Source organism: Arachis hypogaea, chromosome 18, assembly GCF_003086295.3.
Source record: "Arachis hypogaea cultivar Tifrunner chromosome 18, arahy.Tifrunner.gnm2.J5K5, whole genome shotgun sequence".
Lineage (NCBI taxonomy): Eukaryota > Viridiplantae > Streptophyta > Magnoliopsida > Fabales > Fabaceae > Arachis > Arachis hypogaea.
Window position 1 is genome coordinate 5774644 of NC_092053.1, and position 72089 is coordinate 5846732.

Here is a 72089-nt window from a genome sequence, read left to right on the forward strand (position 1 = left end):
GTTCTTAGGAGATTCATTAGTGTCATGGAAGATCAAGAAGCAAGATGTAGTTTCGAGGAGCTCAACAGAGGCAGAGTACAGAGCTCTAGTCAACGCTGCCTGTGAAGTTCTTTCCATCATTACCCTTCTCAAGTTCATGCATGTCGAGGTGAATTCAGCAATGATTTTTGTGACAACATCTCAGCCATTCAAATGGCCACCAATTCGAATCTACATGAAAGGTCCAAGAACATTGAAATCGATTGCCACTTCGTTAGAGAAAAAGTGGCAGCAGGGATCGTCAAACTCATCCACGTACCGAGCAAGCTTCAACTCGCAAATTTACTCACCAAGGCTCTCCCAGCGCCTCAGTTCAAATTTCTTATGGCCAAGTTCGGAATATACAACATGTATGCTCCAACTTGAGGGGGGTATTAGTCATAGCATATACTTGTACAATCTGTTATAACTTAACAAGTTAGTTAGGACCTAAATTAGTTATATTAATTAGTTAGACTAGATGCAGAGTTAGTTAGACCATCACCTTGTATACATATATACACAACTGATTAAGCCAATTCAATTTTTGGACTCTCTCACAATCACAGTATTCAACAATGGTATTTTGATGGAGTTTTGTTAATATAATTTCAGTTACAGTCGTAATTTATTGTTTTCAAATTTTTAGCGGAACTTAAACATGCAGCAATATCTATATGTAGTTACTCTATTTATCTGTTCCTTTTTAATATATATTTTCAAATGAACTTGTTTTTCTTCAAACGGGCTGTATCACAATTCTAATCATTATGTCGATTACATTAGTTTTAGTATTACATGTGTGACTCTTGAAATCATTGAACATGGATTTTGTACTTATGTTGCTCTTGAATTTAACAGTAGAAAACCTTAAAAATGAGTAAACTATATATATACCACTCTATACTTAATTATTTTCCTTCACTTTTATCACTGATATCCCTTTAGTCTCAAAATGCATCGGGTTTATTTCAAATATTTTGTTTTTGTATGTCCCTGCGAGACATAGGTACATGCACTAGTATGTTCCTATTCTATTGATGTTAGAGCATAATTAATAAATATATTTGATTGAGAAAGTATAGGAAGACAATATAAATATTAAACAACGTAAACAACAATCTAAAAAATTAATTAATTTTAAATTAATTATAAAATCAGAATTTGAATTTAAATAATTAGAATTAGGAAATGCAATTTCCTCCGAACACACTGTGACACCACGTCTATTCAATTTCAACCCCCCTCCTCCTCCGCCACTCACACAACCGTTCAATCCGACACTCCTCCCCCTCCGCCGCTCACCCCAATGCGCCTTCCCGCAATCTCGCAGTGCGCCCTCGCCGATTGCTAAAGCTGTATTGCGCCGCTGTTGCTTCCTTGTGCAGTTGCCGCTATTTTCGCATCACTCTTTTCTGGCGGCGTTGCTGCTGCATCATGTCGGTTTGTCGTTATAAAGCGCTGTAATTTCTAGTAAAAGCCACTGGAGAGTGAACCATCGATGGAGCCATCAATCCAATCAACCTATCATCCAGGTTGCTGTTGCCGGCTGCTGCCACACGAGTGATGCCATCGCGCGCGTTCCCCATGCGCCACTGCAGCTGTCTCGCATTCCACGGGCGTCGTTGCTGCTGCCTCGCGATCCTTGGGTGGCGCTGCTGCTGTCTCGTCATCGTCCTCCCTCCACCACCGTCCTCCCTCTGCTGCCATGGTGCTCATCCTCCTCATCTTTCTCTTTCTTCTTTTTCCCCTTTTTCTGGATATGACTTTTATTCTTTAGGTTAATTAGGTGAATTGTTGTTCATTTTACTAAGCATGGAGATAGCTATTTTTATTCTAAAATGGAAATTTATTTAGTTTGGATTGGATTTAGTAGATACAATAAACTTTGCTGTATGTTCATTTTACTAGAAATGTGAATATTATTTTCATTCTAAAGTGGATGTTCATTTAATTTAATTTGGATTAGATTTAAGTAGATACAATAAAATTTGTTGGATGTTCATTTTACTAGGTACGTGGATGGTTATTTTCATTCTAAACCGACGGCTTGATGGAAAAGAAGCTCCGTGGCGCTGAGGCTGGCTAGTGAGGGAGGAACCGACGATGCAATGAGGATTTGGAAGGGGGTATGTGGCAGTAAAAAGGTTGGTGAATGATTAAAGTGTAAAAGACGAAAGTAGAATTTTTAAAAAGATAATTTTAAAAGACGAAAGTGCAGCCTATTGTTCACGTTATTCACAATTTCTGCTAGATAAATAACGAAAATTGTAAACAATGTGAATAATGGACTACATTCCAGACCCACTAAACATAAATAAACTTAATTAATTTAAAAAAAGCGTTGTTATACTCTCTCTTTATTTTGATTTCCGGGTTGATGAGTTCAATTAAGGCATGTTGGATTAAAAAATAGTTTTCAAAAAGTGTAGATTATAAAACATTTAATTGGTTGGTCCAAAATGGAATAAAAAGACAATATGACCAACCGGGACAAGATTTGGTGAGGGTGCATTCTAAGTTTTGACTTTGTCTTTTGCTTTAACAAATTTTAATTTTAGATATTACATCATAAATATAAATATATTATTTACTCACATATTCGACAATTTTAAAAGATTTTATTCATTAGTTAATATTATTAAAATTCAAACTCAAATATAATATATTAAAAAATATATTAATATATCATCTCAACTATATCTCAGCTGCAGCAACCAATCTTGAAATGTGAATTGAGGCACTCCACAAGTTCGGGTTGGTGAGCATTGAGGCAGAGGTTGGTTCCTTGCATTCTTAGGCTTTATTTTCGTGTGTGCAAGTTGTGGTGCTTGTGGCCCAATGCCTACCTAGTTTGCTGCATAACTGGTAAATTACAAAATGATGTACCGAAATCAAGGGGCAGTTCGGACAATAACAAAATCTAATGCTTTTTTGTTGGTTCCACTAGCTAATATACTAATCTGACAACGGGCTAGTTGTGAGCTTATAATTAACAAATATTTAGGGTAGTGGTTGGTAGTGTTCGCCAAAATACTATACTAATTCCATTAAATTATGGAAAATGATGGGGACTAGTATAAAAGAATAAAGAATTAATTAATATTAGTTCCCTTGTAAGATAAATATTTAAAAGATATTTGATGGGTACGTTTCAGTATCAATTTGCTTCAAGGAAAAGTATTTACAGTGTTACAAGATATTTTGTAAGATAATTACGTTTTCATCCCCAAAATTGAATATAAACTAGCTTTTTCTTATTGAATATGCTAGTATTTCACCTTCACGCTTATTAGGATTGAAATACATATAGAAATTAATTTTATAGTTTTTTTTATTGCAGTGTTTAAATTGTCTAACTTATTTTTATAATATAAAAAATAAAATATTTACAATTTAATAAATATTATTTATTTATTAGTAAATTAGCTACAATAAAATAGGTATCATTAGCAAGTTCAGAGTTCAGATAAATGGCAAAAAGAGATAAGAAATGACAAGCTTAAGATTTAAGAAACACACACAGTGATGCAGGGGCACAAAAGAGTACATGAGCGTCTACACAAAGTTCCAAGTTCCAAGAAGTTATCCCAAAAATACTCCATTATTATCTACACTTTTCTCCTCTTTTCTTAAATACAATGGCATTTCATTATAGAGTAAGATTTAAATACACTATAAAATGTAAAATGATACAATTGTATAATTATATTTATTTTTTTATATAATTATTTATGTATTTAATATAAAATAAATTATTTTTATTAATATAATATTATATAATAAGATATAGATATAAAATTATTTTACTTTATATATACGTACAATAATTACAAATTATTCGTAAAAGAATCATAGTCATTCTTCACACCAAAATTCCGTATATTTTAAAACTTTTCAAACTTAATTTTAAAAAAAAATAAGTTTAGGAACATAAATACAATCCCCTGTAAAAGAGAATCGAAATAATGAAATAATTATTTTGTACTTATGTTCAGAAAACTCAAAATTACAAATTAATTAATTAATTTAAAAGAAAATGCTAATTTCCTCTGGAAGAGGGTGTCCAAGGGGTCATGTCCATGGGATAACTACCCAAGACCCTCAAGAAAGAGGTGAATTCCTGCACCTCTGCCAAGGCGTTCTGCGCCCTAACGTCTGCCATGGACGCCTCAAAATCAACGTAGAATAGATACTCAAAGTGTTTGGCCGTTCCAACGTTCGCATCATCCACGAGTCTGATCGGACGGTTCCTGTGCGGCCGCGACTCAATCTTCGTCAAGCTTATGTTCCTGAAGGCGAACGCCGATAGCACCTTGAAAAGTACCGAAGTGCCCTTATCGTGCGCAAAAACAATGCTCGTTTTGAACGGCCTATCTGTACGGGGAATTATCGGTTCTCGTGCCAGCATCACGAATCGGGTTACGTTGCTCGGGTCGTCTTGGATCCCATCCGCTAAAACCTGGAGTCCATACAGCTCTGCCGCGCGAGCGCTCGCGATTGCAGCCGTGTCGCGGAGGCAGTTGACTGCCACGAACTCTGCGGCGCCGGCGGTGTCGTCGACGGCCTCGCGAGCCACGTTGAGGCCGAGCTTTGTGAGAGTGTGCTCACACTGAGCTAGAGCTTGAGGGTGCGAGATTACGCGGCTGAGGTACTCCTTTCGTACGCCGGGGAGAGCGAGGAGGCAGTGGTGGACAGGGAGCTGTACCTCGCCAACGATGTGGAGGCGGTGGCGGAGGAGGAGATCGTAGTTCCGGTGGATCGATCCGCCAAGGGAGTTTTCAACCGGGAGTACGGCGCGGTCGGCAATCCAGAGCTCCACTGCCTGGAACGCCACCTCAAACTGGTCGCACGGTATGGCCTCACAGTTAGGGTAAGCTTTTCCGGCGGCGGCCTCGGAGTATGCGCCGGGAACGCCTTGGTACGCAACGCGAAGCTGCGAACCGTGCATTGGAGCCGGCGAGAGGTCAGAAATCGTTAGCGGCTTGGGAGGGAGCGGCTTGGCGCTGTCTGCACTGCCGTTAATTGGGACGAGATTAAGGTCCGTAACAGCGGTTTTGTGGCCGTTAACAGCGGCGATGTTATCAGCGGCAGAGTTGTTGTTTCCGGTGGAATTAGAGGAAGCAGAAGATTTTTCCTCCGAAAAGACTTTGCTGGATAAAATGGCGCAGGAGCTCTGCCAGTCCACTCGGTTGGAGCCGATTCCGAAGCTGGTGGGTTCGAAGGCGTAAACGCATTTAACAGTTAATCGGTTCGGGCCGGGCCGTTTGGAATGCTGTTTTAGGAGGTAACTGAGACTGAGAGCATTGGAAGGTGGCTGCGTTAGGGTGGTCATGTCGAAATAAAATTGAAATTGAAATGAAATAGAAATTGAAGGTCAATCAAGGGGTTTGTGTTTTCTAGCTTGGTGTTCTCTTTGGAGGAGGAAACGTCAAGCTGAGAAAAGAATGGTGGGGTGGGTAAGGGGCTTAAATAGTGGTAGATGGAGTTGTTGGAGAAACTGCGTAGCAAGTGTTAGGGGGGAGATGGTATTTTTCAGGTCGTTTGGTCAATCTCACACCTACCCTCCTATTGTCTATACCTCCCCTCCCACATTGTAATATTTTATTATTTTATTTCTTTCTCTCTTTCTACTTGCTAGATAGTAGATACGTTTATTTAAATTTTATCCATTTTATAACGTTTATGGTTTTATATAATATTAATATGAGATTATGAGTTAATGAATCAGACACAATCTAACTTTTTCCTTATATACAATGTTTTGATTTTTTGATAGATTTATAAATTAAGTATTATTTAGATTATTTTTTATTAATTTAATGTTAATAATAATTATTATAGTAAGAATATATAAGAAGTATATAAAATTAATTACAAAATATTTTTTATTAATTTTTTTATTTATTTAAAAATTTTAAAATGAATAAAAAGAAAAAATTAAAAAAAATATTTTATGATTAAATTTATGTACTCTTTATGTACTTTTATTATAATTAATTATTATTATTATTAAATTAATAAAAAAATAATTCATATAACATTAAGAAAAAAATTAATTAATTAATTAATTATACCATTCATTGATATAAAGATGTATCGGAATGACCAAAATATGCATCAATATAATTTCTTAATTTCTTATGTACCAAATTTATTACTTGTTCTAATTTCTTCTTTGGGGAAACGTTTATCTGGCCAAACATTGTGTTTAAAGTTGTGACTTTTCTAAAAGGAGGAAATAAATAACTTGCTGTCAACCTATTGTTTGACTAAATTAAAAAATAATTTTTGTATACGCTGTACATATAATTATTTTGATGTGAGATTTATGTTAAAAATTATGGTAATTTAATTAAATATATTAAATTATTTCATAATTTTAAATATAAATTTTATATACACATTTTTATTTTAAAAAAATATAAATTATATTTATAATATTTTTTTATAATATAACATACAAATTTTAAATTTTTTTCCTCTCGTTTCTTTATTAATTGTTTCTAATATAAAAATAAAAGATATACGAGAGAAACATAAATAATGCCTACATATAATATTTATATATAAAAGAAGAAAATGAATATACACATTTGCCGACCTGAATGGATGTGGTGGGGACAAAAAAAACTGACGGATGTAGAACAGAGTTTAATAAAAAGGTTAATACTTAGATGGGTTTGATTTGATACACTCTAGAGAGTCAAATCATTTGTTTAGTGGCTTTAAAATAGTTATTAGTATTTCTATACATTTATTCAAACAAAATAAATGATTGCAGACACAAAACAAATAAGAATATTGTGCTATTGAATGACAAATTGAAGGAACAAGAATGTAACAATAATATAGAGGGTAATTATAGTCCTGGACTCCTGGTAATGAACTTAACTTTAACTAGATAAGATATTAAGCTAAAGTAAGTACAATAATTATTGAAAATGAAAAAAAAATGGAGAATGGACATAGGAATGGAAAGGAGTCAACTCATTACTCATGAATAAGTTTCAAAGTCCAATAAGGATTAAGAAATGGATTATAAAATGAATTTTGCTAAGATGTGGTTTTAACTTTTAACGACACATTTTTTAAGATATTATAAAATAAAATATTTTGTTGAAAATTTGAAAATATATTTTTATTTATTTTTAATATATTGAATGCATAAAAAAACTTTAAAAAATATATAATTATAATCTTAACTTATTCATTTTAGAATTTAGTAAAACCCATATATATTAAAATAATTATTAATAATTTTGTAAATTTTATTACTTCAATAAATATAAAATAAATATAGAATTTAATTTTGATGCACTGACAGTATAAAGTATTTTACACAGTTATGCAATTATATTCGTTCTTTTAAATGACTATTTACGTGGTCAATGTGAAAGATAGTTATTTTTACTGACATTATATAATTGGATGCACGTGTAAAACTGTTTTATACTGTTAGTACATCAAAATTAAATTTATAAATATATTAGAAACTTAAAATTTTAATTAATATTTTTTATAAAAATTAAATTAATAACATTAACATATATCGTTTAGCTAAACTTTTTATTTTATTTATTTTTCTCATTTAAAAATAGTATTCCTGATAAGATTATATATTTATTATTATATATATGTTCAAATATTATGAAGCAGCGACTCAATTATTAGAATGAAGATAGAGAAATCGAAATTTTATATGAAATTGAAAAAGTAAATTAAGCGTGTAAACGTAAAATTTTAACAAAATTTAAATTATAAAATTGTCAGACTTAATATAAATTTTGTAAAATCGATTTATTCATTAAATTATAATATTGTAAGATTTTAAGAGTTAAATTGAAATTCTAACTATTATGGTTAGAACCAAGATATCCAAAATCTACGTTAATTATTAATGAATGGTCAGTTAAATTATTTACTTTAACGATAATGTTAGAGAAATAAAAAAAACCTAGAACTTATCTTATTTAAATTATTATAATAATTAATAAATATTAAATAAAATAAAATTTAATTATTTTTTATTTTTTTGTTATTAAATATTTTTGTTATTTTAAACCATTGATTAAATATTATATAAAAGAGAACTGTAAAATTAGCAACTATAAGTATTTGATTATAACCTATAATAAGAGTTATAAGTGTTGAAATATGAGAGTGAGAGTGAGAGTGATTTACGTTTATATATGTTTGGCGCTCTTACATATACATATATAAGATTTGTCAGAACGTGTTAATTGTTAAGTTCATGTGATCAATTCAATGTTTGTTTAATTGTTTTATTTAATTCGATCCATCCGATCGATCGAGTCCTACTAAAAGAGTCATAGTCAATTCAAGGCAGCGCTGAACGCACACTAATTAATAATAACCATTATATATTTTTTATAAATAAATTACTCACTTAATAATTGAAAGCTCCAGCCGCCAGTAGTTCCAATGTATATTCTTTATTTCCTTTTTTTGTTTCGATGCAGCGATTTGGCGCTTCAATCATATACCATATGATATCCTAACTCCTAAGCTTACTAGAAATGTTATTAACATTAGTAGTAATTAATTTTTCACGTACAGTGAAAAAGAGTGCTAACACTCAAAACCAAGGTAAAGTTTTAATTTTTTTTATTTGTATAAAATATTATTTTAATCCTTAATATTTAAGTTAAATTTTAATTTAACCTCTAATATTTTTAAAGTTTTATTTCTGTTTTAAAAAATTTTATCAGTGTTCAATATAATATTGTTCTACCATCAAACTTACACAAATATTTTATAGAGCAAATGATTTAAATATTAATAACGTTATTAATTAAGTTATATCTTTTTCTATGTGTTAGAGAAATATAATCAAAATATTCTTTTAACACATTTTTTCTTTGATTTTTTTCTTATACAAAATTCTAAATCATAACAATCAATCATCAATACTTCAAAATCAAAAGAAAAAGTGAAAAATCTTATTCGTTGGTAAGTCGATTTTAGTTACATGATAAAGTTGAATGCTATTAACTCTTCAATATGCAAATTGTTTGTATCAAATTTAACGGTGAGACAATATTAAGTCCGTTTAAAAAAATTTTGGGATTAAAATAAAAAATTTAAAAGTTTTTGAGATTAAAATATGACGTTTAAAATGTTAAAAACCAAATTAAAATTCGGTCCAAATATTAAGGATCAAAATAATACTTTTATTAAACATAATTTTTAAATATAATTTTTAAATATTGTAGTAATTAAATTTTGTAAAATAATATAAAAAGTGACTTTTAATAAGTACAGATTATAAACATTGTGTTAGTAAAATTATTTTTAACATATAAAATAATTTAAATATTCATAAATATACTAAAAAAAGAATTAAAGTAAATACTTGTTGATATGTAATCATACTATATTGTTTAACTTTAAAAACTTTAAAAATATATTTATACAAATGCTTTCAAAAAAAATTTCTAACTTTTCAAAACTTTAACAAACTGGATGAACCTCAATTTGGATATCTTATAAAGTGAAAACTAAGAGGAACCATTTTTTGTTAATAAAAGAGTTTATCACATAATGGGAGCTATTAACCAAATACAAAATTTTACTCTATATAGTGCAAGTTAATCTAATAAAAACCATTAGTTAAATTAATCAAATCAATATAATATAAGAAAGAGTTTATCTAAACTATGAAAATATTGACTTTTTTATATTAAATTTAACTTTAATACAATATTAACGTAAAAGAATTTTATGTGCGAATCCAATTATATATTGTTCATCAGCAAATAAATTATTTTTTATGTTTATTATATGACTAGATATTTTAAAAGAATAATATTATTAAATAGTTGTGTAAAAATATTTAAACACTTATATATTACTTATCAAAAATATTATTTATATATTAAAATTATTTATGTATTTGTGTATAAATAAAAATATAATTTAATTTATTTTTAATATATATTTTATTTTTATGACTGATTTTAAATTTTTTATAGTTAATTTTAGTGTGCACCTAATATATCCGGTAACACCGTTTTATAAATGTCGGATTTCGAAATATGTTTTTCATGTAACGCTGTCCAGTGATTGGAATGCGATCGAGGAATAAAGATGGGATCGAATTAAGGATCATTTGAATATATATGGAAACTATTGCCTGGGATATAAAATAATGTTGTGATGCTGGTCCTAACATATTCAGAGAACGTTTTTGTAGCATCATGTTGTGGGGTACAGATAACCATGGAACTTTCTGCCTCGTGCCTTTTCGTTTGCTACATCTTTTAATTTCATCTTTCTTTTCCAATTGTTCATATTTTGGCGTTCGTTAATTTTATGTGATTCTAACGCATTTTGGCCCTTGGCTTTTGCTTCTTCATAAGGCCATGCATGTGCTTGATCAATAAAAAATCTTTATATATTTGCGAATAATTAACTAAGCTTATTTTAAGAGAACAACGAACTCACTTCATATAACGTGCCATGTTGTCTTTTTTTATTTTTATTTTTTTCTGGTGTTGATTGTGCCATGTGCTTTATAGAAGACATTTTTATAATAATTTATGTTGATTCCTTAAATGTGAGGAAACAGATCTATGTTTAAAATTGAAAATTATTCAATAATAGTCTATCCACATTGCAGCCAGTGTTTTTTGGTGAGAACTGAGAAGTTCTTCGCCAAACAAATATCCTAAATTTATCATTAATTTCTAGTAAAACAAGAATTTTTTATTAGTAGTAAAACGGGGCCAAGGCCCCTACCAGAAAAATTTAAATAACTAGCATCATATATTTGTCATCATTTGATTATATTTTTATTTAATACTTACTCCGCAAATTTGGTAGTGAAAAAAAAGACGAGTAAAATAAGCGAAAAATAAGCAAAATTTGATAGTGGATACTAGAGTTGGAGATATTATATATTGAGAAAGTTTAAGGAGCAGTATTTTAAGAAAAAGTTTAGGGTTAGCAACTTTTTTAAATTTTGATCAGTATGTAATCAGTAAAAAAAGTGAGTTATTGGATAAAATTTCACATCAATTTCACACTATTAAAATTATCATTGATGACTATTTGATGGCTACAAATCACAAAAGTTGCTGGCCCCCTAGTACTCTTCGTATTTTTATTAAAATTTAGTTAGGATTTAATCAATAAAAAAAAAGAGTAATTTCACACTATTAAATATAAGAGAAATTCTCCATATATAAGCGTTTTTCCATATAAGTCATACAAGTCATTTATTTCTTCTTCTTTTTTTCTCTATGCCTCCTCTTTTTCTTCTCATTCTTCTTCTTTTTCCGTGCCTCTTCTTCTTCTTCGTTTTTTAAGTGTTTCATCTTCATCGTCGTGTTTCTCCTCGTTCTTCTTGACTACACGTTTTTCATCTTCTTCCTCATCTTCTACACCTTCTTCTTCTTCTTGCTGCACGTTCTTCTTCTTCTTCTTTTTCTTCTTTTCTTTCGTTTCTTGCCTTCTCTTTCTCCTTCTTCATTTACGTGCTTTTCTCTCTATTTTCTTTCTTCGTTATTCTCGATTTTCATTGTTTTTTGACATCAAGTTCTGAAATCGTTTTTGAAGAAGAAGAAGCAGTAGAAGATGAGGAGGAGAAAGAGAAAGAGTTCTGAATTATGCATAAAGTGTACTTCAACGAATTTTGGGTGTATTTCTTAAATCTTTTGGGTGTATTTTCGTAATTCTTTGGGTGTATTTCTGTAATTGTTTGGGTATATTTCTGTAATCGTTTGGGTGTATTTCTGAAGTTCCATTATCTTCAAAACGATTTCAAAGCTTGATTTCAGAAACCATGAAAATCGAAAAAAAACGAAGCAAGAATACCAGTGATAAACGCAGATAAAACAACGAATGAAAAGACAAAGAGAGAACGCACGAACGAGATCAAATTTGGCAAGAAACTCGTTTTTATGGAGGAAGAAGAAGAGTAGGAGAAGAAGAAGGAGAAGAAGAAGGAAGAGGAGGAGGAGGAGAAGGAGGAACGCGAAGCACGCCATGAAAATCGTATATGGGTCAGCGTACTTTTTGTTAAGTTTCTCTCAACTTGTATGACTTGTAAACCAAATGACTTGTATGTGTAGCACTCCTCTTTAATATAATCGTATACTATTAAAAATATTAGTGATAATTAATTAATAACTATAAATCACAAAATCTGTTGCCTCTAATTAGGGGTGGCAAAACGGTTGAACCTGTCTGTCCGACCCGCCAAACCGCTAAAAAGGCGGGTTGACCTAGGATTTGGAGCCCGCCAAATTAAAAAAAATCCGCCAAACTCGCACCGCCAAATTGGCGGATTTTGACGAGGCGGGGCGGGGCGGTCCGTCGGGCCGAATATTTTTATTTTTATTTTTTATTAAATAAAAGAGTGATTACTATTATAAAATTAATAATTGTAAAATTTTCAAACATTTTTTTTGTTTTTGTTTTTATTCTTCTTTTAATTATTAACTTTATTTATTTTATTTTACAATTTCGTATATTTGCTCAAATTATGCGACTTATTTTTTAAAATAAAGATAGTTCTATTGACAAATATTATTTTAAACAATTTTATTAAAGTTAAAAATTAAAAAAAAGTTTGTAAAAAAATATATTATAATTTGACTATTTTTTATTTGTATTTAATTTTTTAATTATTATTTTTTGGTTAATTTTAATAATTTAAAAAAAAAAAAAGAATCAAACGAAATAGTCCACCGACCCGCCAATCACCATAAAATAGGATAAATTAGTATTTTAAACCCATCTTAATTAACAAATCAGACTAATTCACTCCATTTATAAGACAGACTTAAACAGGACGAAACGGATTGCATAGGTCGGCCCGCTTTGCCGCCCCTCCCTCTAACACTTTTCTTTATATACTCCATCCCTTTGAACCTAATTAATCAGCTAGCTAGGTGCTTAAAGTAGGTATGGGTATATTAGGAAAATCAAAATCACAGCTCCTCTCCCACAAAACGCAATAATGTATCTGTAAGGTCTTTAGGTGTGTCATCATTTATTGAAGTTGACAAATGTTTCTTTAGGAAATAAGTTTTAGAACCCTATAGAAACCATTACATTAAGATGATATATAAACAAGTAGGCCCTTCATCCAATGACATTTATGAATTACGGAAAGTTAGATAATTAACATAATTTATTATTTTTAATTAATAATTAATATTTAATTAAAAATATGTTATTAGATTACTCATTATAAAAAAACATTAAAACGGCATTAATAATACTGTAATATTCAAAACATTTAATGTTGTTACCGTAATTAATTTGTATTTAATGGTGGTTTTAAATAAAGAAAATATTATTTTATTTAAGTAAAAATAATTATTAAAATTATCCTTTTTAATAAAAAAATTCTATTATATTCTAAGACGATTTTAGATTGTTATTTAAATAATAAAAAAATTATCATTTTATTCTATTAAAACGACGATTCAAATTGCCATATTAAATATAATAAGAATTGTTGTATTAATTTTAATAATTGTGGCGATATTTTATAAACCGTCACAATAATTAAAATGGCGCTCTATCTAGATTAGGACGTTTTTTAAAACGACAAAAAATACTTTTTTTTTATATAATAACGTTCAAATTGTGGTAATTATTTTAAAAAATTATCATTTTAATCATAATTTTTTGTAATGATTAGACTAAAAAAATTGAATTGAAAGTTAAAATTAAAGTGATGGCTCAAAATAATAAAATTTAGCTAACTTTTGAGCATTTTTCTTTATGAATTATGACTAGTGTATCCAAAATCTAATCTTAGTTATGTCATAGAGTAAATTACCTTATGGTCTATTTTTTTATTGAGTAAAATATCGTTTTTGTTCTTAATGTTTGGAGTAAGTTTTAAAGTTGTCCCTAACGTTTCAATCGTCCTATTTAAGTTTCTAACTTTTCAAAATTGACTCAATGTTATCCTGCCATTAGGAATCCGTTAACAGAATTGACGGCGAGATAAAATTGAGACGATTTTAAAACGTTATAGACTTAAATAGGACGAAAACGTTGGGAACAAAAACGATACATAAAAATAACTTTTAGTTTTATCCTTCAATAATATCAATTTTTTACTGTATGTACATAGTATTCAATTATTTTTTAATCACATTTAAGTAAATTACACTTAATCACATTACTTTCATTTTAAATAATTAATTTTTTTTATAATTTTATACTTAAAGATTTTTAGTTATCATGAAATGTTTGTAGAATGACTAGTACATAAACTTGCAAAGAATAAAAATTTGATATTATTAAATAAAAAATAATTAAATAATATGTACTAGTCATTCTACAAATATTTCATGATAACTCAAAATTTTTAAGTATAAAATTATAAAAAAAATTTAATTTATTTAGAATAAAACTAATGTGATTAAGTGTAATTTAGTTAGATGTGATTAAAAATAATTGAATACTATGTACTGTAAAAAAATGATACTATTGAAGGATAAAACTAAAATTTATTTCTATATATCTTTTTTGTCCCCAACGTTTTCATCCTATTTAAGTTTCTAACGTTTTAAAATTGTCTCAATTTTGTCCCGCCGTCAATTCTATTAACAGATCCCTAATGGCAAACAACATTAAGTCAATTTTGAAACGTTAGGGATTTAAATAGGACGATTGAAACGTTAGGAACAACTTTAAAATTTACCCCAAACATTGAGGATAAAAATGATACTTTACTCTTTTTTATTTTTACAAACTATATTTCAAAATGAAAAAAATTATTCTAGCTCTCAAAAATTATTTTCTCCTAACCAAATCTACAAAATATTGGGAGACATGTTCTAGAAAGACTCCAGAAAAATATATTTAGCTCCACTTTTTTGTAAACATATTTAAAAAGAATGAGATATTTTTATGTTCAAATTTGATAATTTTACAGGAAGCTAATTTATTTTTCTCTTCTATTTTTTATGTTAATAACCAAAATCATTTCATAAGAACTAAATATTTTTTCCCTAGCCCAAAAACTTTAGCGTACTCCATGTAATATTGAGACTACTAAACCACGAATTTCAGGTTTTATTGAGTATACGTGTGGGAAAGCATAAAACAAAGTGCGTGTATATATAGAGTATAATTTTGATGTGTTGATAGTATAAAATTTTATACAGTCATATAATTATATTATAATAATTTTTTCAACATCTTTCCACACAAAATATATATATAAATTTAATTTTGATGTACGATTAATATAAAATAATTTTATACATATATTTAATTATATAATATCATATCAATAAAAATAACTACTTTTTATATTAACTACGTAAATGATCATTTAATTTATTAAAATTTAGTTAATATTTAATTAATAAAAAATTTTTTATATTATTAAATATAATTTTATATTATTAAAAATATTAATAATAATTAATTAATAATTATAAATTACAAAATTTGTTAATTCTCTACCACTCTTGTATATATATAATTTGGAACATTCATGAATAGAAATAAATAACGTAATATTAGTCATATATACCTCAAATAATATTAGGTGTAGCATGTGCATAACGTGTGTATTTCACTTTCAATCCATTTTATTGTATAGCCAAAACACTATTCAAAGTCGCAGAATGCGTAGTCTTTTCGAAAGAAATTAAATAAGCAATAAAAAGTTAAAACAAAAGAAAAAATAATTGACTTTTCTTGGTGAAGAGGCGCAGGCACACGTGTTCAAACTTTAGAAATACAGACGCACGTCAAGTCTTCAACTCTTAAACATTGAAATTATATATATTTTTATACACGTGTATAATGTATAATGATATGTGTGTATATATGCGTGTACTTGTATTTTAGGACAAATCACGTAAAAAAAATGAAATAAAAATTAAATTTATATGAATTTCCTTAATAAAAAAAATATTACGTAGATAACTTATTTTAATATAAATCAAATTCACTTAAGTTAATTTAAATTTTTTTTGTGTATGGTATTGTCACTCTCTTTTATAACATTCACTAATTTAAAACTTAATTTAAAAGTTATATTTCAATTCGGAGATATTATTATATATTTGACTTTTATTAACATTTAAAAAATGTTATCAATACTTATTAAAATATTATTTATATATATTAATAATATTTTAACAAATATTAAATATATTCTATATTACTAAAGAATTTTATTAATATTTTTTTAAATTTAATAACATTTAATAAAAATATTACAGTAGACCTTTTTTTTGTAACACTTAAAAAAATATTATAATTAATATATTTTGTAACACTTAAAAAAATATTATCATAGATATATTTTGTAACACTTAAAAAATGATACAATAGATATTTTATGTAACATTTAAAAAAATATTACCATAGATATTTTTTGTAACACTTAAAAAATATTACAAAATATCTTTAGTAACATTTTTTAGTTATAATATACTATTTTTTATTTTATATTATACACAATATAAATATACTAAAATTAATTACTACAACATAAAATATTTCATTAAATTCACATTCACAAAATGAAATTTTTATAACCTCTTTTATTAATCAATAATCATTGTACAAGTTTGTTTTGTGATGCAAATAAAATGAAAAAAAAATATTTATAACACTTAAACTTTATGAATATTTCATATAAAAAAAAAAAAAAAAAAGTGATACACAGTACATAAAACATGAGTAATTGGCAATCTGAAGCACCAATAGTCTCCCCAACTTCCTTTCGCACGCAGAGAGCTCCAAAAACCTGCAAAAAATCTATCACTGCCTTCTTATGCAATTGAACATATTAAGTCAAAAATAATATGGAGTCACCTATACATACACTCCACTTGTCAAATACATGTACGGTAATAAGGGAAAAAATTTTGACATATAACATACAAAATTTTGTGCATTCCTTTCATATATATAGAATCATACTCCAACACTCCATTCATTGCACAACATCTATTCTTTCAATCTTTATACATGTTAATAAAAACTTGTTTTGACAATATTAATAACAAAAGATAACCTGATTTTACTCCAAAAACAAAAAAATTCTGAATTAAAATTATAACCTCTTTTATATTCTTTATTTACAATCCATTAACAAGCACAATTAAAGTAAGAATGAAAACAATGAGTCTTTGCCACTGGTATACTAACCCGACTGGAGGAACTATAACTACTTCTCTCAATACAGTTTTATATATATCTAAGAGCTTAAAATCAAGACAAAGAGGATAAGGATGAACTTACCTACCACTTGAAAATCACTAATGTACTATATATACAGCAAAAATTAAACTATTTTTCACTAGTTGAAGATGATCTCTAATGTTCTACTCTAGGGAATAAGAATTACCTGAACAGTTTAAAAATCAAAATTTTCGGGCTAATACTTGTATAATAGCATCCTTAACCTAAAGTAAGCAACCAAAATGAGAAAGGAAAAATGATTTGACAGGTTATGCATGATAACTATTGATTGGGAATTCAAAAGCAGCAAATACAATGCCTTCTAAACAAAAATATGAAAATTTTAAATGGTTTAATTATAAAAATATGCAATAGAGGAATGTTAGGAAAACAAGAAAACTAATGTATTCAAAGAAACCTTTAAAGATGCCAACTCCTTTAGTCCCATTCCAACTGAAAGCATACTCTCGATATTTCCTTCTCCAGTAAGATCATTCAAGTCTGGAACAAATTTGCTTCTCTTGTCTGGGGCTTCATCACTTGCTTAAAACTGATTATAATTATATCTGAAAAAACCAAGGGTTCAAAAAACAGAACAGCAAAAATTATTACTAAAAAAAATAACATGAGCACAGATTTGTTTTATAACACTGTCAAATTAGTATGAAATGAAGAATAAGAAGTCTTTATTTCATGCCTTTTTTCCAGCATTCCTCCTTAGCTTTTTGTCCTGCAGAAAGGACAACCTCAAAAGGAAGAAGGGTTAATGATGACCAAAGTTCATACTTTAAAAATGCAACATCTGCACAGATACCTATAATCCATAGAAAATGTTACACAAGATAAAATTTAGCAGTAATGACCGAAGAGCTTTCACTTCAGATTCAGCTCCATTTAGCTGGCTCGCAACAGCTGCCACTTCAACTTTTGCGTCCTGTTGGAGAAGAAATCATTTCAACATATAACAAAAGAGGAATATTTCTTAGAAAAATTATTTATGCTGGCAATAATAGGGGGGAGCATATGCACCTCAACTGCAGCCTGCAGAGATGTGATTTTCTTACCAATTTTATCCTTAGAGTCTTTGGCATTTTTAAGTGCAGCCTATATCCAACAAGAGATGGTACATGTTATTATTTGGTGAACAATAGCTTCATTCTTTGTGAAGTATATATACTTCTTTTATGATACACACATTTACACTTCAAGTTATTCCCACATTACCTCTCTTTGGCGCAATGCTGCTTCCTTTCTGCAATGCCATTATGTAGGTGTATCATATATACTATTAAGTGAAACAAAATCTACGTCAAAAAGTTTAGATATAATTCATTAACCTACTCAAAAGTTTAGCTTCCAAAGATACACCTTCTCCAAAAGAAGCTACTTGCAAACTCCAACATAAAAGAAAGATTAATTAATTAAACACTGCAAATACAGAAATCTGAATTGTCTCATAACACACATACAAGAACAATCAAGTCTTTTGTCATAGCACTATAGAAAGTGGCGACCAAAATGCTAATAATTTCAAACACAATAAAAAAAGGGCAAGATCAAGAGAGAATAAAGAGCAACAATACAAGAGGATATAGCTAGAGGCTCTTATCCTTATAGTAAATAAGAGCTTTCAGTTTCAAGTTTCTCTTTTCCAGTTTTAAGTTTCTCTTTTCCAGGACTTCAAATATATTAAAGTATATTTATTTTAAAATAGAGAGTATATATATATATATTCTTCTAAAAAACACATATTCTTTCTACCTCTTCTCCAAAAGCATAATCTGATTTAGGTTATTATCAGTATTCTCTTGCATATTCATGTTTTATAACTATGGTTATTATGTAAAATTTGGAAATGTTTGTGAAAATTCACCAATATGCTATAGAACATGCAAGCTGAGATCCTTCTAGTTTTCCCTTCCAAGATCTTATTCAAGCTGAGATCTTCAGCAGGGTCCTCCAAAATTGGGACAATTCGACTTTTGAAAAATTCAGCTATAGCTCTAGAGTTAAACAAGTCAAGAATATTAGTTCAAAGCAGGGGACATAAACAACTAGTACAACAATAACAACACCTGAGCCCTATCACACTAAATAAAGTCAACTATATTTGATGAGGCCTTTACTTGTTATGATTCTTTTACATAATCACCACCATCAATCCCAAATATATCCAATTACTAAAAGTAACCATTTTTTTTTCTCATACTTACTCTTGTTTGATATCTTATGTTTGAATTTTCACTTACATATTATGATACGTCAAATAAATAATCTATTCTAGCCAATGAAAGAGGTTAGCCAAAGGCCAGAGATCATATGATGTAGAAGTACACTAGGTAAACTGGAACTATTCATGTTCCTAGGCTACATGAAGAATAAAATAAAATACTAAAAGTAGATAAAATTAATTGTTCATGTAAAACTTGTAATTTGAAGCATAAAGTAATTGAAATAGACATAGTAGAACATTATTATTTTACAATTCAAAAAGGGGAAGATTCAAAGGAGAAAAGGGAAGATGCAATAGCGTATTCAACTAGTAACTTACGCAATTCCAATTCTGAAGAGAGAAAAAGTTGTCATGCATCACAGAAACCATAGCAGGAATTGAACTCGCCTGATCAGAAAGCAAAGCATTAACGTTACTTCTTCATAAACAACTTCACTCATTTCACCAATGTAACCCCCCTTTTGTAAGTATTAATATATATGTACCAAATTTTACTGCACAAGATTCAACAATTATTTGAACAATGTTGCATTTGTGAGTTTTAATGGCTATATGTGACCCACTGTATCTGCTACTATCAAACAAATTATTATTCAATGACAGTTATTGTATATCCGCATATACTACTTTAATTTTGATCTTTGATGCTTACTTTACATTTACACTCATACAGAAGAAAAAATAACTCAGGTTATGTTCATATTGCAACTTCAAGCCTTTTTTTGCAGCAAGCAATGTGGTTCCAACAAAAAAAAATATTTTAAGAAAGAATCAAACATGTCTGATTTTATTTGAACTAGAAATGTTATCATAAAATCTTTTTTAAATCTTTTTATTTTGTATCAAATTAATTACTAATCTATACAACAATTTCATTTGGAATCAATATATGAGTTTTTCCAATTGGCAATATCAAACAAAACAGAAATTAGAAATTAGAATCCAAGCTTAGTAAGAAAAAGCAACTAGAAAACAGAGGATATGAAAACCTAATAATGTATGGTTTTTAACAACTTAATAAGCAAATAAACATGTTTCGAGATCGGTAAATGAAAACCTAAATTCAAAACCTAACTACTAAATAACCAATTAAAAACTTAAATCAACTAATAATTATACATCAAATTAATTATTACGTAAAGATTAAAGAGGATTGAAGGAGCAAGAAACTAACTAAACAAGAGAACTGAAACTTACCAGGCAGTGGGACAAGCAGACGATAGAACTGGCGAGAAGACGGCGGTGCAGGCGAGAAGACGGTGGTGCAGGCGAGAAGACGATGGCGCGAGAGAATGAATCATAGGCGAGACAACGCGAGCTGGAGTGAGAGTGAGAACACCAGATTGTGGCCTGCTTTCGATTCGCGAACCGTGAGATTAAAGAGGCAGAACGAGAGATCGAAGAGGCGGAGCGAGAGATCAAAGAGGAGGAGCGAGAGGTGGTTTCACAGCTTCGAGAGTGGGAGTGAGAACGACATTCAGACGCGTGAAATTGGGGGAAAATGAAGAGAACCCAGCTTCGAGATTCTAGGTTTTATGAAATTAGGGGAAAATGAAATTTGGTAACGTTTGTATCTTATTTTTATTTTTAATAAAAATTATATTTTCTAACATTTATTTTACAAATGTTACTGATGAGTAGGATTTGTGCCGGTTTAGAATTTCACTCTAGAAAAGAGAACTTCTTCGTTGATAGCATAGTCTAAATCGGTAATTAAATCCTATCAATCAAAGTTTAATGTGGTTGTCACAAGTACAAACCCCAATAAAAATCGAGAGTATTTAAACCTCGGGTCGTCTCACAAGGAATTGCAATGAAGTGCTTAATTATTGGCTATGAAGGAATAAGGGGGTTTGATTTGGTGATTAACAAGAAAAGTAAATAACAATAAAGTAAATGATAATTAACTAATAAAGGAAAGGAAAAGAACTCTTGGCTAAGGCATGGAAATTGAGATCACCATCCTTGTCTACAAACCATATATTGACAATTATGAGGTAACAACCCATTAAGTCTACTTCTATGCTTGAAGTAAGTCAAATAGGCTTGATCAACATCAATCTATAAGTCCCAACCTAGCTACTAATTGACTTAGTAGTAGGCTAGTGTTAATGGGTATCAAATTGACCACTAAGAATTTTCAAATCACTAATTCAATTAGACCCAATTACTCAAGGTCACTCAATTCCCTAAGCCTAGGCCAAGAGTGTAGAAAACTACTCTATAACTAGTGAAAATATTTTATCAAACACCTAGAGTGCAATAAAAGTAAACATCATAAATTACAAGGATTAATGAAAACCATAACTAACACAACAAGAAATCAACAATAGGAACTAAGATAAACATAAAAAGACATGGAAATATAAAATTGCATTAAAGAAAATAAAAATCCAACAAGGGCTCATGAAAGTAAAAATGGCAACATAAAAAAATTAAAAAGAAAGACTAAGAGGATTAAGACAATAGAATAATAGAATATAAAGAGAGTTGAACTAAAACAAGAATTAAAACTTGGATCTAAGAAAAATTGACCTAAACTACCCTAAATTCTAGAGAGAAGGGAGAAATTATCTCTCTACAATTCTAACCTAAAACATAGCTAAAACTAAACCATGACTACTTCTCCCCTCATTCCCCTTCAATTCTTGGGTTCAAAAGCATCAGGAATGAGTTGGATTTGGGCCTTCTTGAACTCAGAAATTGCCCCCAGCGTATTGCCTTTAATGAGGTCACGTGCCGCTTGTCACGCGTATGCATGGGTCACGCGTACGCGTCACTGGCAACTTTTCCTTATCACACGTACGCATCAGTCACGCATACGCGTCGCCTTGACGATTTCCTTCTTCACGCGTGTGCGTCAGTCACGCGTATGCATCGCTTTGAATCTTCCAAATCCTTATTTTCTATGAATTCTCCTTCTTGCATGCTTTTTTCTTCACTCATTTGATCAATTCCTTGCCTTTTAACCCTGAAATCACTAACAAACATATCAAGGCATCGAGTGGAATCAAAGTGGATTAAATTTAACCAATTAAAGGCGCAAAAGCATGTTTTTAATCATCAAGCACAAATAAAGGAGAATTACAAAACCATGCTATTTTATTGAATAAATATGAGATAAGTTGATAAAATCTCCTAAATTCAACACAAGATAAACTGCAAAATTGGGGTTTATCAGTTACTAAAAGTATAATTTTATTAGTATAGCTAACATTTTAAAAAATGTTAGATAAAAAGTGTTAGTAAATGTCTAAATTCTAGTAGTGAAGTTTTTGGGATGTCCCTAATAACCAACGAATGACAAGTACTTTTTCTTGTGTGAATACGATTCACTTTCAAGATGTCTTGATAGTGAAATGATAGACACGCGGGACTCAAAATTTCGTGCTAAAGAGCGTGTAGGTTCCAGGTAAATTGAATTGAATATATTCGATTTAGAGTTTACATAGTAAATTAAATTAATATCATTTTATTTAAGTTGATGGTAGTAAATCAATCTTACTAGATTCGATTTACCTGGAAATGATGAGTGCACTACGATAAATCGAATGAAATGAATTCTATTTACGCAAGAAATAAGACTATAGGATAAATCGATTCTACTAAATTCAATTTACCATTTATAACACTGTTATTAAACCGAATTAATATAATTTGATTTAAAGTACACGTCCAATCTATATAAATACCAATCGAATATTGAATCCTCATTAGATATTGACACTCAACATGGCTACAGGGGATAATTTTCTAGTTCTTGTACACTACAAAAGCACGATTAAAAAAAAACGCGATCAGGAATAAAATTTACTGATAAAGATCTGTTGAGCGTCTTTATTAGATCTTTTATGAGTCTGGTTGATTTTCATAATACCGTACTACAGAAATTGGGTCTGCATAGAATGAAACGGATCGAGAAGTTATATTATCGAATTCTGATTTCTGTTGTTGGGGTGGGGTGAAGTACGACTCGTTTGTGATAGGCAGTGACGAGGGTTTGGAAGTTTTATTTCACTATCATCGTCAGTTTCTAGAGGTGAGAATCCCTGAACTATTGACGAAGCTTGTGGATGTGGTCTCTAACTCAGGATGATCGAACCGAAATCATTAATGATTACCTATGGCAAGAGCCTCCAGTTCAATTCCTGTTGTTACGTCTTCATCTCTATTTGTAGTTACATCTGCAGGAGATATGGTGGCATCTCCATCTTTTGCAGCTGATCTACACCGCGATGAGATTGTAGAACTAGGTGCTAACATGAATACTCCTGTAATGATTATGTTTTTGAAGTGGTTGGAGAATCGGATGTGGTGGAAGATGTCCTAGGGGGATGATGATGACGTAGAATCCGCCACGATTGCTGATGACAACGATGATAATATAGGGATTGGAGGAGTATTCTTGTCGGACCTGGTGAAGTATCGAGCTCAGAAACTCAGCAGTACCCACCACACTTTTTGACTCTAGACTTGGGAGTTCAGACGGTATAACGAACCTCATATATGTTTGGCCACCTCGATTTTCAGTAATCATAGAAAGCTTAACTATCTTCTGATATCTGCTTACATCCTTCCTATGTTCAGAGCTATGCGACCATGTCCATCAAGGTTCTGCAGAATGCGACAGAGGCACATTTTGAGTTTAGACTTACGTATAGGAAGGTGTGGTTGGCTAAGCAGAAGGTCGTTGCGTAGATACATGGGGATTGGGAGGAGGCCTACAATGAGCTGCCAAGATGGATGCTCGGTGTGCATATAACGATGCCAGGAAGTATCGCAGTGCTGAAGACGTGTCGTGTGCGAGTTGCAAGCTTGGTTGACGGGGAGTCAGCGTATTTTCACCGATTTTTTTGGATATTCCCATCGTGCATCGAGACATTCAAGTATTGTAAGCAGTTTGTCACGGTAAATTTTAGAAGGTTAAATTTAACAGTGTTTGTATAGTTTTCTGGAGTGTTTGAGAATGCTCTAGATGGTTCTGGAACGTTCTAGAATATCCTAGAAGGTCCCGAAATACTCTCGAAGGTTCTAGAATACTCTGGAAGACCATAGAGTACTCTAGAAGAGTGTGGATGTATATAGGAGTATAAACAGTAGTATAGAAGAATCTAGAAGTATTTAGAAAGTTGTGGTATGATGGATATTTGTAAATAAGGTTCTAGATGATTAATCTAGGCTGTCGATTAGATTTAATCCTAACCATCCATTGAGGAGGTGGATGGCTATAAATAGGAGGTGAGAGTTAGTGTGAGTGTGCGTGAATCATTTGTAACCAACACTTGAGTAATAAAGTGTTCTTTCCACCAAAACTTCCTTTCTTTTGTATTCTCTTGTGTTCTTAGCTTTCTTGCTAAGTATTGAGGGTTAGGCTGACTTGTTCTTAGCTCAAGAGGTTGAGTAAGTTCGAGTGCCGGCACGGTAGCGTTGGAGTGCGTCCAAGGCCGTGAGAAGGATTAAGTACTATTTTGGTCCCTAACGTAGAGGCCAAAAATTTATTTCGTCCCCGACTTTTTTTGCTACAAAATTGTCCCGAAGGTTTAACTTAGTTTTAAAATCGTTATTTTTACCAAATTTTTATTTTTATTACCAAATTATCCCTAACTAAAAAAATATAAAATAAAAAAAGAAAACAATAAAGAAAACGGGGAAGGGGGAAGGGATTTAGGGAAAGTCGCGCATTGGGTGGTGGGGGTTGTTTCCAGGGGAGAGGGGAAGGGGGAAGGGAATCTCCACACCGCCGCCGCTGCTCCTCGCCGCCACGGTTGCTTCCTTGCCGTTGCTCCTTTCTTCCTCAGCACACACTCACACTAACGACAAGAGAGGAGAGAGCAGAGGGAGAGAGAAAGAGAAGAGAGGGGATTCGCACACACTCCACACCACCGTCGCCACCACTGTCGCAGCTCTTTGCCTCTTTTCACGTGATCTGCCACCACCACCGCAGCTCTCCTCCTCTAGCGATTCGCAGTTTACCGCCGCAACCCCTCCTCCCTCACACCGTCGCAGCCCTTCCTCCCCCACCACCGCCGTAGCCCTTTCCCTCGTGATTCGCAGAGCACCTGCTCTACCTCGAGGTCCCTGTAGTGTTATTTCAATTTTTTATTTTTTCTTTAATTTTTCAGATTTAAAGGAAGGTGTTTTGCTTCTGTTTATTCCATTGTTGTTGTTGTTGTTGATGTTTCTGGTTGCATCTGTTTATTCCTTTTATTCCATTGTTGTTGTTGATGCTTTGGTTGCTTCTGCTTCTGTTTTTAGTTTTGCTTCTGGTTATACTTTTGTTGTTGCTCTAATTCCGTTATCCATTGTTATTGTTGTTATTGTTCTTCTGGTTGTGGTTGTTTGATTGTTGTTATTCTGCTTCTACTTTCTACTTCTGTCTGCTTCTGTTTCTGCATTTGCTTCTGCCTTGTGCACTTTTGCTTCTGGTTGATTTTTGGAAAGAAGAGGGGAGGGGTATTTTCGTCCAAAGAACGATTTTAAAATTAATTCAAACCTTCGAGACTATTTTATAGCGAAAAAAAGGCCAAAAAAGAAATAAGCTTTCGGCCTCTACGTTAGGGACCAAAATTCTACTTAACCCTGTTTGGGAATTATATTAAATCTAAAAAAATAAACTAATTTACTTTCTTGTCAAACTTCTGCTGTCTATTTAATCTAACATTAGAAACCTAAATTAGGTATACCTAAATTCTTAAACAACTTCTAATCTAGTTAATCACTACTCTAACTAAGCATTGTTAATCACTATTTCACCGTGCATTTTGTACTTTTAAAATTCTAGCAAAACACTAAACCATTACTCTAACTACCATTTATAGTTTAAAAATCTCAATTGCGCATATAACAAAATTATAAGTGACTTAAAATAAAAAACTATTATTTATATTTTATAGATATTCAATTTCGAAAGCTAAGCTCTTCATAGATGGAACCAGCAATATGGACAACGCCGTCTAATTGATAGATACGGTTTGGGTTGTCTTCCATTTCCATAGTGTTAATCCCACGGGTTTTTTGCCGCAAATTTTCTTTGGAAGGGGGTGGGATTTGGTGAAATGTAATTCGAAGCTAGTGGATTCGATTTACCACTAGCTTTCATTCAATGTAAATCGAAGTAAGTCCATTCGATTAACTAGTGCTTAATTCGAATCCACTCAATTCGAATTACTAGGGGCAAAAACCGTGTGTGTAATTCGAAGCTAATGGTTTTGATTTACTATGGATAGACTTCAAAATCAACTAAATCAAATCTAATGATCTATTCATAATCCTAGTAGAGTAGTAGTTCGAATTTGATTGATTCGATTTACATAAAAGTGTCTATGAGGGCATGCACGTAACGTTTTATGCTTTAGGGGATCCATGTAATTTTGTGATTCAAAGGGTTTATTAATGTGCTTTGCCTTATATTTAATATTATACATCTTGGTTGGTTGAGTACGGAAAACCAAAGATTTTTTATCATTCCAAAACGACGCCGTTTTTACCCAATTTTCATTGTATCTTGCATAATCCTAACATTCATCGTACTCTTCTTCTTCATCTTCTCCTTCCTCCTCTTCAACTCCAAGATCAATCTATGGTGTAATTGTCACTCGTGTCGCACCTTTCTCAACATGTCATGGACCACATCCTTCTTAAATCTCTATGACTGGTACATCCAGCTCCACGTCTTCGATAACAGCATCACCTCTAATCCCAACAACGTCTACCACATCTTCAAAACCAAATTCCACAACTACCCCAAGGGAACGCTTTTTTTCACTCTCCGGCAAGCAATATAGATTGTTGGACATTAGGACATTGTGAGAAGATTCTCCTTCGACATATTCAAATTTTCATTTGGAATGGATCCTGAGTGCTTCATTCCTTCATTCCTGGAGTCCAATCTGGCAAATAGCATCGCCCTCGCATCCAAGCTATCAATACAGCGAGTAATGTCGCCGTCATCGCTCATATGAAAACTGAAGTGATTACTGAACATTGGTTCGGAGAAGAAGCTGAAGGAAGCAAGGTTGCGAAAATCAAACCGGTCAATAAATTAATAGAGTGACTGGTTCAATGATTGAGAAGTTCAACTGGTATTCAACTGATTTAATTAAATATAAAATAAAATTATTAAAAATTTAATATACAAATTTCAAATATTCAAATTTAATAATTTTTAATGTTTTATACAAAGTGTAACATGAAAAATTGAAAACATATCACTGGTTGTCATTTTAAGCTAAAAAAGAATAACATAAATAAAAAATAAATAAATAAATAAATAAAAAGAAGCTATTCTAAGCTCTGGTAATTTTCTTCGGCTTCAAAGGCTCCATCTCCGTTCAGTGAAAAATTCTCTTTAAGTGGCTTCAGTACAGTTATATTCAAAATCAATTCAATTTTTCATGCTTAAAGATTATTAGCATTAATAATACTTAAAAATTAATTCCTTCTTAAAAATTTGTATTGTGAAGAATGAAAACTTTAATATAATCATAGAATTTCAAAGGAATCAAGTATATTATATATGTGGATTAGATTTTCTGCAGATACCAAACTGAAGTTCCATCTTTAGCAATGTCTATATTAACAAATAAAAATCATAAACAATTAAACAATGGCTACTATCGGATACCTTGTGCACTCTTCGAAATCTCCAACCCCTCTTTGGATCCACAACCTGTAGTTCTAGATCAGGCTTGCTACCAAAAAAATCATCAAATTCATCATCGAGTTCTTTGTTCTTTCCATCTTCATTAACCCTATCATTTAAGCCCTCTTCGTTGTCACTTTTAGTTAAGAATGTTGAGTACCACTGTGTTCCTGTCGGCATCATTCCAAATGCTGAAAAAAAAAAAGAATAAAAATCACAGTTAAACATAATCTTAAGCAGCAAGTCAGTTTTTTCAGAAATACCAAAATAATATAACCATCCTGTGTAATTCTACGACAACAGCAGAAGAGGGTCGTTCATGGAGGGAGAGAGAACACAGACTCGACGACGGCGGAAGAGACAAGGACAGAGACGACGACGCGACGAGGACAGGTTCGGGCTCAGCGATGAGTACTGAGACAGCGACAGCAGCTCCGAACCGATCTTCTGGCGACGCAATGAGAGGAGCAAACCTTCGAGAGGCGAGGAAGGCAACCACTGTTGTCACTGGCGGCGCCGATAGTGATGGGTGCGATGGTAGCTGCTTTGCTTTGGTAATTTTCTCTGAGGCTTTGATAGGGTTAGGGTTCTTCAAGGAGGGAGTTTTTTATTCTGAGAAAGAAAAAAAGAAGTAGGGATCCGTGTTCTACTTCAGCTTTTTTTTTGTGTTTTTCGAGAAAACGACGCCGTTTTGAGGGATGGGGGCAGCGAACTGGGACTTTAAAAAACCCAGTTGGTTCATTCGGTTCATCAGTTAACTGCCGGTTTGATCAATTTTTTAACTTATTTTTTGCAAGACGGTTTCCAAGGTCAATCGAACTGGCTAGAGAACTGATTCCCGGTTAACCCGGTCAAACCAGCCGGTCCGATCTGATTTTTAGAACCATGGAAGGAAGCGATCGGAGGGGTGGATAATGTGGCGATGGAGATTATAGGGCAGAGGAGGAGGGAGATGGCGATGACGACGACGACGGCATGTCTTAACAAACCAGACTTGCGGAATAGATTCATAAGATCCATCGAAGACGACAAGTACTTGAGAGACATAGTCATTAGTTTACTGAGTTTGAATTGGTTGAGAACAAGTTGATGATTTTTCTTCTTGTAAACATTGAAGTTGCAGAGTGTGTATTGTGTAGTTTGAAGTTGCAGTGTTAGACTGTTAGGGTTGTGCGAGATACGATAGAAATTGGAGGAGAACGGCATCGTTTCCGAACAGAAGGGTCAGGGACCATTTTGTCCGCCGTTAGAGTTGCCAGGGACCATTTTGTTCTCCGCTAGAATTGACAGTTTCAAAGGACCTAAGTGACTGATGGGGTTAGAGACCAATCGAGTAATTAATTTTAATTGGAAACTAAAATTTCTTGTTCGAAATTCTTTAGAGACCAAAATGAGTAAATACTCTTGATAATTTGATCAACTTTAGAGCAAAGAAGTTGGTGAAAATCTCATTTTTGATATAAATGAACTAAATTGGTTATTATTTATGAATGATAACACTATTTAAATTTGTGGGTATCTATTATGTTTCTATTCGACTGAAGCATATAATTATTCAATCTGACATAGGATGAATTTTTTATTAAAAAAATGTTAAATATCATTAGATTATTTTATTGAATTTAGTATCGTATATTAGCGGGTGATTAAATTGATAAATTAGTCAGATCAAATTACTACCGGTAAATTTTTATTTTTGACGATAAATTCATTAGTGATTAAAGAAAACAAAAAAAAAAAAAATACAAAAGATAGAATGAAATTTATTTAAATCTAATTAGTGAAATGTTATTTTAATAACACACAATACATTATCATCAAATTTATCTATGGATAAACTTGTCCTAAATTCAAAATATACACCCTTCCCCTAATACCTCTACAATTCATAAACTCATATCTACATCATACCCTTCCCAAAATCAATTACATCCTACCATTTCGAACACCCAGGAGATCCATCTAAATCAATTCCCCGTCCTAATACTTCTTGAATACTTTACCTTTGAGTCAAGACTAATTAATTTTACAATTTTTCATTAAAAATATTGATTCCTTGACATTGCCAAAAATGTTAATTCCTTGACATTGTCATACAATTATATTGAAAAAAACCAATTCGTTCTACTTCATGGTGATTGAAACAAACAACTGAAACTTTGTTGACATAATAATGATTGGTTTTACATATGACGTGGAACTTGCTCTTCCATACTAGAGCTTTAATATGGTAGGCAGCTTAATATGGTTGAGAATGATTGATAATAAGACAGCCAACCTAAGAATGGAACACCAAAGGGGAAAGGACCATATTAGTGTTCATTCACACCGGCAGTATGTACATTAAATCAACTCAAAGGATCAATAAAGGGGGAATCAAAACTAGCAACCCTCATAGTCATTAGCAAAAGCTGTCACAATGTGTAGTGAACAAATTAAAGCGCGTTCAAAACATAGTTCGCCTGCCAGAGTGCCAGAGGAATTAATACCTTGCATAGTTGCATGCTATCTAACAAATTAACAATACAGATTACAGAATACTTTAGCCAACATTCAAACTGCTATCAAAACCACCCAACTCATTCCCAAACACGCCCTTCCCTTCTGCATTCTTCATTCCAATGGAGAACAAGTCAAAAGTTAGGTGAAATTATACTCTCTCTGGGACTTAAACAATCGGTTTATGTAATACTTCTTAATATGTAATAAATAAGGAATAGTTGATGTGATATTAACCATCTTATCTACACACAAAAAATCAATCACTTATATAAAATATATATTAAAAGACAAAATACGTAATAAAAATAAGTTAAATAACATATATATGAATTGGAGATTGATTTTTGGTATGTATATAATATTGTATATAATAACGTTGTAGATAATAGAAGTCCATGTAATTTATTTATAAGTATGTAAAGAGTTAGAGTAAATATCAACATTACTCTTTTATTTTGGACTAATATGTCCTTTTATCTTATTTTATTTGATTTAAATGACAATGTCTAATTTAGTATAATTTAACAGATAAAATGAAATGAATTTTTAATGAAAAAATAAAGATAAAGAATCATTAAAATTAATTAATTATTTTAATGGTGGATTAGTTTTTTTTTTAATTTTTATTTCACATTTTTTTTCCGTGTCACACATTTCATTTTTGGCGAGATTCAGATTGTTTCTTAGGAATATGAAAAATAGGCCCAACCCGTTTTTTATGGCCCATATTTCTCATTAATGTTTTTGTTGGTTCCCAATTCCAATCCATTGCCCATTTCCTGAATCCATAACAAAAACAAAAAGAGAAAACCCTAAAACCTAAACCCTTTTCCAGTTGCTGTTCTCTGTAGCAGTGCAGCCACAATGAGATTGGAGAAGTGTTGGTTTTGTTCCTCAACCGTATATCCTGGTCATGGAATCCAGTTCGTTCGTAATGATGCCAAGGTACAAGTCAAAGTTTCAATTCTATGAATTTCTTATACAATCAATTCACTAGAGAAACCATAAGTTAACTCCTCGTTTTGTTGCGCAGATTTTTCGATTTTGTAGGTCTAAATGCCATAAGAACTTTAAAATGAAGAGGAACCCTCGTAAGGTCAAATGGACCAAGGCATATCGAAGAGTGCATGGAAAGGATATGACTCAGGTCAATTATTACTATTTATTATCAAATTTTATCTTTGATTTTTTTTTTTTTATATATCTTGTTTTATTTATCGTTGTATGCTTAGGGTTTCAGAGTTATTGTGCTATTGTTTCAGGATTCAACGTTTGAATTCGAGAGGAAGCGGAACAAACCTGAGAGATATGACAGGAACCTTGCTGAGAATGTGCTTAAGGCCATTCCTAAGATTGATAAAATCAGGGTCACCAGAGAGGAGAGACACCATAAGAATAGGTCCTTTCTTGAATCTTCTATTATTATGTATATAGTGTGGATTTGTGGAACCTTGGTTTCTATGGAAAATGTCTTTAATTTTTTTAACTCTAGTCAATAAAGAATAAACTGAATCAAATGAAACTTTATTGAAGAGCTTCGTAAATGTCTTTAATGTGGTTGTTTGTTGATGTTTTGCGGCGACTTTTGCAGGATGAAGGGAAACAAGGTGAAGGTGCAGAGGGAGGCTACGAAGGAGTTGGAGCAGGGTATCAGTTTGGTCAAAGCTCCTTTGGCCCTTCAGCAGGATCCGTCTCTCACTTTACCAAAGATCAAAGTCACGGTTTCCCAACAGCAATCACAGCAGAATCGACCTATGGAAGAGTGATTCGTTTGGCAATGCTCGCCTTATTTTGTTCCGGTTTGATATTTGCGGCCGGATTAGTGGCCTTCTGAGGTCCAAATTACTAGTGTTAGTTTACTTGAGAGATGATTCATGTCATGTTGTGAATGTTATGGTTTTGAAAGAGAGTTTTGGGGTGAGCTTTTTGTAATGTAAACATTGAATGTGATACATTGTGAGACATAGTTATATAAAGCATATCAGAATGGTGTGTCTGCTTGGGCATAGCATATATTCAATCCAAGTTAAGATTTAAGAACTGTGATCATCTTATGGTTCCAAATTGCTTAGCAGGAGCAGCCCTTGCTGCTCTATGGGCAAATGAGTTCTCACTGAAGTGAGATTAAACAACATTAAGTAACGGTTATTCCCTTCCTTTCAAATTAGTATTCATGAAGCATGTACTTCAAAATCTGATAAACTATTCCTGCGAATTCAGGTAAATTTTCTACTCCGATAAGACTTAAAAGTACACTGTAAGATGTCTTTAAATTTTGAGATGTATAGGCTTCCCCCTTCTAACATATATATGAATCAAAGTGGGATGGAATTGAGTTTGTGAGTTATTCTTGTTATCGTTAGATAATAAATATTTTTCGATATTTGCTACAGGTCGAGAAGCAGTGAGATAATAAATATTATCATTATGTGATGGAATTTATAGTGTACAAATTTCACAACTCAATTGAACTGGTTTTCAATGGCTGAAATTACTGTCATGTGCTGACTAGAAGCAATGAGTCATTTTTTATATTTTCTCTTTCATCAAAAGTACTACGAGTTTTTTGTTTTTAGTCAGGAAAGTGTTACGAGGTTTTTTCTTTTGGTCAGGGAAAGTATTACGAGTTTGATTATTCAGCTCGATTTTATTGGGCCGAATCTGTTTTGTTATGGGCCGAATAGAATGCTCTCCATGATTCAAAACTGGGCTGGGCCCATTTTGATCGATTGTTTGTGAGGGTTTTGCAGAGGGTTTTAGGGTTTCCATTCGATGAGAAAGCCTTGAAAAAAATGGCTTCAATGGCAGCAAGAAGATCCAGCAGCACAATCGTGCGAACCATCTGTAGAGCCACCGCGAAATCGACGGCAGGGAGGTCATCATCCTCGTCCTTCCCTTTGCGCGATTCCAATCTCGGTTTTCGGCATAATAACAACCGTATCGCTCCGGCGAGGTTCTCGCTCCTCCGAAGAGAATTGAGCTCCTTGAAGCCATTGCACACAGCCATTGCTTCATCTTACCTTGTTTCCAAGCTTCCCACCGAAGCTACCACCTCCTCACAAGGTATCTCTCTCCCTCTCTCTTTTCATTTTTGGTTTTCACTTTTGGCATTGCACATTTGCACATTCCATTTGCAATAGTCATGTTTATGATTGACGATGTTGCTGTTGTTTTCTCATTTGATAATTCGTATTGTTGCTTCCGATAAGCTTGAATAACCTCAACAAGCATTCTATTAAACGATTTTGATGCTCAAGGTTATGGTAGAGTTTTGAAAATGTAAACAATGCAATTGGCAGTAGGGATGGCAAAATTCCCGAGACGCGGGGATCCCTGCGGGGACTGCCCCGAATGGGGATCCGATTGTGGGGAATTTTCCCTGTGGGGATGGGGATGGGGGACAAAATTCCCCCGAAGCAGGCGCGGGACCCGAGCGGGGATCCCCGCCCCGTCCCCACTATTCCCCGAAATTTATTAATTCCTTAAATTATCTTTAATAGTTTATTCTCATATATGTTTTTTAGTCATTTCTCACACATACATATATATATATACCCAAAACTCCTAATCTTTATTTGCATAATCCTTCCTCAATTCAGAGATCCCTAAGGCTGTCTATACTCCATCCAACCTCTCTGCAGCCACCCCCTCGTCACCCTCTCACCGCATCGTCACACCTCACCATGCCATCATCCTTACCGCGTCGTAATTTCTATTTGCGGCGTTCCTTTTCGTAACTCTACCGTCGTGTTCATTCTCCTCTCTATTGCCGCATCTCCCACCTCGTTCATTGCTTTTTCCTTTGACCCGTCGTTGCGTCCCTCCATTGCATTATTTCGAAAGAAGTCACCATCGTATCATTTAGACTTTTTGTATAAAATATTGCAGTTTTTGTATAAGATAGATACTTGTAGCTCTATTCATATGGAAATTAATAATTAGTTAGAACTATTATGTAGATGGGGAATGGGGTCCCCGCGGGGAATGGGGCCCTGTGGGGAATGGGGATGGGGAGCAATATTCCCCCACGGCGTGGAATGGGGCGGGGATGGGGAGCAAATCTGAGGGCGGGGATGGGGAGCAGGGAGGCATCCCCCGCCCCCGCCCTGCCCCATTGACATCCCTAATTGGCAGCTTGGATTTTGATCCAGTGGTTTTCCTTTGAGATTCACTTACCTGCGTATTATCCAGCTACATTAATTTATGAATGGACCAAAAAAGTCTGAATGACTTATCAGTAGAGAATGTAGGAAGTAATAAAGAAAAGAGAGACAATGGAAACCCTTTTTTTGTGGGAGAAGGCAACAAATTAGAGTCTCTGATTCGCCTATTTCTGTGGTGCTTTCAGCGCTGTACGTTGCCGAAACAATTTGGAGCTGAGATTCTGGCATTGGCCCTTGATTTCTGAGGTTTATGCATTCAGATGTTCCTATATTTTCAATGAACAAGAAATAATTCAGTTTTGGTGGGAACTAACTTGTTGATCGGAGACCATAGCTTGAGGGCCAGGGATCATACTAGTGTGTAGGCATAAGCTTGTGTCTTGAGAAATATGGGATTTGTTTTATTTGTTTTTGGGGCATCTGACATACTTGTTTGCATTTGTTTATGACAGGGAGGTTTGCTAACTATGTCAGTCCAATCTAATAAAGGATGATGCATAAACTGACGAGGGTTCATCTTGTTGAATTCCTTGAAAGCTGGGTTACTTTTGAGGCTCTTTCATTGAGAATTTGGAAATTTCAGATTTCTTGACTATAAGTGCTGAGCAGGTTTGCTTCTTTGAGTAGTTAGTAGCCTCTGCCTGCCTCTGACATGTATGTAAATTTGTAACTTTTGATAAGTCAAATGTTGTTTTGTGTTTGTTATACTTTGTATACTGTCATTGAAATAATATCATGCGAATTATTTGAGATTAAGTTTTGATGTAAAGATTAGATCGCATATGACCAACAAACAATAACAATGGGACAAATAGAAGTGTGTTATACATGCAAGTGAAGTAAACATGAGAGGTCATTTCACTCACACTCATCCGTGACCTGTGATCTGTGTAGATCATGTTTTGTGGGGAAATTGTTGATTAGCTTGTTCATGGCTTCTTTCTGTAGTCTTGATTCTTACAATGTCTTGCTAAGTTGCCTAATGTAGCTATCCATTTCTTTATTGATCTGTCCTTTAAAGCTCTTGCTAGCATAGATTGAATCTTAAAGTCACCTTAGTTGGGATTTTGGAGGAAAAAGGCAAGGGAAGGAAACATGGATGGGAGGGCGTATAAAATTTGACACTAAAAATCTTCCATTTCCCTCCCCTCTCCTCTAGAATCCGAAATCTCTCCTCTAGAATCCGAAATCGCAAACAACCCCATCAGGGGTAAGGAATTGTGGATTTTGGAGGAGAAGGGATGGCTTGTAGTCCAACTGTCTAAGTCACTGCCGGATTCTTTTTTTTTTTTTTTCTTTAAAGATAATAGAATGTTTTGATGCACAACACATTAATTTTGGTGCATAACACACAAATTTTAGTACACAAAATTTTTTAATATTGACATTCAACCAATAAAATACGCACAATACATAAATTTTTGTGAACAACACAAAAATTTTGTTGCATAGCATAGAATTTTTTATGTGCAGCATAAAAATTTTTGAAGGATTACATACCCAAAAAATTGACTCACCCAAATAACAAAATACATTCACAACAAAAATTTGTGATATATGCAAATATTTGTGTGTTATATACAAAAAAATATATACTATACATGAAAATTTGTATGCTATATCAATAACTTTGTGTTATGTGTAAAATTTTATTTTTTATATTTTAAAAATTTATGTGTTATATCAAAAATTTTTTGTGTTTTTTAATAAAAAATTGTGTACCGCAGAAAATGCCGAAATATATATATATACATACACGTATTTTTTTTACTGAATTTTACACCAACTTAATTAGATTTAGAAAAAAAAGGATAAATAGGTTCTTGATCTTTTGATCTGCAGATATTGAAGTCCTCGATAATTTGAAAATACATTTAAGTCTGTGACTTTTTCAAAATCTGAACATATCGATCTCTCATGTTCATTTTGATTTGTCAGACTTAACGAAAAAATCAAACATGACTTCCATTGTATGAACCTGGTTGACACGAATGCACAAATGTACACGTGAAAATTTTTTTAAAATTAAACAAATTAAACTCGAAAATTAATATGTCCAAATTTTAAAAAAATAAATAAGTTAAATATATTTTAAAATTTTCACATACTTAAACGTCAGCAAATAAAAAAGTTCAGAGATGGATATGTTCTTTTCTATTATATTTATTAGAAAAAGACTTTAAGACTCGCTCCTTAATTTTGCACCCTGAACAAGTAGTGGCTGATGCATATTGATTTTGTGGCACCTCTGCTGACAAGACTCTGAATGGTTGATATGATTGGTCAATCCGAAGCCACATAAGATCCATATGCGTCACCTCGGCCTCCTACTGCCCCGTCCACCAATGTCCTTTCTTACGAACCAAAACTTCATAAACATTAACGCCTGAACTGAACTGAACCTACCCAACCAAGACCAACCATATTCAACTTTACCTCAGCCAAATACTCATAGTTCTTATATCCATACTCTCTTCCTCTGTGTCTTTCTTATAATCTGAGACCTCGTGACCAAGTCTCTAATTCAAATAAAGTCAACAATGAACTCCGGAATGACTATTATGATGCTGTTGGTGTTTTCTTGCTTGACCACACTTTTTGTTGTGCTGCCTCAAGCTGAGGCCGTGTGGTTAACAATTCCGAGTTCGGGAACTAAGTGTATCTCCGAGGAAATCCAATCAAACGTCGTCGTTTTAGCTGATTACTATGTTATTCCTGGTGAGGGTCATCACCATCTTCCTGGTATTTCTGCCAAGGTAATTTCTGTTTTTACTCTTTCTGAGACAGATTGATTCTTTTTTTCCGTGTAAACATTTTTTGAAGGTAGTCAAAGATAATCTATTATCCATCGCGTACGATGAATTTCTCACTCAAATGAATCCTAGTCAATGATAAATCATGGAAGAATAGCTGTTACCTGCTAGCGTAGTTTTAGATTAAGGTTAGGGTTACAGTTGCAGTTGCCATATGGAAAATTGGAGAAAATGTACATAAATCGAAATGACCACAATTATAGCTTCAATTTAGGGGCTGTTTCTCAATTGGGGTATTGGAGTGAGAGGGAAAAAAAAAAGCTTTTAGTATTAATTTTAACGCTGTATGACTGTAAATTATTCTTTTCCTTTCCTCTCTTCTAAAATCCCAACTTGGAAACAAGTTGCAATCAACTTTGTTGCTGAAGACAACGCAACCGCAATTTGTTAAGGACATTGAACACTGAAATTTTATAGATGTCTGATCTAGCTTGTTGCAAATGCATAGCTATTGAAGACTTGAGGTCTTTGCTGTTTTAAAATCTAAATTAATTGCTAATAATTTGTTTATTTCACAGGTAACGTCTCCTTATGGAAATAATCTTCACCAGAAAGAAAATGTGACACAAGGTCAGTTTGCATTTACAACTGCGGAAGGTGGGAATTATGTGGCGTGCTTCTGGATGGATGGTCATCATCAAGAAGGTGTATCTCTCGGCATTGAATGGAAAACTGGAATTTCGGCCAAGGATTGGGAATCTGTTGCAAAGAAAGAAAAGATTGAGGTAAGCTGAAGGAAAAAAACAAAATCCAAAATAGTTATTATTTCATTGCTAGAATGATAGGCAATTTACGTTGATCACTCATGATGTTGGAAATACATCTTGATTCCCCTCTATTTCTTCAAGCGACATCAAAGGGAAATTAGTTTTATATTTATAGGGGTGTTTTGTTTTATGTAACAAAATACAATGGTTTCAACTTTCACGTGAGTATTACCTAAATTGCAGTTGTAACCAATGTATGTTCTTAGAAATAGAGTTAAATTATGTGTTCTTATTTTTAACTGTTGGATACATAAGTAATCCTTGATAGTTTGACTTATCAAAATTGATACCGTTCATGCTCTGTTATTTCCCCTGTAATTTATAAATTTAGTATTCTAAGTTTGTAATGCTGTTATTATTTTAATTTTGTTTTAGGGTGTTGAACTTGAGCTGATGAAACTTGAGGGAGCAGTGCAAGCTATCCATCAGTATCTAATTTATTTGAAGGATAAGTAAGTCTCTTCCTCTTAAATCTTAATAGTGAATGATAGCCTCTATGTTAGGTTAGAGTTTGATTTAACCAGTTAATTTCGGCATGCATTATTCTAGGTGGGGACATGAGTTAGGAAAACTACGTTTCCTCTATAATACCTTTGAAACTAAGTTGATCAATGGTATATTTAAGTAAGCATATTGCTCATAGAAACTAACATTGTAATGCGGAAATGCAATTTTGACAATAGCACTCTATAACTCACCAAATTCATGAACCACTTTGAGGTATCTAATATTTCAAAGACCAAATTGACGTATGTATGAGCATGACGTTTCGATGACCATTTTGGACAGTAATTCTTACAATTTATTATTAGAAGTAGACTTTTGACCTTTTTAGAAAGCTGAATTTTGTGGTGGCTATTATTTTTGTTGATATGATTACTATGAAATTTTGACAATATTTAAAATGTATAGCTAAAATTGAAGTCACACACTTTCTTCCAATTTCGCTACAGTTTTTTAATTTGATCATACTTTTTCTTTTCATTTTATTTTCAAATAAAAAAAATATTGTCAAATAGTAGCAAAGTGTGATATTTATTTTGGTTATCCTTTTTAAGTCTTGTCAAAACTTCGGAACTACCATAACTTCCATATGGATAGCCATCATAGCATTCAGCTTTTAGAAATCCTTCTTAGATGTAAACTTTTTGTCTATCTGAATATCTTCCTATAAAATGAAACTTGTAAATAATAGAATCATGGAGTCTGAACCAGGCTTTTAAACAAGCAAGGGCTTAAGAAAGTTTATGCGAGATAATAGACTTTGGCTTGCCTCAGAGGATTGCAATACGGGCTAGGTTCAATTAAGCCGAAGATCAACCTAGCTCAGACTATTTTCACTCCTAGGCAACGGCAAGAATGTTGAGAAATAGATTCAAGATGGCGAGTGCTGTGTTCATGAGGCAATTTAGCTTGAAAATTTGGTTCAGCTCAAAGTTAGTTGTTAGGTTAAAAATTTGGGTAGGGTTTCTTTAATACTTTGGGTTGGCTGGAAGTGGAACTAACACTGAATTATTATAAACCTTTACAAGTATCAATTTCAACAAAACAGCTCACTCCAGAATAGTTAGCTATGTAGTTCGTTTGGTATTATTAGGCATTTAGCCCCCCTTATTGATAAAAAAATATTTTCAACAAAATTATTAATAAATTTTAAAAATTTTATGCTTTAACTACATAACTGTAACCATTATGATTGATTAATGCATGTGCATTATTGTATGACTTGCTTTCTGGGACTATTTTACAGGGAAGCAAATATGAGGCAAGTTAGTGAAAGAACAAATGCAAGAGTTGCTTGGTTTAGCATCATGTCTCTTGGTGTGTGCATCATGGCGGCGGCACTGCAGCTGTGGTACCTGAAGCGCTTCTTTCGGAAGAAGAAGCTCATATAGATATCTTAACTTTGTCATGTTATTGCTTTGTTAGGAGACTCTTGTCGTCCTTAACACAACTGTGTTCCTCCATTTTAGAGAATCTACCAGGACTAGGATTTTTCCGGCTCTGTATAGTGTCATAACACTGGCAAGTGTTACGGCTGCTCTCGATGACGGCTAGCCAGCCTGCCGGCTCAACCTGTCAACCATGCAAATACCCCTGAACCAAATATATTGGCGATCATTGAATGGCAGATCTATATCAATTCTATGTCACTAAATCTTTGATCTGTCATTACATTTAAAGATATGGATCAGGGTAGATTTGACTGCCTATTAAAAAGTTGCACTAGGATCCAATTTTCACCTCAGAGTGAGATGTGGTTTAAGAATCTCATAGTGCATGTGACTGGGTGTTTGAGTAGTGTTCTTATGACTGAAGAAAACTTTAATTACAACTAGTGTAAGCCCGGGTCAAAAATATTATTTCAATATAAAAATTTATTAGTACCTATCCATTAATATAAAAATTATATTCTAATTTATAAGTATAATTTAAATAATTAAGGTTAGTTTTTAAATTCCTAAACATTATTAAGCATATTTATAAAATACAAATACTATTATGTATCCTAATATATTGTGTGTCATTTTAAATGTTAATATTTTAGTAGAAAAATAGTGATTAATTATATTAATTAAATTATAAAATACATAAAAAAAATTATTTGTATACCAAATCTTTTTTATATTTGTATAAAAATATAATTGTTATTAATTAACTACATATTTAAATTTTTTAATTAACAAAAATAATAAATTCATATATAATTATTAAAAAAATACTAATATCGAAAACAGTATTTATTAAAAAAAGATGTACACACGGAGAGAATTAAAAAATTAATCACTTAATATATTTCTTTTAAATATTTATTATTAATAAATTCATAAATATATTTTATTTTTTATTGTAGTATGTCTTCTTTCACTAAAATTTTAAATAAAAAAAATAAATTATTATTTACCATGATAACAGTCAAACTGTATGTTTTATTTATTTATTTAATTCTTCTATAAAAAAATTCTATACAATAGTACAACAGTCAGTTGACGAAGATGGTTATTTTTCAGCGCTGTACGTTGCCGAAACAATTTGGAGCCGAGATTCTGGCATTGGCCCTTGATTTCTGAGGTTTATGCATTCAGATGTTACTATATTTTCAATGAACAAGAAATAATTCAGTTTTGGTGGGAACTAACTTGTTGATTGGAGACCATAGCTTGAGGGCCAGGGATTATACTAGTGTGTAGGCATAAGCTTGTGTCTTGAGAAATATGGGATTTGTTTTATTTGTTTTTGGGGCATCTGACATACTTGTTTGCATTTGTTTATGACAGGGAGGTTTGCTAGCTATGTCAGTCCAATCTAATAAAGGATGATGCATAAACTGATGGGGGTTCATCTTGTTGAATTCCTTGAAAGCTGGGTAACTTTTGAGGCTCTTTCATTGAGAATTTGGAAATTTCAGATTTCTTGACTGTAAGTGCTGAGCAGGTTTGCTTCTTTGAGTAGTTAGTAGCCTCTGCCTGCCTCTGACATGTATGTAAATTTGTAACTTTTGATAAGTCAAATGTTGTTTTGTGTTTGTTATACTTTGTATACTGTCATTGAAATAATATCATGCGAATTATTTGAGATTAAGTTTTGATGTAAAGATAGACAGTTGGACTACAAGCCATCCCTTCTCCTCCAAAATCCACAATTCCTTACCCCTGATGGGGTTGTTTGCGATTTCGGATTCTAGAGGAGAGGGGAGGGAAATGGAAGATTTATAGTGTCAAATTTTATACGCCCTCCCATCCATGTTTCCTTCCCTTGCCTTTTTCCTCCAAAATCCTAACTAAGGTGACTTTAAGATTCAATCTATGCTAGCAAGAGCTTTAAAGGACAGTTCAATAAAGAAATGGATAGCTACATTAGGCAACTTAGCAAGACATTGTAAGAATCAAGACAACAGAAAGAAGCCATGAATAAGCTAATCAACAATTTCCCCACAAAACATGATCTACACAGATCACAGGTCACGGATGAGTGTGAGTGAAATGACCTCTCATGTTTACTTCACTTGCATGTATAACAGACTTCTATTTGTCCCATTGTGATTGTTTGTTGGTCATATGCGATCTAGGGTGTGTTTGGCAAACACGTTGGGGAGGAGAGAAGCACGTTTGAGCTTCTTGAAAGCTTCACTTTTATATTTGGCCATTTTTATTTTCATGAACGCAGAATTGATTCTGCTTCTGAACGCACGTTCAAGAGAAGCTAAAATTTGTAGCTTCTCCGTTTCACGTTCATGGTTGCTTATTGTCTTTGGAAAATTAGGTGAAAATTTTATTTCTTTTTTACCAATCCTACCCTTCATTTTCTTCTATAAAAAGGATACCACTAACTATTACATTCACAATAATTCTTTACAGTTTTTCCTACTTCTTCATAGTTCTTAGTTACAATTTTTTTTTTCATTAAAATAGTTCAAATTTATTTTAATCACTAGCAAATTAAATATTTTAATTTTTTTATTATTTTTAATACTCATTTTCATATTTAAATTTTTATGTTTTTATTGTATTTTTTACTTATATTTTTTTATTTATATGATAAATATTTTTATATTATTTGTATAGTGTTCTGATTTCTCATGTTATGTTTTTATAAGTTTTTTTTATTATTTACTATACTATTTTTTATAGATATATTTTTTATTAAATTTTTTTAATTTTTGTTTGGCTTTGTTCATATAATTATTTATTTATTTTATTGTATTTCTTTTATTCATATGACAAATGTTGTTGACCTTTTTTTAAAGATATTTTTATTATTTTTTTTCATATAAATTCTTTTTTTTCTATCATTTCCTGCATTATATTTATGTTGTGTATGAAATTTTTTTATTTTTTATTTGATTTTATTCATACGAATTTTATTTACTTTTTATTGTATTTTTTTGTTCATATGATATATGTTGTTGATTTTATGGAATTTTTATTATTTCTTATCTGTATGATTTTTTTCTAGTTTTTGATGTACTCTATTTTTGTTTTGTATTAATTTTTTTATTTTTTATTATGACTTTATAAAATTTGTAATTATAATTATTATATACTACGTTTATTATCAAAATTTTGTATAATATAAATTATCTATGATCATATAAAAAAGGACAAAATAAATAAAAAATTAATTATAAGTAACAATAAAGCCATAAATAATGAAAATTTATAGTTCAAAATAATACTAAATTAAAGAGTACTAATAGTACTAGAAAAATTATAGAATATTTTTTTTTGTTTGATATTATAAAATTTATAGTACTCTCTTTCATTTTTTTATTGTATTTATTTTATTTATATGATAAATATTTTTTATATTATTTTTGTTAGTATTCTGATTTTGCATACATATAAAAAAATTATTTAAATTGATGTCTCTTTTAGTAATTTTTTATCTAAAAGTGATTTTGAGTAGTATAATTCAAACAATATTTGTTTTACTATAATCAATTTTGATATAAAGATTGCCAAACACAAATCAATTTTATGCAAACTCCCTTTGCAAACTGCAATCCAAACACACACTAAATCACTGTCGGATTTTTTTTTTTAAGATAATAGAATGTATTGATATAAATGGCTAAATGCACGGTAGAATAGGATAGAACATCATTTTCTTATACTTGGATGTTTTACAAGTTTAAGCAGAACAAAAGGGAAATATAATATATTAAGGTGCTTTCTATGGTGCCTAAATTTTAGACATAGAATTTAAAAATAAAAGAGTGGGTCCCATTTTATTCTATCTTTACTTTTAGGCAATTAGACACAAAAATCATAGGCACAAAAGAACTTCCCTAATATTAATCCCTCTTTGACCAATTTGGGATGACAAGTTTTGATAGTTTTGAGTGGCTCTTTCCTAAATTGCGTCCAAACACAATTCATAATTTACTTAAAATTTTGTCACTCCACTGTTTCTTGCCCATGCCACTTCCTCTTTGCCACCATTCCAAACGCTCCGGTAATCATTTTAATTTTGCGGTTAAATGTTTGTTTCATTTGGGCTTTGGCCAATCTGCGTTAATGTATAATCTTTAATATGATATATAATTGTTATTAATTTAATTCATTAATCAATAGTTTTTTACAATATATAATCATTAATATTAACTTAATAATTAAATTGCAATTACTTATTGTAATAATTATTTCTCAAATTTTAAAATGTTTATAAAGTCAATGACTACTCAAAAACTAAAACGTAATCCAATATTGCAAATTCGCATTCCGTCCTTATCCTTACATAACTGGATAGGCTATGTGATATGTCAATAAGAATAAACATAACGAATCCACCGGATTATTGATACATCATCCGATTTGTCTAAATCACATAGAATGGATTGTTTTTGTTTGCGGACATCACATTTTATCATGATAGAAAAATTTGGGGTTGAAAGATACATTATATTGGAATAAAAAGAGTCATTTTCATGAATTAATTAAATTAGTCTTATTTTCAGTTAAGAAGAAAATGGATTCACCAAACTTCCAAGAACTAACAAAATTCCATCAAGACTAGATTCATTTTTTAATTGTCTTTGAAACAGAGGCATTAATTACTCATGTGGTGCATTGCATTTTTTACTCATCTATGGAGGATTTGCTTGGAAGTCTAAATTTGCACATGGTTAAGTAGATCAGATGTCATTATAGTTTTGATCACTAGTTACACTACAAAACATATTTAATGAACCCACTGGGACCTACCACTATATGTATCGATGATCTTCACTAGGAAGTTTTAAACTTTTGAGTAACAAAATGACGAAATATATAAAAATTTTGGTCAAGCATTTAGGTCCCTTTCTTTTTGGGTTTGAACTATTTTTAGTATTGGATTATTAAGTAATCTTACTTGGGGTTGAATTAGCTTATTATCAAGAAATAAAGTTTCCTACCTCAGCACTATTTTAAATTTTTCCAGTTTACAAAAAATTTGAAATTTTCTTTCTTATCAAGAATAAGCATAAAAAATAAGAACTGCTTTGAACAGTTAAACCACAATAGTTTAATTCAGTCTACCAATTATTCCAATAGAAAAGAATATATAATATGTTAAATAGTTAGTTGTAAGAGGACATCTTAGTAACAGTTAAAGTAGTTAAGATTGATTTTCTTATCATGATCACAAATTACAAGTAGCACAAGAATAATTTCAATTGTACTCTTTATTGGTTTACACAGCAATGGAAGGTATTGATTTGATTTCCTTTATAGATTTTGTGTGATTTCTTGTTCCCCTATCAGAAGTCATAGTTAGTAAGTAGTAACCAAGTCATGTTCCTACAAGCTTATATCTCAAGCTAGCCTTGTTTATTTTTGAAGGAAAACACTTTGCATTATTGCCAAAAGTAGAAAAAGTTCGTTTCTTCTGTTGTTAACTTTTATATATTAATTGCTTATTGCATTAAAACGGTATATAGGTAAAATGCTAATTAAACAGCCAAAGTTTTTATCAAAAATAAAATAAAATGTCTCTCTTAATAGTTAATACCCCGGCCAATGAGCACTTTGTTTATTATCTATATAGTCAGGTATGTAGCCCATGATATTTGCACTGAATACAATACAAAAAAGTTCACATAAATTAAATTGTCAAATCCCACGTGACATAATATAATAAATCAATATTGTATGTCTAAGCAAGCAACACCCAAAATTGCATCCTATATTCAGTGATGAATTTTATGTAGTACACCAAACGAACAAGTTCTTGCTCCAATGATTTTTATAAGATAGCTTGCTGTACATATATTAGGACAAGCATAAATTTAAAAGCCGTTCATGAATTAAAACTATAATAGTACTATTTTATTTTTTTTAATGAAACAAATTTTGGAGGATTTAATTTCTTATGTGCATAATCATATAATACTATGTGCGCAATTATGGGCACTGGCACATGAAACCCTAGTTCACATGGAAAGGGCAGTGGTTCTTTTAAGAGATCCAATAACTACCAACTTAGGTTCAACCTTCTAGAGACATATAAATTCTCCATTATTACTCCCTTCACCTCCACCCCCCACATTGCACTAGTTTTATTTAAAGCAATGTTGGAATTTGGAAACCCCATCATGTGGTTTGGAATTAATAAACATAGTTTTAGTAGGGCCACTTGACCATAGTTTAAACATTCATGTAGTGTTAATAATTATGATGAAGATATTACTATTTGTAAGACGCTATTTTTCATTGTTCTCTTACTTCTTAATTACTATGATGCTTCAAAATTATTGTATTAATTTCAGGGTACATAAGATAACGAAAATGTTTGGTAACCAAAGAAAATCAGCAAAAAACAACCATAACTTACCTTATTAATTGTCGCAACAATTAATGAATGCTAAATAAGGTAAGTTCTGACTGTTTTCTTTGTTTACCTAGCATTACTCAAAGATAATAATTAAGGATTTAGATCTTTTAATAATATAACCCTTATTAGTGAGAGAGAATGCGCCAAAAAAAACTCTTCTCAATTAATAAAAATTATACTCCTGTCAAAAGAGGACAAATAATGGACATCCTGTCATTCGTTTTGCAGCATGTATGTATGTATTCATTCAATATATATATATATATATATATATATATATATATATATATATATATATATATATATATATCGACAGAAACTCAGGTGTAATTAATTTTATGTGAAGTTAATAAATGAGAGTTGTTAAATAATTTAATAAGTTTAACTAAATTATCATCTTACCACTCTCAGTTATCAACTTTATATGAAGTTAACTGCATCTGAGTTTTCGACATATAAATATACATAAAGAGAAGATGAAGAAGAGTTGACCATGATTTGTTTGTCTTTATCATTCTCTCATCTGCTTGCAACTTGTTAGAATGCATATGGATTACGTATTTAATATTGTTGTTGGATCAAGTATAATGTAACACAGCACTTTGATGTTTGAATTTTCCAAAATCTCCAGTGGACCTTGTTTATTTTATTAAGGTTTGGGAATAAAAATAAAAATAAAATGGTATTAGGTCAAGAATTGGCCACCTTTTCTAAAGCATATTAAATATGGTTTACAATTATATATAAATAAAAGTGTGCAATAAACATATAAATATCCCACTAATTTTAGTACAATTCAAAGGGCGAAGCCAAGTCCAAGGTTTTAGTACTAATTAATTTTAGTGTTTGTGGGCATGTTAATATAAGACCTTCAACTTTAGTAATATATAGTTGACACGAGTTAATGTGTCATGTTATCACGTTAATTAGAATTGAAATGTAAGTACATATCTCTTATATCACGTTGATGTACTATGCTTAGTGCGTACCTAATAAGAATCACTAAAAAATAAATCATATTTATGCAAATTCTTGCAAGTAATAATAGTTGCCGCCATGGGTTTTCGTTTTTGAAGAGAATTTCTTGGCGTTACATAAGGTCAAGACACAAGAATTTCATTTTCGGCAAGATTCCTCATCTCTTTTAAATTGTCGTACTATACCCTCACGCTTATGTTAGTTCTGTATGTATATATCATCCTTTGGAATCTTTGTTCAATTAACCTTAAGGAAAATTTTAAAGTATACTGTATACCGGACCGTTGATCTTAATTATAAAAAATATATATAATATATATAATTAAGATCAACAATTAAAAATTACTAAAACTCCGGCATATTGGTATACTTGAAAACTTTTCTAACCTTAAATTAGGGGGTCAAAAGAGATAAAGAAGAAACAATGGGACCCAACTCGCTCTAGCTAGCTAGGAATGAGAAAAAAAATTGAAAAGGAAAAATAGATTATATATAATATATGTAGAAAATTAAGGTTAGTTAGAGAAAAAGTTAAGTATATAAGAAACATACATGTATCATAGTTTGTTAATAATGAGATACAGGTAGATTTGATTCATGAATCCCTACCATGGATCTTTTTGGTCTGTACTACTAATTATGTGCTAACTACCACCATTTATAAGGAATAGGATGAATTGACAAAAAGCTAAGTAGGAAAGGGATATAAAACCTTAACTTTGGCGATTCCAGCTAGCTAGCTAGGTTGATGTGCAAAGTTGTGAACAGATTATTAATTCTATGGATTATAAACTAAAATTCACTTAACATTGCTCACCAATCAACTTTTCAGTTTGAGTTAGCATATATTGCAATAGAGCATCGGTAGAAACTCAGGTGTAGTCGACTTTACGTGAAGTTGATATTTGAGAACCGTTAGATAATTTGACTGATTTGACTAAATTTTTATCTAACAGCTCTCAGATATCAACTTCACGTAAAGTCGACTTCACATGAATTTTCTCGTAGAGCATAACTAATTAATAACCAAGTTGTCTCATTTAGTCGTATAAATCACTATGACTTACTTTGATTATCAAACTTTTGGTTGCATTGTAGGTCCAATTTATCAACTTTTAGCCTCTCAATTTTAATAATATTACTAGCTTAGGCACAATTTGATAATTGTCTTAGAATAGAAAAAATAAATTATAAAAACACTTACTCAAAATCTCAAATACCTATTACCTAAATTATAGCCTTGTAGTTTCAAGTTTGATTGTGTAGGTCCAGTTATATACAAAGAACGGTTACGTTTCTCATAAGCAAGCAAGCTTGAATATAATGTTGGATTATTCATATTAAGAAGTGTGTTTATGTGATGACCAGATCTGCTCGGGTCCATAACCCAAAAAAACATGCCCTATACTTAACACAGAGAATAATGAATTATGAATCATGATGCCCCTTATTATTATGCCTTGTTTCATGTTATGTATGTCTATATATATATATATATATATATATATATATATATATATATATATATATATATATATATATAACATTCATCATTCACTATCTCATTTATGCGACTTATTACACAACATAGAGAATTCAGAAATTCATTATGAGAAATGTTATTTGTACACCAAAATCAGCCATTAAAATCAGCCACTAATATATTTGTGTATAAATATATATATGATTTAATTTATTTTTAAAGTGTATTTATATTTCAGTATATATTTTATATTGGTGGCTGATTTTGGTGTACACGTAGCATAACCCATTAATTATATATGTTCTATCTACTTTAACTTGGTGGGGGAAGGGAAGTTGTGAGGGATATAGAAATGGGAAGTTGTCTATTGACCCAAGGTTTTAATAATAATTCTTCATGGGGTTGTATTGATTCAATGCTTTTTCTTTTTCCAAATGCACATGATATCATATACTACTATTACTATCTTTGACAGTTAAAGTAAAGTTAGGAAAATTCAGAAGAAGAAGCCCTTATTAATATTACCATGTCTTAGCTCATATTGTGATTTTCCTTCTTCATGAAATTTACTGCTTTTAATCATAGATGTTTTGGGAGTAGGAATTGGTAGGTTTACAGTCCAAATTTATTTTGTGGGCCAACTTTCACCATCACACACATTCATAATCATAGTATTCCCATTGCACTTGTTTCTTGGTTATATGTTAAGAAAAGAAGAATAATAATTCAATTTTATTCTAGCTAAAAAAAAACATAAATCATCTTCTTCTATCATGTTCGGTGTTCAATGGTCTCTTTGGGGATCTGATCTCCCAATTCAACTAAGAGAAATATCATTATTATAGTACTATCTAACCTTAAACATTAATGACAAATTAAATAAATATTCCATCATTCCCAGCACTTTCTTGTTATTAAAACTTGGTTTGGTAAAATATTTAATTTTTAATATAAAAACTAATTTTTAAAAGATAAATTTTTAAGTTATAATATTTATATTTAATAAATTAAATTAAAAATAATTTTCAATAAACACAAGTAATATAAATACATTTAGTAAAATAATTTTTAAAATTTAAAAATGCTATAGACATTAATATAAGAATTAAATTTTAATATTAATTAATTAATATACGAAATTATATTAAATTTTTTAGTTTTGATGAGTATAAATCATTTTTAAAAAATTCTACTTTAAGCATTTTGAAAAATACATCTATTGTTTTACAGTTATAAATACAAATACATATTTTTTTTTTATTTACCAAATGCAAAATAAAAAATTTGTACATTTCAAAAACAAACATTTCTCTTCAAAAATTTTATGAAACCAAGCCTAATTGTGATTAGTAGTACTCCATACTCACCGAACACAAAGTGCACAAGTTAAAGCAAAATATATTATATGATCATGTCACAAAACTGTGCTGAAATTTAGGGTGGGAGGAGGGAGGATCCATCAATATATATGTATCCTTTTTAGGTAAGACTTTTTTGCTTTATCAACTTTTAAATTCTTGTATTAACTGGCATAACTGATTTTAAAAAGCACACGCCACCTAGGTATCTGCCTCAACCTCCTCTTCTTTTTTAATAATATAGAGGTATATAAGTAAAGGGTATACTATATGGTAAGAAGCATATATAATATATATTATATTAAATTGAAATTAAATGGTAATGGTCCTTTGTGACAGCACTATTCTTCTTCTTCTTCTTTTCCTCTGAGTTTTCCCCTTCACAATTCCAAAGACACATGCAAATGAATCAATCACCTCATTATGATTCCTTCATAGAACCCATAAACAAAAACTACCCATTATCCATTTCACCAAAAAGTTCAGATCTTTAAACAAAACTTACCAAAAGAACAAGAAAATGAGGGACATAATGTCATGTTTTAGTGAGAACGCAGTGAATGTGAGACAACAAGCTTCATGTTCTAGCTACTCATCATCAAGCAACGCTTGCATCAATCCAAGCCTCACACCTTCAACAAGAAACTCAGTTTCCTCTGTTTACAGATCAACACTCTCCAACAAGCACCAGATTCTGATGATCACAGTCACATGGTGCAAGAGCTTCTCCAATCAAGGACTCACTATAAGCTTTGGAACACAAGATCCACCATCACCACCTTTCAGGCTCAACACCAATTCAAGGTTCTTCAGGAAGAAGAAAGGAAGCAAATTGATGGTTGAATCTTCCAATCATGAGTCAAGAATTGAAGTCTTCTGGGATCTTTCCAATGCTAAATACGACACTGGACCTGAACCGGTTGATGGTTTCTATGTTGCGGTTGTTGTTGGTTTGGAAATAGCACTGATCATTGGTCACATAGCAGAAGAATCAGTTACCAAGAAGCTAAAAGCCATGGCAGCAACAAGTTCGGGTAAATTCTCATTGTTATCAAGAAGAGAGCATTGTTCAGGTAACACACTTTACACCACAAAGGCTCAGTTCTGTGAAAATGGAACGTGGCATGATATCATGATAAGGTGCAGTGGTGGAAATGGAAATGAAGGGTTGTTAAAGTCTTCTTCGTCTTCGTCGTCGCCGCCGCCGGCTCTGATGGTTTGCATTGATAAGAAGACAGTGATCCGTGTGAAGAGGCTTCAGTGGAATTTCAGGGGAAATCAAACAATTTTTGTTGATGGTTTGCTGGTTGATTTACTTTGGGATGTTCATAACTGGTTCTTCAATCCTTCTTCTTCTTCTTCTTCTTCTGGGTATGCAGTGTTCATGTTCAGAACAAGGAGTGGTTTGGATAGCAGATTGTGGCTGCAAGAGAAGCCTTCACTCAAAGATAAAGATGCTCTTGAATTCTCATTCCTCATCTATGCTTGTAAGACTGCATAAAAATGGAACTTGTTCATCTCACTCCTTATTTTTCTTTTTACTAAATGTTTTAAGACAGAAAATATAAAAATACTGAGATAATAGAGACAAAGATACACTCACTGATTGAGTGCCTTTGTCCCACTGTTTCTAGCTTTGGTTGGAAAATTTTGTTTTCCGAAAAAAGAAAAATTTATTTTGTTTATTCTGTATGTTTCTTCTCTACATAGTATCTCATAATATCTTTATATTTCTTTCTGTTCTTACAGAATTACTAAAGAGGCCTTTGTACTTGCTTTAGGTCCTCTTCTTTCTTTTCTTCTTGTAAGGATATATATTGATTCATTTCCTATATCATAGGAAACAGAAAGAAAATATTTTTAGAATTGTAGAAATGTTGAGTCATGAGGCTTATCAAGACAGAACAATTTATCTGTGTAATTTGTGTGATACTGTGTCCTCTCTTTTTTTTTTACTAAAACAAGTTTGGATTCAAGACATGGATTATTGATGAAGATTTTCTTAAAGGGAAATTTAAATTTCGGTTTGCTTCTTAGCTTACTTGCATTTTATCCCTTTATAGTAGTAATAGTAGTAAAGAATAAAGTTAAGAATTTTATCATCTGAACAATATCTGGACCACATTATTCTCCTATGCTCCTACAAATACAAATTTTGTTATGTAGCTAAAAGATAAACCTCTTCATCATAACCATTATTAATGAAGACTATGATTTAATTTTGATTTGCTTAATGCTCAAGCTTATTGCAGTTTAATTATGTGCTCTTAAGGATGAAGTATGAAGTAGTTTAAGATTAAGCTTGGTTGGGGTCACTTTCATTTGATATCAAAATCATTGGAAGCAGCTTCTTCAACGTTTTAAATAATGTTATTGTCTTTACTTGGGGAGAGTGGTGCTGGAACCTCTTATTACCAATATGGTCTATTCTTCATTTCTTCTTCTTTTTCTGTCCTTAGACCCATTGACAGGTATTTGTAACACCATGGTCCCTGCAATATGGTAAAACAATCATTACAAGCACTCTTATTTCCATATGGTAAAACAATTTTTATCATGTTCGTCCCTTTGAAGCGATGGTTTTTATAGTTATTTATACATATAAATTAATTTTAATCGTGTTCTAATAATTTAAAGTACATACAAATATTTATAGCTATGAGCCTATGATAAATAATTAATAACATTGTCCGGTAGCTGCTTGATTCTGGTATCTTATTTTATGTCCTTTCACTGAATTCAAATTTATTCTTTACTTCAGACTTCAAAGGATGTTTTCTATGCTTTGCAAGTTAGTATGATCATACGATAAGGGTAACCGGTAATCGACTTTATATTTGAATTAGAGAAAAACTCAAAACGGCCCTAAATTACCTTGAAAGAAAACGAGGCTCTTGACAAAAAAAATTCAATCCAATCCCCAATTACGTTGAAAGGACAACGAAGTTCTTGTGCTAAAAAAAGTCAATGTTGTTTTTTTTGGCACAGGAGCTAATCTGTCCTAAAAGAAAAGATCAGAAGCCGAATTGAGTATTTTTTCCCCTCTCGAGATAATTGTCGAAAATCGGATGAGATATTCACTCTTTAAATTATGCATTTTTCCCCTCTCGCATATAAATTTATCATGTCAATATACATGGAAGAATTCATTTTTACGCTTATACAGCTAGGATATTTACTTATATAAAAAATATATAAAGTATTTTTTCATTTTTTAAATAAAAGCCTGCATAGTAATTTAAGTTATAAAAATTTTACAAAATTAATTAAATTTAAAATTTAACTTTTTTTAATATTAAAAATAATAAAATCAATAAATAATAATTTTATTTGTTTTTAAATAAAGTATAACAATTTTTTATGTTAAAACTTATTTTATTTTCTTATATTACGGTATTATTTTATTTTTTTGGACTTAGATGTTGAAATTTAATTAATATATTATTTTAGAATTTGTGAATGTTATTTTAATGTACTATATATATTATTTTTATTTTTTCAACTTTTTAAAAAAGTTTTCTATTAAAAATTTTTATAAAAATATGAAGAAATAGGGAATGGGAATCTCCGTAGGGATGGCTGGAAAACGGGAAATGGAGAATGAAGTAATTAGTAATTACCAACATTAATTGTTAATTTTATTAATTAATCAAGAAATGTAGAAATAATACTTAACATATTCATTCATATATCAAATAGAGTTAATATCCAGGTGAAATGATAAATTATTAGAGAAATCTTTAAAATTTTTGCGAATCAAATAAAATAAATTTTAAAATACTTTTAAGAACATGCCACATTATTTATACTATTAATTGAAGAAATCTGATTTTAATAATAAATAATAGATAATAAATTATTTAGACAAATCAAAATATTTTAAGAATAATACTAATATCTTAGTAACAAAATAATTATGAATTTTCTGCTACTTATTTTTTTTACACACATATTTTTTCTTTTTAAGAATTAAAAGAATTTTACATGGTCATTTAATTAAATTTTGTGTTTAAATAATTTTTCTAAATATTAAATTTAAAAATAAATTATTTTTATTAGACAATATGTAATTATTTGTTTGTGTATAATTTTTTTACACGTGTAAACAAATTGTTATTATTTTTTAATCTGGAACTACAAGTAAATAGCTTTGATAGGCACTACTATATGTAATTTACTAATTTTACGTTGTTATGACATAATATAGGAAGAATTTTAAGTGTACCGTATACTGGTGTTTCAGTTATTTTAATCGTTGATCTGAATTATAAAAAAATATATATAATATATATTAATTAAAACCAACGGTTAAAATAATTTGGAGACTTGAAATTTTTTCCACATAATATACTGCTAGTGTTTTTTTTGGTTGAGAATATACTGCTAGTCTTACTATGCAGCTTCTTTCTTTAGGGCCTAGGCCCAATATCATAAAAAAGTATGGAACGGAGCCCGACCGAAAATATTAGTTTGAATTTGGGCAACCATGAGACCTAGTATGAGGCATTACGTACCTAACTTTGTTATCCATAAACTGCAAGAATGTATTATGGTTGGCATTATACTCGTCGGTGGTTATTTCTTTTTATCCTCTAATTTGTCAGGATAAGGTTAAGGATTAATCTGTTCAAAATTAAAACTCTATTTAGTATTTAAAGGTTTATCTTTGGCTAATAAATTACTGTATATACAAAGTGAAATTCAAACTACCATACTTACTTAAACTGATTAGTGAACTAACACTAGTCCAACCCAATTTGATTCTCATGAGTAGTAATTAGATCACTATTAATAATAATGGGCTTGAATTTCATGTGGCAACAATCATATAATTCACCCTATCATGATGACATGGTAACATGGAAAATTTAATGGCATTAGAATTTGGTAGTATTTGAGAACAGAACTGAATAAAATGGATAGAAAACGACATCATGAGTTCATAACTGTGCCTGAAGTTACATTCAACAATGAGATTTGACTACCAAATTAAACGAAAAATATTAAAGGACTATCAAAATTTATTATTTTTTACTATCAGTTAGTCATTAATATTGGCTAAATGATAACAAAAAATAATAAATTCTGATGGTGTATTTCTCTTTTTGTAACATACTACAGTGCTTAGTTAAACATCTATGAAGAATGCTATATTGCTACTGCACCAATGATGAGAGAAAGGAAAGATAAAAGAATATTATTGCTAATAGATTTTATGGACCGACTTTTTTGGGGTATAATCTTGTCTTCTGCAGCAAAAAAGGGAATCACACTGATTTAGACAAATAATAGAATGATTTTTCAAAATTTTGAATAGGTCAGAATATATGAAGTCACTCACTGCATTCTTTAGGATGGCAGAAGCACTTCAAGGCACGACCACATTTGCCATTAGGCCTTTCACACTTTTTACAAGGATTCCTTATATGTCCTGGAATAATGTCAAATGACATCCTTGTCCCTAACTTGTAATCATACCCTGAAGAAGTTGTTTTGTGGATCTAGCTATAGTGAGATCAATTCAAATCCTCAGGATGAAAACCCTTTTCAACTTTATGAAGATCCTCAATAATTAAACATGGATAAGGCATTTTCACATCACGATCTTGATAGTGAGTAATTTAGCATCATAATCAACTGAAGAAACTTGCAATAGGCCAAGAGAAGTTCTCAAGTATAGCTTCTGAGAGCTGCATAAGGTGATTCTGCTTAATAGAGATGATGAATTCAAGAAAGAAGATGCTTCATGATGAGTTCTGATATCATCATCATCATCACATACAGTAGTAGCTTGTAGAGTTATTAGCATTATTCTGGGCCATGCAAGTATTCATCAGTATGAGATTGAAGACTAGTAAAGAATAAAGTATATGGAGTTTCTTGAATGGATTCATGTTCATCACTTTTTTTCTTAAGAGAGAGATGAGCTTAGATAGATGTTACTCTATCAATTATTATATTATTTTACGAGGGATAGTATTCTGACACTAAACATGTTAAGCCACCACTCACATAAACATCACAAAAACAACTTTTTCTAAAGACGCCTACGTGGCAAAATCTAAACCATACATTCTAAAACCATACTTTTCACTACAAAACACTTAAAACCGTAGTTTTTTATAAGAAAAAGTGTCACCTAATGGAAAAAAGTAAATTAGAAGATTTAAGAGAAGAAATTATTAAACTATCAAAATTAATAGATCAAAAACTAATGATTTTAACTAATGTTAATTGTAATGACACCGAATTCCTAAAATCAATACAAAATAATTTTTCTTAAAATCTTTATTTTACTATAAGTTTTATTGAAAGACTTCAAAAACCTGAAAAAACTTATATTTCACACGGAATTTCTAAAAAATGCTACCATGGAAATGATTCCCCACATCTTTATCATACTTTTAACCCACAATTAAATTCTATAGTAGATATGCTTGAAGAAATTTTAGTATCCATAAAATTTCAAAGAAATAAGGAAAAAGAGGAACCTAATATAAACGAAATCAAACAGATATTAAATAAATACTTTCAGAAAGAAAATCCCAAAGAAGAAAATTTTCAAAATATAATCAACATAGCAGAATTAAAAGTAAAACCACCATTGAAATTATGAATATTGAAGAAAAATTAGAAGAAGTTACAATGCTTTTTAAACAATTAAAAATGGCTCAGGAAAATAATATTATAGAACAGGGATTTCAAATAGAAGAAGAATTAGTAAATTCTGAAAATATAGAAAATAAAGAACACATCCTAGATTATTCAAGTGACGAAGAACCAGCAATTCCAATACAAGTAAAAAACGAAGCTGGAACATCTAAGGATAGTCAATCTCAATTTAAATGGGAAACAGGTTTTGATAATTATGCTTTTAAAAAAGGGTTTATAAATAAAGATTCAAAATATACAAAAATACCATCAAAATACGTTCCTAAAACCCAGGAAATGGAAGGAGAAAGAATGCTCGATTTAGACTGTAAAAAGAATGAAAAAGAAATTTTCAAAAATTGGTTGAATTCCTTTTTATTAGAAGCCTTTACTAATCCAAAACTTAGTGAATTATCTGGAAGAGATATTTGGAATTACATAGGGTTTCATACTAAAGGAACTATAAGAGATTATATGACATCAATAGAAAACCAAATAATAGAAGAATTAGCAACAAAAACAACAGCTTATGATAAGATATTACATATAATGATGATTCTATATAAAGAATTTTTTGAAAAAAATATTATAGATCATAGACAAGAAGTCTATAATAAAGAATATCAAGAAGCAAAAAACCATTTAGCTAATATTCAGATATATGATTTATGTAATGTGGAGTCTTATATATGTGAATATAGAATACATTATTACAAATTAAAAGAAGAAGATAAAAATCATTATCTTAGTATGTATATAACGAAACTTCCATATCCTGCTAATGAATTTATAATGGGAAGATTTATAAGAGAAATAAATAGGGGGACAATTGAAAATAATTTTGGTGGAGCAACCTCTGCAATAAGAGAGGAAATAAAAGAACGTTGTATGCAAGAAGCAACTCAAAAAAGATTTGCAAATATAATTAGAATTTGCTGTCAGGATAATGAAGAGATACCCCAAAAATATGGTCTTAATAAAAATTTTCAAAGAAAAAGAAAATATCAATTTAGAAAAAGAAAATACTATCCAAACTGGAGAAAAAAGAGGTATTTTAGAAAAACAAATAACAATAAAAACAAAAGACAAAAAAGTGACTATTGCCCAAATAAAAAAGAAAATTGTAAGTGTTGGTATTGCCAAGAAGAAGGATACTATGCAAATGAATGTCAAAAAAAAAAAGATAAAAAGGATCTTACCAAACAAATAGAAATTGCTAAGTCTTGTTTCATGGAACCATTAGAAGAATCTAATGATAACCTAGACTATATTTTTGAATATGTCTCAGAAACAGACTCAGAGACTGAGTAATAATACCACATTTATTACTATAAAAATAACAAAAAAAATTATAAATACTTTCATAGATACTGGAGCAACACAATGTTTTGCTAGTACAAATATAAAACTTGATTGGAAAAAATTAAAGAAATCATTAAGAGTTAGAATAGCTGACAAATCAATACATAAAATTGACCAAAAAGCAGAGATGGCTAAAATTTTTATTCAAAATTATAGGTTCATTGTTCCATCTATATATATGTTAGATTCCGGAATGGATTTTATTATAGGAAATAACTTTTTAAAGCTATATCATCCATTCATTCAAGAATTAACATATATAGTTTTAAAAGCTCCACACGATTCTTCAATAAATCAAAAATCAAAAGGTATAAAAATACCAACTACTACTATAGATAAGATCTTAAAATTTAAAATATTTTCTATATTAGAGACATGTTATTTAAATTTATACTTTCAGATAAATATTCCAAAAAATAATCTTGAAATAAAGATAGAAGAACTTTTGGATGAAGTTTGTGCTGAAAATCCTCTAGATATTAAAAATACAAATAACGAATTAGTAAGCATTAAATTAAAAGATCCTACAAAAGAGATAAATGTTCCAAATAAAATTTCTTATTCCGCAAGAGATAGAGAAGAGTTCTCATTAGAATGTAGAGATCTTTTGGAAAAAGGAATTATAAGATTAAGTAAAAGTTCTCATGCGGCTCCAGCCTTTAATGTCGAAAACAATAATGAAATTAAAAGGGGAAAACGAAGAATGGTTATTAACTATAAGAAGATGAATGAAGCAACTATTGGTGATGCTCATAAACTTCCAAGAAAAGATTCTATTTTAGAAAAAATCAAAGGAGCAACTTGGTTTTCATCTCTTGATGCAAAATCAGGATATTGGCAACTTCGTTTAGACGAAGAAACAAAGAAATTAACTGCTTTTACTTGCCCAACAAAAGAATCAACAAGTGTGTTGCTCTATGAATGGAATGTATTACCATTCGGATTAAAACAAGCCCCAGGTATTTATCAAAGATTTATGGAAGAAAATCTAAAAGAATTAAATGAATTTGTTTTAGTGTACATTGATGATATACTAATTTTTACAAAACAGGATAAAGAAGATCATCTTTAAAAATTATTAATAGTTTTAGAAAGATGTAAAGATAAAGGATTAGTTCTTAGCAAAAAGAAAGCAAGAATAGCAAAACAAGAAATAGAGTTTCTTGGATTAATTCTATCCACTCAAGGAAAGCTAAAACTTCAACCAAATGTTCTAGAAAAGGTAAATTTATTTCCTAATAAAATAGAAGATAGAAAACAATTACAAAGATTTTTAGGGTGTATAAATTATATTTTTGATCAAGGATTTTTAAGGAATATAACAGAATACACTAAAAGCTTATTTCCAAAAATAAGTACTAAAAAAGAATGGAAATGGGATGAAAAAGATAGTATGCAAATTCAAAGAGTTAAAGAATTATGTGAAAAACTTCCAGAACTTTATATTCTAGAAGAAAACGACTACTTAATAGTAGAAACAGATGCTTCAGACATAACCTGGTCAGGATGTCTAAAAGCTAAGAAAGCTATAAAAAGTTTGGAACAAGAAAAAGAATCACTAGATTCTAAATATTCCCCAAAGGAATTACTTTGCAGGTATATTTCAGGGACTTTTACTCCAACAGAACAGACATATACCACTCATGAAAAGGAAACTCTAGCAGCAATTAAATCTCTTAAGAAATGGAAAATTGATTTACTACCCAGAGAATTTACATTGAGGACAGATTCAAGTTACTTAACAGGTTTCATACGATATAATTTAAAAGTTGATTATAATCATGGACGATTGGTAAGATGGCAATTATTTTTGTTACAATATCCAATAAAAATTGAATATATCAAGGGTGACAAAAATATTATTGCAGATACATTAACAAGAGAATGGAGTTCGTCTACAACGCATTAGATCAAGAAATTCAAAAATATGAGCAAGAACTCAAAAAATGCAAGCATTGTCAGCAAATAAGGACACAGATCCAATCCCTAAAGAAGGCCATTGAAGCAATGAAATCAACACAACAAGCAAAACCATCAGAATTCAGCCAGTTAAGCATGGTGGACAAATCAGGTGAAGAAAAAATTTCAGAAAATAAAACAATTGCTGAAATTATTAAAAAATCCACCCAAGATAAAAAATATTATGTAATTTATAATGGCCCTATGAAAGGGGTATATGATGCCTGGGAAAAAGCGGCACCATTCACACATCAATCAAGGATAATTCATAAAGGAGGGTTTTTAACACTGGAAGAGGCAAAGGAATCCTTCAGGGAATATGAAGCTCTCCATCCAGAGCAAACCCTAAAAAGAGCAGATAAAGCTCCAATTCAAACCCAGAGAACAGGGATAATTAGAAACATTCCTACAAGGGCTGAAATCAAGGAAAAGAAAAGGGTCTGTAGATCAAATCTCAGAGAAACCCTTAACATAGTCCTAAATTGGACTGACGAAAAAATGACAATTTTGGGATATTATCCTATTGCCAAAGAACAGCTAACAAAGCTGGTTATATTTCCAGATGCTTCCCCATCTGACACCTATCAGTTTTTCCAGTATAGATTAATTGATACAATTTTAATTTTTAATGATATAAAAATTATTAGTGAGTTTCCTGCAGGATTCGTATGCAGTAAAGAGATTTAAAAATATGATTGACAATGTAAATCCAAGGGATATATCTCTAAAATTTACAAACAGTCAACCTATTTTTAATAAAGAAGAAGAATGCTTGGTTCCAGCACACCAAGTAATATTCATGTCCGTCTTCTCAGGAAATTTTCAACCAATTGATCAGATTCAAGATTTAACAATTTACAGCCATGAAGGAAGGCTAGCCAGTACATTAGCAAGGGTCTTTGAAAGAACTCAAAAAATAACGAAGGAATCTCACACAAGGATTAATTATAAAAGTAGAAATACTCTGCTTGTGTCCAGTAAAAGAAATGAAATTGAAGAAAGAGAGATGAGATTCTTGGTGGAATTTGAATCAGCATTCTACAACTTATCTGGACTTTTAGAAAAGCTCCCTGAAGGGATAAAGAGGAATCTCTGCTATTTGATAAAAGACAGAGAAGACCACAAGTGCCAGCTATGTGCCTCAGAGATATCTGAAGAAAGCAATAAAACGGAATCAACCCACATGATAAAGGAAGAAGACAATGCATCTGAAGGTCACATGATAAAAGAGGAGGACAGTGCATCTGAAGCATCTCTCAACATTATTGCATAGTGACGTAAGCACTTAGGTCATAAAGCACCAACAATGTAGCTGGTGCAAGATAACAAACAATGACGTAAGCAATGACGTCATAAGAAGGGTAAGGATGGGAATTGTCCATCAAACCCAACTATTATAAATAGGTTGCTTAGGCAATTGTAGAAGGCATCAGACAATAGAAAGCAGAAGGCTAAGAGTACTCATATGCTAGGAGAGCAAGGAGGAAGCTGCCGAGGTGATTCTATAGTCTGAAGAAGAATTTCCTTAGGAAAAAATAATTCTAAACTCCCCTCTGGAGTTAGTATCTACAATCTCCCCTCTGGAGATAAAAACACCTTATGTAAAATATACTAAATAAAGGAAGTTTTTCTCCAGAAAGGTACATCTTCATCCTAGTCTTTAAATTATGGATTATTTAGAAAGTTTAGAATTAACAGAGGAATCTGATTATTATAGATTAACTGCTTTATTAGATAATGAAAAACAGGCTATTCTAAAAACAGAATTAAATCTCAAATCAAATGAAAATTTTAATAAACAAAATCTTTTAAAAGAAGTTTTTAATAGAAAAAATATAATATACTATGGAAAAATTCAACTTGAAGCCCCTATAAAGATAAAATCCGCCAATGGAGAACTTGAAATAGCTTTGATAAATGATGAAGAATTGAGTAAACAGATTGAGAAAATTAAGGATCAACAAAAAAGATCTAAAATTGGATGGATTCATATTAGTACTATACAAGTCTTAATCAAATCTACATATATGAAAGGAATTAATTCGCCAATAAGCTTAGCAATCTGTGACAAAAGAATTACTGATGACCCAATAGATCAAATAATCGGAATTGTTCATGGAAACTTGGCAAACGTAAATGTTAAATTCAATGCCCATCTTGGATATGCTATACCTTTATTAACTGAAAATCTTGGAAGATCTATAAGTTTGGCTTATAAATTTCACAGAAAGAATCTAATGGAACAAGATGATGAACCATTTTCAATTACATATGCAATAAATTATGCTTTAACAAATAGCCATCATAGTATAATATTTAAAAACAGAGAAAGAATTTATGTCGATGAATTATTTCAGAAAATTGTAAAAATAGAAATACCAAAATATAAAGATATTGAAAGCCCGGTTCTATTATTAAAAGAACCATCAGAAAAATTAGTTTCATCAAATTTTCAAATAAGAGAATCTAAAATTAATAGCCCTTTAAGTTTATCTAAGTTGAAGATTAAAGAAGAAAATTCTGAAATAAAAGAATTAACAAAAAAAGTCGAAAAATTAAATGAAACCCTAAACACTAAATTATGACAATAAATAAAGAAGAAATATATGTAACTTATCAAGATAAGAAACAAGAGCTCTTTGAAAGAGAAAATCGTTTGAATTATTTAAAGTTCTCTGAAATAAATCAAAGAGCATTTGAAGCTCTAAAGATAATCTATGACAAGTTGAAAAGAGAAGGTGAAGAGTTAGAAAAATTAATAGAATCTCTAGAAAGTAGTGATGAATCGATGATAGAGTTCGCGAAAATTCTAAAATAAATAATGAAGCATAAAAAGCATAGTTGTAAAAACCGAATCGGACCGACCGGTTTGACCGGAAATTAGAAAAAATGCATTGCAAGCAATGGGAGTCGAACTTGGCTCTTCTGGAATGAAGACCAAGTTAACAACCACTGGACTAACCCATTTCTTTAGCGTTTTAAATGCTTTTTAAAATATATATATCAATTCTTTCTAACTAATACATACATATATATATATATATATATATATATAAACATGGAAATACTTAACTCATTTTTTAATTGAAGTACAAATTAATTAATTTTAAAATAAAAAATGATAATGAATAAAAAAATAAAATAAAAATTACTTATTCTGAAAAAAAATTATATAATTATTTAATTATATAAAAATATTTAGACCTTGAAATTATTCTTTGGATATAATTCATAGATTGTTATTCTTATTGTATCTAATTAAGATACTATATAGTAGTACGAATTAGTTATATGTTTATATTTGTATTAGTTATTTATAGAATTTGACTTAACTGTTCTTAAAATGTTAGTAAAAATATGTATTTCAAATTTTAATTTTAAGTTTTTGACTATTTTATATTTTTTATTTATGTGAGAGGGGTTTTACCGGTTGAACCAGTAACTTATCGGTTGAACCAATAAACCAGTAAATTAGTAACCTGACCGGTTCGATTGCCGGTTCGGTTTTGACAACTATGATAAAAAGATTGAAAAACCAAAAAATAAAATAAAAAGAAAAAGGGCGGAAAAATTAAAAAGTAAAATAAAGGAGTATAAAAGAGAATTAAATAATCTTCAGATCTAAATTGATGACCTTTTAATAAAAATGATAGAAATAAGAATAAATATAAATAAGTTAGAATTAAACTTAAAAAATTTATAAATGCCTGGAAAACCATATTATGACTTAAAAGAATTAAAGCTGTTGAAAGAAAAAATGGAGAATGAAGTCGAAAAATTAAAAAGATATTTAGAAACAACAAAAAGTGTAGAAATAAAAGAAGTTTTTGAGGATTTGAGAAATTATATTAAAGAAAAAGACAAACAGATAAAAGATTTTATATACAATAATCCATGCAAAAAAGAATATTATAAACTAAAACAAGATTGAAAAATTATAAAAATGAAATCAGAATTATAAATATACATCAAGGACTAGTAATAAATGATCATATAACAAATACAAGAGAAATAGTAGAAATGGTCAATACTTTAGATTATGAATTTGCAAATTATTTTTATCAAAATCCTTTAAATAAAGCACCACCAATTGAATCTATACAAATTTGGTATCAGAGCCAAGTTAACGATTAAGGGTAACACTTTCTCTTTAAGCAACACTTTTAGTGACACGCTTTTAAATCAATAACAACCACAAAATGAAAAACATCTTTAGAAAAAGTTGAAATTGGTAACTTTATCAGAGCGACCACCAACATGTTATGACATGACATATTTTAGTGTCAATATGCATACTTCTCTTTTTAATTATTTAAAAAAAATATCTATTCAATTATATATAAATTAACATTTAATAATTAAAATATTATTAATTGTCAATAATTCTTTCTAATCATCCTAATTCATATTTTTTTATATTAACACATGATTTAATGATTAAATGCATATTTCCATGAATGATATTAAATTATTTTTACACAAATATATAAGATAAGTCTTTTATATATACTTTTAATGATTAAATCATGAATAAAATAGACATTTTAGTAATTATCATAATTTTTTCTTATATTTTTGTTAATCAATAATTTTAATATAGACGTTATTTTTAGAAAAAAATATGTATTAAATAATTAGATTTGTTAATATTTAAATAAAAAGAAAGAATAATTGTGTGATATAATTTAAATATAATAACATACATTAATTAGAAAAGAAACAATTATCCATAGTGAGATTTAATATATTATCTATCTACTTAATATACTAAAACTGGATTTTCTCCCGGCTACTAAAGTCTCACGCCTCTGTTTTCCCTCCAAAATGAGTGAATTTTTTTCTATTCTAAATTATTTTATAAAAAATATCTTTATTGTAATTATATTATAATTAATGTTTAATGAATAATATATAATTATACTAGTTTAAGAACATATCTTCATTATAATTATATCAAATCAATATTTAATACACTATTAAATTACTTATCAATTATCAATTAAAAATACTTTTAATAATAATAATAATAATAATGATAATATATGATAATGATATTAATAACAAACATTAATTTTAAATATTTTTAGATATTTTAATTATATTAATTTTAAAAATATTGATATAATTCTAATTCTTATTCATTATTCAATAATAATAATAATAATAATAATAATAATAATAATAATAATAATAATATAACCCGTTATAATTTTTGTTCATATTTTAAAATTATAATTTTTTTATTACTTTAACCCGTTATAATTCTATTTTCTTATGATATTTATTTCAAGCATTTTAAGTTATTAAAATCGTGCATGATAATCTATCCTTACCTTCTTTTTATTTCAATCTGTGTATATTAGATATAATATTGTTATTCATTATCCGAGATTTCTCTTATCATAGAAAATAATGATTCTATTCATGATATGATAAAATTATATAATTTTAACAAAATTAATATATGATGCATAATTACTGTACATAATAAAAAATTACCTTAATAATAAGTAATTTACATATTTATTTTTGTTTTACTACAGTCTATATATAATGTTTTTCTATGGTACATGAATCTAAATTTGAGAGTCAACTCATAATTTTATAATTAGTATTTTTTTTACTACTTCATAGAATAAGAATGTATTCTTTATTTTTTATTGAAGTTGATCCTTTTAAGGTACAATTTTCAATTTTTTATAATATTTTCATATACTCATTTTTATTATATTGTGTATCTAAGTTTATAGACTAATTTTGCTGCTAATCTTTGAGCTTTCATGAACAATTTGTTTAAAAAAATTGGTGAATTCCAGTTCAATGGACTGTAGAAATTTAAGGGATTTGTTTGATTTTATTTTGTTTGTTTTAGTCTCCAAGTTTTACTTGATCATTGTTAAACGTTCATAAATCAATATTTTTTCAAGTTGATTTTACAGCATTTTATTACCGACTGTGTACTGAAAAATAATTGTTCGGTTGCATAAATTCTCATTAGATTCACCATTCTAAATTGGTCAATTTGGTTCAAATTCAGATTTTTTTTTTAAATTGCTCTTATTGCAGCAAGTGTTCTTAGATTTTTATTGTGCGCTGCAGAATAAATGTCCCAAATTCATATTAATTTTGTCATCCTCTTCGTTGTGTTTTTGCCTATATTGATGTATTGTTCAAATTCAGTATGATAATTTATTAATTGTTATTACTCTAACTTATTCTTATCGTCTAATGTTCCAATTCGATTGTCTTTTGTCACAATTGTTTACAATGCATCACATCCATAAAATAGATTCAATATTGTTTAAGTAATTTGGTTTTAATTAATATTAGTATTTGATTAAATTATAATTATAAAATTTTAAATTATTGCCTCAATTTATATATTATGAGTATTTTTTGTGTATGTGCTATTTTTAAATAATTTAATAAAATGAAGTAGTGTCGGATATAATTAAGTTTATTTTTATCCTTTATTTCTTTATTTGTATTTTCATTATATTTGACAAAAATTTTCTACCTAAGCATACAGTAAATCGTTGACCTAAACACAATTTATTTGTCAATAACGACAGATTTTATCTAGAAAAAATAATGAAACATCAATAATGTATGATTATGTTATTTCCACGACTAGCTAATTAATGCAAAATTGAGTGTCCTTTTTTATTATATTGAGGTCATATTATGTTTGGTGAAAGTTTCAATCACCTTAATTAAATCCTTTCTTTGTGCCTTAGCTTATACAGGTAGTAATATGTTACATATTATTTAGTATATCTAAGTAGTTATTTTTCATAGCGAAGATGTAAAAATCATATTAAAGTTTATTGCCAAATAATTAACTCATAAATAATATATGATTATATTATTTTAAAAAATATTTTTATTATAATTACATCAAATTAATATTTAATTATGATAAAACATGTTAATTATAATTATATCATAAAATTATAATAATTACGATATTTATGTTATATATTTTAATCATTTATGTAAGTAAATAAAATAGAAATCAATCAAATCAAATTTTGAATAATAAAATTTATTATCACGTGAATTATCATTATTACCCAATAATAATAATAATAATAATAATAATAATAATAATAATAATAATAATAATAATAATAATAATAATAATAATTATTATTATTATTATTATTATTATTATTATTATTATTATTATTATTATTATTTTGAATTTATATAATTGATATAATTGATATAGTTCTAATTCTCATTCGTATGTAATAATTTTATTAGTATGTATTCACAATTTTAATCAATATATAATAATAATATTATATAGACATAGAATTAATTAGTTAACAAATTAAATTTAGCTTATGGAGTTTTATTTTTTACTCAATTTTTTAATCATTAGTGCTTATTTTTTTTATATTTACAATAAATTTTGACTATAAAAAGAAAAAAATTAGTTTTAATTGTTTCCTATTTTATTTATTTACAGTTATAATTAAATTTGATATAATTATAGTAAGTCTCTATAATGGTAGCAATATAAAACTGCTTCATATATAATTTGACATAATTCGTTTTCTAAAACTGGGTTTTTCCCCAACTAATGAATGTGAGGTGTCAATCCTTCGTGATTTCGTTTTCCCTCCAAAATGAATACACTCTTCTCTATTCTAAATTATTTTTAATAATTTTAATAATAATAATAATAATAATAATAATAATAATAATAATAATATGATAATGGCACCGGTCGTGGTAATCATGATAAAAATATTTTATTCTAATCACAAAATGATCAAATCTTATGATATTAATAACGCACATTGATTTTAAATATTTTTAGTCATTTTAATTATATTAATTTTAAAAATATTGATATAATTAATTTTTATTCATTATTAAATAATAATAATAATAATAATATGATAATTATATGATAATGGCATCGGTTATTAATAACCAATTTATATTTTTTTAAATAAATTTATTTAAAAAAAATATATTTATTATTATAATTATATTATAATATTACAATTAATATTTAATGAATAATGCACAATTATACTAATTTAAGAAAATATCTTTATTATCTATCTATTCTATTATATAAAAATCAGATTTTTACACTTAATAACAGAACTCATGCGACATGCTCTTAAGGTGTTTCCTGATTTATTTCATTTAATTCGTTAAAGCAAATCAATGATAATTAATTAATTATATCAATTAATTAATTTGATTAGACATTCAAATTTTACCATTTATTATAATTAATTATATCAATTAATTAATTTTGTTAATTATATTAATTATTTGATTTGATTAGAGTAAATATCAAATTATTTAATAAATAATAAATATGATAACGAAATATATGAATTAATTTAATTAATTTATTTTTCTCAATACCCTCTATTTATACAAGATCAAAATTTCTTTTCTCTTTCTCCCTCCCTCCTTCCCTCCCCTCTCCCTCGTGCTTAGGTACAATTTTTATTCTTTTATCTTTATTTATACATTTTATTTTTTTATATTTTTTAAAATTTTTGTTTATTTTAATTACTTATTATTAGGCGCACACTTTTTTTTTATTTTAGCTTCTGATTAATAAAAAATTAGTGACTTTTTATGTTGTTTTTAAATATCTTACTATAATTTTGTTTTGTAATATTCTATTTTGTCATGTGTACTTCAATTCATATATATATATATATATATATATATATATATATATATATATGTATATATATATGTATGTATGTATGTATGTATGTATGTATGTATGTATGTATGTATGTATGTATGTATGTATATTGTCTTTTTTTGTGATTCACAATTAATATATACATTGTTTGTGTATGTGGTTTATATGTTAATGTTTTTATTGATTCTCTTTATTTTATTTTATTTTTTTGTGTGTCTCTTTGTTGCTCTTTATTTTAGTTATATATATTCATTGATTTTTCTATATTGATGCTCTTTTTATTTGAAATATCGTGACAATTTAAAGTGTATGTTGTGACCCATGTGATATTCGTTAATTTGGTGTATCTTTTTAGATAGTTTATGTTATAATGTGTTTAAGGAGTTGACTTAAAATTATAATATAAAATATAAATTTATAATATGATTTATAGTATGCTAAAATATTAGGATATTATCATATAAATATTTTTTTATTTGTCCGTTAGATTTAACTATATAGGATCTTGAAAATTATACAATTATGTAATTAATTATTTTTTTATATAATTATTATATTGATCATTTACATTAGTGAGACTATTTTTAATATTAATATTTATAAATATGCTATTATTTGTATAATTGATTGAATTATCTTATTCGTTAAAATTTAATTCTATTGAATTAATTATTCAAGGTGCCATCGCTATTTCTATTTTTAAAGAATTTTTTTAATATTATTTAACAATTCTAATAATAACAATTAAAAAAAGTAAGACGGTACAAAATTGCAATGACGATAAGATTGAAATATCCGTGATAAAATTATGTTGATAATATATACTTGGGTATTACTAACAACTATGTTAGTAATTACTTAAAATAAATAACAAAATAAGTTATAGGGTATTATTTTATTTAAATTATTAATAATTAAAAGAATAAAAGATCAGTAATTATTTTTTAAAATAGATATTAAATTTAATTTTATGGTACTAATTTATTTGAGTTGTTAATAAAATTTATAATTTTCAGATTTATATCTACTCAATTTATATATTTTATTTTATTTTACTTTACTTTAACAAAAAATTGAAACGTGCATTTTTAATTATTTATTTAGAAAGTATAGTGAAATAAGTTATATCAATTATAATTAATTATCAATAATTGATATCAATAAATTGATTGTATTAATTTATAAGATGAATAACGTGTAATAAATGTTATGAAATTAATTATAATAAATTAATAATTAATAAATAAATAACTAAAAAGGACTTTTTTTATTGCTTTTTGATGGATATACATTTTTATAATATTACTTTCTCTTTATCTCTTCCTTTCATATTTATTTCTTTTAATTTATTGAACTAAATAAATTATATTAATTATTTGTATTAACTAATTACGTACTTTTTAATGGATTATTATAAATGTACTTTTTTAATGGTTTATAAACCATAGGTTAAAAATATTATAAAAAATCTTTTATAAAAATTATTACAAAATAAATATTTTTAAAATGTGTCTTTAAGACATAAATTAACTTAATTATTTTTCAATTTAATGTATTTGATTCATTCAATTGTATTAATTATAACTAATAAATTATGTAATTTTATTTGATTAGGATAAATATTTCATCCTTTCATATTTTATTTGATTCATTAAATTACATTAATCATAACTTCAAATATTTAATTTAATTAGAGTAAATATCAAATTATTTTAAATTTTGTTTGATTCATTAAACCAAATTAATTATAACTAATTTATTATTTAATATGATCGAGATAAATATTAAATTATTTAATAAATAATATATAAAGCAATGAAATAAATAAACTCAATTAATTTAAATTATTATCTTATTATTTTATATATCCCTTTTCTCTCTCTATTTTGTACTTCAGGTAAAATATTTGTAATTTTTTATTTTTATTTTTTTATCTTAATTTTGCTAACATTTTTCTATGATTTTGTTTTATATTAATTTTTTTATTTATTTTGATTAATAATTCTTAAGGGTATTATTATTTTATTTAAAGATAATTTAAATTTTTTGTAATATTTTTATAAAAGTTGATTAATAGGTTCTTTTTTAAAATATTTTTTTGAAATTTTTTTAATAAGATCGTATTTTAATTTTTCTCTTTCATCATTTGTATTAATTAATTATATTAATCTTCTATTGCAATACATTTTTTATCTACTCCACACATTATCTTTTCTATCTTCTTTTACTTTTTTTAATTGCTCTTTTTACTTTATTTTTAATTGTTTATTTTACTTTTACTTCTCATATATAGATTTATTATAATTCATCACAGGTTTTTTTTGAATTTAAGTGATTTTTTAGGTTATATTTTACCATTGATGCTTTTATTTTGTTTAGTGTATTTTTTTAGTCTGTGTTTAATATAATAATTTGTAAATATCTATTCTATTATGAAAAAATTAAATTTCTGCACTTAATGATAAAACTGTCATAACATGTTTCTGATGGTGTTTTTCGATTTATTTCTTTTAACTCATTAAATTCATTTTATTATAATAAATTAATTATATCAACTAATTGATTTGGTTAATTTTTTAAATATCATACAATTTATTATAAGGGATAAGTACGATTTTGGTCCCTCACGTTAAGGGTCAGAATCGAAATCGTTCCTCGTGTATATTTTGATTTAAAATCATCCTTAACGTGTTTTTTTGTATTAAAATCGTCCTTTTTAAAAAAAATTTAATTTTATTCCTAAAATACCCCTACTTTAATAATAAAAAAATTAAAAAATTTATTAAAAAAAAGAAAAGAACACGTTTTTGGGGAGGGGGGAGAGGAAACGCGTTTTTGGGGTGGGGGCCGAAAGGAAATGCGAAGGGGGGAGGGGAGGGAGAGGGGGAAGGGGAAGGGGGGAGGGGACGGCGCCGGCAAAGCTTGGAACTGCCGTCGCCGTCGCCGGAAGAAAGAAGAAAGGAAAG

At 29.6% G+C, this 72089-nt stretch overlaps 6 protein-coding genes across 6 annotated transcripts in view; 5 read left to right on the forward strand and 1 right to left on the reverse strand.

The window, feature by feature from the left end:
• Nucleotides 1-3984: 3984 nt before the first annotated feature.
• Nucleotides 3985-5765, reverse strand: LOC112771403 (arogenate dehydratase 3). The gene has a single exon (XM_025816132.3). It carries the CDS (start codon nucleotides 5351-5353, stop codon nucleotides 4061-4063), a length of 1293 nt encoding a protein of 430 aa, XP_025671917.1. The 5' UTR covers nucleotides 5354-5765; the 3' UTR covers nucleotides 3985-4060.
• Nucleotides 5766-31351: 25586 nt separating this feature from the next.
• On the forward strand, nucleotides 31352-32612 carry LOC112772351 (probable ribosome biogenesis protein RLP24). Its single transcript, XM_025817284.3, has 4 exons — nucleotides 31352-31532; nucleotides 31621-31734; nucleotides 31850-31986; nucleotides 32179-32612. The coding sequence occupies exons 1-4, from the start codon at nucleotides 31452-31454 to the stop codon at nucleotides 32351-32353; spliced, it is 507 nt and encodes a 168-aa protein (XP_025673069.1). The 5' UTR covers nucleotides 31352-31451; the 3' UTR covers nucleotides 32354-32612.
• A 687-nt stretch (nucleotides 32613-33299) lies between these two features.
• Nucleotides 33300-35506, forward strand: LOC112771068 (uncharacterized). Its single transcript, XM_025815656.2, has 2 exons — nucleotides 33300-33650; nucleotides 35203-35506. Exons 1-2 carry the CDS (start codon nucleotides 33380-33382, stop codon nucleotides 35232-35234), a joined length of 303 nt encoding a protein of 100 aa, XP_025671441.1. The 5' UTR covers nucleotides 33300-33379; the 3' UTR covers nucleotides 35235-35506.
• A 528-nt stretch (nucleotides 35507-36034) lies between these two features.
• Nucleotides 36035-40721, forward strand: LOC112771067 (transmembrane emp24 domain-containing protein p24delta3). Its single transcript, XM_025815655.3, has 4 exons — nucleotides 36035-37506; nucleotides 38082-38288; nucleotides 38706-38782; nucleotides 40081-40721. The coding sequence occupies exons 1-4, from the start codon at nucleotides 37291-37293 to the stop codon at nucleotides 40223-40225; spliced, it is 645 nt and encodes a 214-aa protein (XP_025671440.1). The 5' UTR covers nucleotides 36035-37290; the 3' UTR covers nucleotides 40226-40721.
• A 10031-nt stretch (nucleotides 40722-50752) lies between these two features.
• On the forward strand, nucleotides 50753-52475 carry LOC112772967 (uncharacterized). The gene has a single exon (XM_025817998.3). The coding sequence runs from the start codon at nucleotides 50983-50985 to the stop codon at nucleotides 51961-51963; it is 981 nt and encodes a 326-aa protein (XP_025673783.1). The 5' UTR covers nucleotides 50753-50982; the 3' UTR covers nucleotides 51964-52475.
• A 19505-nt stretch (nucleotides 52476-71980) lies between these two features.
• Nucleotides 71981-72089, forward strand: part of LOC112769457 (uncharacterized) — a 5929-nt gene continuing 5820 nt past the window's right edge. Inside the window, exon 1 of the mRNA XM_025813975.1 lies at nucleotides 71981-72089. This exon is cut by the window's right edge and continues 204 nt beyond it. Coding sequence (XP_025669760.1) covers nucleotides 71981-72089 — 109 coding nt within the window.

Bases quoted from the DNA above. Each gene is read 5' to 3' on its own strand.
- LOC112771403 (XM_025816132.3), bottom strand. From the start codon at position 5,353: ATGACCACCCTAACGCAGCCACCTTCCAATGCTCTCAGTCTCAGTTAC.
- LOC112772351 (XM_025817284.3), top strand. From the start codon at position 31,452: ATGAGATTGGAGAAGTGTTGGTTTTGTTCCTCAACCGTATATCCTGGT. The intron at 31,533-31,620 runs GTACAAGTCAAA...TTTGTTGCGCAG, and splicing joins TCGTTCGTAATGATGCCAAG to ATTTTTCGATTTTGTAGGTC. The intron at 31,987-32,178 runs GTCCTTTCTTGA...CGACTTTTGCAG, and splicing joins GAGAGACACCATAAGAATAG to GATGAAGGGAAACAAGGTGA.
- LOC112771068 (XM_025815656.2), top strand. From the start codon at position 33,380: ATGGCTTCAATGGCAGCAAGAAGATCCAGCAGCACAATCGTGCGAACC. The intron at 33,651-35,202 runs GTATCTCTCTCC...TGTTTATGACAG, and splicing joins AGCTACCACCTCCTCACAAG to GGAGGTTTGCTAACTATGTC.
- LOC112771067 (XM_025815655.3), top strand. From the start codon at position 37,291: ATGAACTCCGGAATGACTATTATGATGCTGTTGGTGTTTTCTTGCTTG. The intron at 37,507-38,081 runs GTAATTTCTGTT...TTTATTTCACAG, and splicing joins TTCCTGGTATTTCTGCCAAG to GTAACGTCTCCTTATGGAAA. The intron at 38,289-38,705 runs GTAAGCTGAAGG...ATTTTGTTTTAG, and splicing joins CAAAGAAAGAAAAGATTGAG to GGTGTTGAACTTGAGCTGAT.
- LOC112772967 (XM_025817998.3), top strand. From the start codon at position 50,983: ATGAGGGACATAATGTCATGTTTTAGTGAGAACGCAGTGAATGTGAGA.